The following is a 72,089-nucleotide window of genomic DNA, read 5'->3' as shown; positions in this document are numbered from 1 at the left end:
TTCTATTTGTGTGCAATGACCTGATTAAATATGTTCATAATCAAGTTTTTGACCAATTGTATAACTAAGCCAAACCACAACATTTTTGAAGATATCACAATAACAAAATAACAAATATAACAAAATAACAAAATCGTGAGTGTTAATTTAACTTTAAGCACATAAAACAGGTGCTGGCAATTTATACTTAAAACAACACTCCAACACTCCTGATTGCAAAATGACAGATTTAGAATATTTGTTTCCCCTTCTAGCTCCGCTAGCATTGGGGCTCTAAGGACAGTCAGTCAGTTGGACTGTCCATTCACCACCGTCCCAAACAATCTCGTAACCTACTGGCTAGATTGCCATGGAACGTTCTATGCAACATCATGAACCCATACTGATGGCCTTACTGATTTTGGTGACCCAACTGACCTTTCCCCTAGCACCACCATTAGGCCAATTTTTCCAATTGCACACAGTATATCTCAATCTATTAGGCAGATCCAGGATGAACCCTGGTGACCCCTATGGCTCCCCCTCTTGCCAGTCTTGTTTCTTAACCACTGCAACCCTGGTGTCCAAATTTTGGGCAATTTTGTAGTCACATGAACTTGCAGATCGGCCGCTATAAAAATAATTCTGAATGTTTTTGTGGTTAAATGTCACTATTATTCAGTTACTTTTTAAAAGTTCACACAGCTGCTGAGGTGCAAGAGAGCAGGTCTGGTTCTGATAGGATCTGTCCCACAGACAGCATACCCAGTGATGTTGTGAGGTCCAAGTCGTGGGAGAGATTCCCCTAGCAGTTAAAACCACTATTGCTGATTAGTTCCTATCAGCTCTCAGAGACCGGGAGCTGTGCAGTCATTGCCCCGGGTATCTCATTGGGTATCTGAGCTATGTAAACTCACTGCTGTGGGTCATTGCGCAAGAACTCCTTCCCCTCATTGTGCTTGAGAAGAAAGATGGTACAGGTGAAGAATGACACATTTCTCCCACAGCTCTGTGAAGCTGTTGTACAAGGGTGAATCATAGACCACGTCGTCACCCATGCCAAGACAAAGAAAGACGTGCCATATGGTGATCTGGTAATCTTTCTTGCAGAAAGGCCTGTTCTTTTCAACTTCTCAAAGATGCAGGAATGCGTTAGTGATATCTTCATATAATCAAAGAGGTGGGCTGTTATTTCTAATGAATATCTGTCAGTGATGCCATTAGACTAGAGGCACCATTGGCTACAAGATGTGGCAAGAGTGTCAGATCAGCGAAGTCATTATCTTGTTACTCATTGTCAAAAGTACATTACTTTAATCAACAGAGAACCAGGTGGGAGATTCCTTCTTTCCATGACATATATTCTATTGTTTCAGCCCCACTTATCAAAGACAGGCCTGTGAGACGGCACAAATTATTTGCACCATATGAGGTCAATTTGAATGCAGAGTGGTGTGTTTGTGTTTGCAGAGTTGCTAAGGGAGGCTTCTTTTATTGGGTAATTCTGATCCCAATCCAAATCACCAACGTGTGCCACACACACCCCATGCCATGGCACTGAAAGGTTACATCACTTAATCTTGTTCATTCTGAAGCATGCAGTCACATAATTTCATCACTTATGTCCATGGACACCATATCCGTCCGTGCCCGTATAGTGTGTGTTGCATTGGCTTGACATATGGTAATACGGGTTTGTGGTGCCCAATAAGGTCTACAAAGCAGTTTTTAGATTACCGAAGGGTTAAATTCTGGTGCTTTCAGCGAATAAACTTTAAATTCTAATGAAAAGTTAATAACGATATGCAAAGACAAATATTCAGATTGAAAGAAGGAGGGAGTAGCACATAAATAAATCACATATAAAAAGCCAATAAAAACTTAGCAAAACGGGCCATGAATGCTTTCTTGTGCCACCAAATATTACATTATGCAAGTAATCCTTTCAGTCAGCGATGCCCTGGAATTTGCGGAGGCAACCATGGCCAAGTTGTGTCAAGCCGTCAGCTCCTTTCGCCAGCTCGTCGCTGTGCCGTCCCGGCTGGTTGTGATTGATGACCACGGACCATAGATGACCTAGCTCAGTAACAGCCATTCCCAGCACTGACCAACACTAAACACTGGAGGGTTTTCACTCTGCTTGCACCCATGCTAAAAAAGTGCATGCATTAGACCAGTACTTTTAACTGTATTTATAATTTCAGTGAAAAAGGAAAATCAGTCAATAAACCTTGATGTTGTGGGATTAGATTTACTGCATGGATTAATAGAACTTTCAGACTTCCTCCGTTTATTGCTGAGTCCAAATGCCGAAATACAAAAGAAAATAAACTTGCACACTGGATTGAAGTTGCATGTTCATACAGACAAAGCATTTTGCATCCAATGCCGGGGCAATAGACTCATACCATCATACTGTAGGTATCATTCTATATGACCTCCCCTGACTTAGGAGATGCCAGACATGCTAGGTTTTTAGCTGAGAATATCTTGCTCTTATTTACTTTTTCTTTCTTTTTTTAAATCACATTACATTACAATCACAATAACATATTGCACAAGTGCTGCAATAAAATATGTTTCTTGAAGCTAATGCAAATGCATGGGAGAGAGAGAAACACAGGGAGAGAAACAGATATGGCGTGGGTGGATTGTGTGTGCCTGGGGTCATGACTCTATCTGTGTGTGTGGTGGTGTTGGTGGTGGTGGTGGTGTAGGGGGGTGAACTGAGAATTATTTGCATTGTTAGAAATCCCCATCCCTCTTGTGCCTTGGCAGACAATGCACAGGCTGGGGTATCCACGTGGGTGACTGTAAAACATTCTGAAACATTCTGTGCTGGGTTCAGGACTAGGTTTCACTTGACTCATCGCCCGTCATTGTGTAAAGCTTGCTCTCTGCTGTGAAGCAGCCCATTCTTCTGTCCGTGGTGTGCTGGGCAGTAAATTCTTATAGGGCCCTCCTTGCTGAAAGCTCCATCACCTCCCTAGATGCCTCTCGCTAACATCTGTTGCAGTTTGCCCACAGAACACACTGCATGGCCGGTTTTTCTGTTCACCTTTAGTGAATGTGCTGGCCAAACCAACTGGAATTATCACAGAATAAAATAATCAAAAACAAACACCTGCATGAATTTTGACATTGACCAACAAAACGTCTCTTTGTGCAGTGCTGAAACTAAAGACGAGCCCTGGGACAAGATGAACCCATGCCATTTGGTTCCTCTCTCCTCCATTGCACAGACAAGCAACTCTTTAAAAAAGAAAATGTTATTTTTTCAGGGATGGGTTTTGCTGAGCATGCGTGTTCTTTTTCAGCACTGCTCTGCTTCACATTCATACAATTCCACACATTCACACCTGGGAGCTACTGAGTACAGCCATAGTTTTATACTGTGTTATGCAGAGGAGCTCCACTTGAGAAGATGTAGGATTGCGGCGAAATGTTGTCCCTAATACCTTGCTCAAGGGCACACTTGATGGAAGTTGTTGAGGGAAAAGAGGCTGTTATTCATTTAGGCTACTTTCTCTGCCCAGATTTTCACGCCTGGAGTTAGAACCCTCATATGGACTAAACTACTGCACTGTCTGTTGGAAGATATACTACTCCTAGCCTCTGCTCAGTATGGTTCTAAGTGACTCCCTCTATTGCAGGTGTTTATGTGGCTAATTCTTAATAATGGATGTTGGAGAGGAATGAAAAGCTCTCCTCAGGGAGAGAGAGTCCCAGGTTGCCCTCACATCTGAAGAGGGGGTTAATGGGAGAGCAAACATAGTGATTACTGTGGCAGTCTGCAGACATAGCACACACTGCACCTGAGTGTTTGTGTGTGCGGTGCATGTGTGTGAGAGTTTATAGTTTGTGGGAAATAGCATGCATGTGTTTGTGTATGATTACATATTTACGAGCGCATGTATGTTTTGTATATGGCCCATTAAATGTTGCATATGATTAGACAACTGCATGTGGATTTGAATTGTCTTGTGATCATTTATTGGTCATATCAAATGCTTACAAATTCCTTTAAATTTATTCTCCATTAAAGCCTGAGTTAAACTTACAGTTGTTGTGCTGTGCACCAAATATAGCCGATCTACAAGCTCTCAACACGTCGCAATGTGATGCATGAGGACTTTAGGGCTTTACAACGCCTAGTCCTCATGGTGCCCTACCGGATTTCCTTCTGGCAAAAGTGGCACAAGAATGATGAACCGTTCACCCAACATTATAACTATCATTATTATCTGACCTTTCATATAGTGTATCATTTAACATTACCCAGAATATGGACCCTACAGGTTCTCATATGAGTCATTCTCAATCATTTTCATTTCAAGGACCCACAATTTTATATGCATTAGGCCATGGACTCCTGTTTGATCTCTGGGACCCCAGTCCAAAGACAATTATTGTTAGGTATGATTTAGTCCACAATTCCATAAATATCTAAAACTGTAGGTAGAGAGATGACTGTGAATCTCACATTAAAATAGTCGTTCTGGCATGTTCTCTAATTGTACGTACTTGGTGAAGCTTAACTATTAATCACTTTGAACCTGTGGAACCTCCTTAAGGACCCCTGGGGGTCCCCAGACCCTAATCCCAGACGCCATGTTGAAAACCACTGTCTAATACTATACTATACTACACTACTATAATACTCTACGGATGACTTCACATATACACACAATTTGTATCAGACATGCTTAACAAAAAGCCCTGGTACACCAGTGTTGACTCAGACGATCTAAATTACCTGCTTTTCAAACAGATGGCCAATGACTTGTAGATACTTGATTCAGACATAGCCATCTGGATCAAACACCTCTTTCCAGATAAATTAATCTGTCATCATTAATTTCATTTCTGGAAATGTTACCCATACTGATGCAGAAGCACTTACACCCATTTGTAGGATGGAATACGATGTTACCTTTATCTTGAGCGTGCGTACGTGCGTGCGTGCGTGTGTGTGTGTGTGTGTGTGCGTGCGGGAGGTAGGGAGATGGAGGGAGGGAGAAAGAGAAAAGGAGGGAGTGGGAGAATGAGGTTGTCTGTGACGTTAGACGTTATACGCACACACACACACACACACACACACACACACACACACACACACACACACACACACACACACACACACACACACACACACACACACACACCTCTCCTTTCTCCCTCACTCTTTCTCTCCAATCCAGCTAGTGGATGTGATTCCCAGCATGGCAGCAGTGTACTGTGGTGTGCCATGTCTCCTCAGGGACGCGCGCTCCAGCACAGAGGGGCTTTCTCTCCAGCACACGGGCCCTCTTCACCCTATGTTGACTCAGTAAATTACCTGGGATGTCAGGGCCCAACCACAGCTTATCCTCAGAGGGATAGGGGGTAGGGGTGGTGGTGGGGGGGGCATGGTGACTCCGAGGAAGAGAGGTAGTCTGAGAGAGAAGGAGAGATATCATATGGTTTCTCATTTGCATCCATTGTTATCAGGCATAGTGATTTTGAACGCCATTCAAGGCGTTCATCTTTTTACCAAGCCCGCAGGTTGTAATTTGTCCTGTTTGTCTGTCCGTGAACAAAATGACTTGAGAACGGATTGGTGGGATTTTCATGAAACTGGTGGGAATGATCAGTAGGCTGCACCGAAGGGATGATTAACAACTGAAGCCCTATATACTTTGTTGATAGGCAAATTTCACCACTCCTCATACAACAATCTCACAATGTGTCACATGGTGATGCGTTGTGAGATTGTGGATAACATTTTTTTTTTTGCTATCTTTGAAAATGTTGGCCTATAATAACATGCCCAAAATAGGGGCACCAGGTTGAAAATGATTAACTTTTAGATCGAAAATCTCAAAGGTCAAGTTCACAATCAAGGTCAAGGTCAAAATTACATAATCTGTCATATCCATGGAAGAGAGAAACTTAGAGCAAGAGATTTTGGTGTGGTCAGGGTTTGCACCTCCAGGTGTGTCTTTTTTCATTCGTTCTGTCATACATTAATTTAAAATTAAACCTAGCATTTGCAACTATGATTTTAAGCATTATTTCTCTCACCTCGTAGACAAAAATAAGTGAATTGGGCAGTCAGTAAAGGTCCAATTGGGTGTATTGGCAGTATGGTATGCATGCCTGATGTTTGGTGTCTGTGCTCCGGCCTGCCTGCCTTGTCAGGCAACCAGACTTCACACCTGTGGTTTCTCTGCTTAATCCATTTTGCTTTGACATCTCGAATGCTGTCTCTGTCAACAGCACACCTTTCGTCGCCATGATCAACCTCCCCACCCCTCTGCCTCCTCAACACCTTTTTTTGTTTCTGCCATTTATCTGCAGGAATCAGGACATCATTTGTTAAAATGTCATGTGTTGCCGTTTATGTTCACCAAGGCTGCACGACATTGCGTTAGGATAAGAAACTCCTCTCCTTGACAGCAGGATTTCCTTTTCTCACAACCATGTTTGCTTGTGAATGTTCATGAATTGTACTCGGTTATAGACAAAGCCTTTTGGCCATGTGAACTCAATGTTTTGCCCTATTCCGCTACACTTCAGTGACTCCACTCCCACCCCCCCTCTTTTTTTTTCTTTTTTGAAATTCGCATTTTCTCCTCCATCTGTCTGCATATCACGCTAAGCCTTTGATAGGGATGGTGGCGGTGGGTAACGGAGAAATGGGGGTGGAGGGTGACGAGGGTGGTTGTGGGTCAGGGTGTCAGTGGCTACCCAGGCTCTGCTCTGAAAGGCTCTGCCTGGATCCCCAGCCAAGAGAAGGAGGGAAAGAAATGCTCTCAAAGAAGTGCTTTGTGTGCAATCATCAAGCCGTGATATTGCCACAATTGCCTTGTCTAATTTGTCATAACATGCTTTGCCATTATGCTGACATGCCTGTCCACCTTTAAAGGGAGGTTTCATCACCTCGCCACACCTCTGCATGTCTTTGGGTCTCAACAGTGCTGGTTGTAGTTCACAGAATTGGAGTTAAGGATTACGTGGAATAGCATTACAGTAATTTGATTACAGCAGTATACAGTAAGTAGGCAAGTAAGTAGGCAAAGAATACCCAGCAGTCATATTCGATGGTTTGTAAACACCAAATGATTGCTTGTTGAAGTTCTGCACAGTTACAGCTGTGCAACAATTTTGCTGGTACACAGCAAAATTAAAGTGTTAATGGTCCCTTAAGGGTACATTTTGTACACTTTCACATTCAGTTAAATTAACACTCATTTACTGTGGTGGATACAGTTGCACGATATTCAGTTTACTTCAGTTACTCCCTGTAAGTGGGAATAATTATTGTTACCTGCATATTTCGTAAAGAGAGACGCAAAATAAAATGTAGTCAGGTGATTGCATTTATCATCAAAAAGTAACTGTTCCCAACTGTGCAACAGTGATGTGCCGTTCCTCTGCGTTCTCAGGTCTCGAAGCCGCTGGATCTGAAGTAGGTTCTTGAATGGAGGGTCTTTGCCAGATCAGCAGACTCTGATACAGACATTCAAAACTAATGCCATTTAAGCAGCCCCTCTGACAGTGGACATTCACACAACCTGACTTCTAACGTTTTCCAGCCTGCGGAGGGGAGGAAGGGGAGGAGGAGGGCTGGCAGCAACAAGAGCCTCTTTCAGGGGCTTTTCAGCACGGATTACAGCGGCTGACTGCTCACCAAGTTTGAACAATGTGACCATAAGGCCTTCATGATGTGTAGCCTTGCTGGATTCGGCAGGTCTAATAATTCATTAAATCACCTTATTTTGCCACATGAAGACTGGTGTCCCTATTCTGGGGGCGAACATTCTGCGACTTGTTGTGAGCTTGTATTGGTTATTTTTGGCAAAGAGATTTGCTGTTTGTTTAGGCGAAAAAGGAGCGGGCCTTGTATAGAGCCCTGGGGAACCCCAGTCAACCAAGTAAATAGGATTTAAGTGGTAAAAAAAAAAGAAAGAAAAAACATAAATCTTATCATCAACCTTTTTGTTAATATTCCCATCATCTCGACAAGATTCATTTTTTTTATGTCAAATAAAACTTTGTAAGTCAGTTACTTTTTGCAGATTCATTCTGCCAGTCAGTATCAAATGGTCAGACAAAAAATATACTGAGATGGAACCTGTTATCTTTGACTCTTAAATTACAAGTAGGGCGGTGGTGTTTCAACAGAGGGCGCCACACTGCAATCACACTGTCAGAGAATGTAGAATTAATGATGGATGGAAACTGTATGTATTTATAATCTGTCCATCTGTCTGTCTGTTGTCACAGAGCACGCAGCCTGTTTGTTAGTCACGGTTTGTTCTCGAACCCCCCTCAATCTCAAGAAACGCTGCAATTACACATTCAGTGGGCTATTAATGACTGCCTGTGCTATTCTAGTGGTGTGCAGTCAGTAACCAGAGGAGAGGTGTGTGATGGAGCATTGTGTGACTTGTTTCTGCGTTCAGACAGAGTGGGGGTGGTAGAGAGTCTCTTCCAGGGAAAGTACAAAGTCGTGCCCGGTGGTCTGCGCACATGCCTGGATGATCTGCCCAAAACAGCCTGGATGGTGGGGTGGCAGAGACACACCTGCTTTGTCAACACCATCTTCCTCACTACTGCGGCCAACTGAAAATCCGTCCTGTATAATTGCAAAGACTGTGCGGCACCACGGGTTTGAAGTGGCCTCTGTTTAAAAATGTTGAATCACATCCATTGTTGTAAAGATCTACCCATTTCCCAATTGTTTGCTGCCTCACGAATTTTGGAGCCTCAATGTTGATATTTCAGTTTGACATACCTTGTTGTCTGGCAATTATGAGGAAGTGAACATTGTTTCTATAGTCTATTTTCTCACCGTGTTGATTCTGATTCTGGGGATCAATTTAACTCTTGAGTGTGTTAAATCATTTTACACTAAATTACTAAATTAATCAGTGTTCAATGAACACTCCGTGTGTTTTAACTGTTGTGTTTAAACATTATTGTTTTTAACCAAATAGAATAGTAATAGCCAATCTACAAGCTGACAACATGTCATGGTGTGATGCGTTGTGAGCTTGTAGATCGGCTATTTTCACTATTTGGGAAAATTGTGTTTTCGCCTATAATGACATGCCAAAAATAGGGACGCCAGGTTGAAAGTGGTTAACACAGATGCTACAAAAGTCCACAGTTTCCACCTGGATCCCCGTTTGACCTTGGCCCTGTCACCTTTAACCTCTCTAAAGAATCAAATCCCTGCAGCACCTGAAGAGCGTGTTGTCCCCCCAGTCGTCACCTGATGTTTTGATAGACTACCTGGTTCTGAAAACAGGGGAGACATGACAGGGCAGGTCACCAAGGGAGAGCAAAAACAAAGAGTCGGATTTCACAGACCCTCTATCAATCAAACATCTTAGGAGCACAATCACACTCACACGACCCAGAGGAATCCCCCCTGCTTCAAAGGGAAATGTGTGAGGGATTTTTCTTTGCTTCTGAAGGTGGAATTGTTGTGGAGCGGCATCAGCAGCCATGTTTATTGTCCTTTGTTGCTACTTGACATAACCTGAGGATGTTACTAAGACTGTGTATACCAATACGGACTTAATGCAGCATAGAAATAATAGTGGAGAAAATTAATCCTTTTGTCTCCCATTTCTGCAAAGTAATACTTAGCATTGCACCGCAAGCATGGGCAGGCTCTTGTACATTCCCAAACATAAATTATGGCAAGACAAATGAATACACCTACTGGTCTGTGGTGCTAAATGCTGCCATGTCTGCACACCATTTAACCACTCAAACCTTATATACTTCATTGACTGGTGTCCCCCAGGGGTCTATAGTAGTAGTAGTAGCCAAAGTATTTTCGCCAAATGTTCACCAGGGTTCATGTGAACAAACAATTGTTCTCATAATGTCACTGACGACCAAATCAGCAGAAAAGTTTGTGAGTGAGGCTGGGTGTATCCACATTTTACGAGACCACATAGATTCATTGAACTTGAAATACATCTCCCTGGCAAGTCGTGCTAACTCAATGGTCTGCACATCACTGTCTGTCTCCGAGGTGCAGATCGACCCCCCCCCCCCCCCTCCACACACACACACACACACACACACACACACACACACACACACACACACACACACACTCCGGGATGGCTGAATCACCGAGCGATCAGTATGAATACGCTTTCCTCTTCAGTGTGAAACACACATTAAGATTATCTTGACTGTTTACACTAATCTTTCGTTTTTCAAGAGATGCATCATTTGTTTTCTCCTCAGGCAGTGTAGACTAGGCCATCCATTGCCACGGATGGCCTAACCTACTCTCAACAGGTTGACAGACTGTTTGCTTTGAAATGCCTGAGAGAGGATCTCGGCCAAATTGTTTATTGATGCACTCGTCGGTCCATGTCTGCGTATGGAGGCACGTTGTCTTCCTCCACTGCGTTCACTGTCTCCGGACCCCCCCCCCCCCCCCCCCGGCTCAGACGTGCACCTGTCTGTAGCAGGCAGCTGTGGGTGGGCGGGTCTTGGCTGTCAGCAGAACATTCCAGAGGAGAAGTCACCCCGTTAATCCCCTGAGTTTAGGCCTGGGCTGCACCAACAACCTGCCAGACAACCCCCCCTCATAGCTCCAATACCCCCCATGGCCTCTCTCTGTCTTTCTCCCATCAGAATGATCCTTCCTCGGTACTCCCACTCTCTGCTGTGGTCAAGCTCAAATGGGATACTGCTATGTCATAGGTAGGAACTATGAGATTAAAGGACAGCCCCCCACCCCGCCATGCACGCACGCACGCACGCACGCACGCACGCACGCACGCACGCACGCACGCACGCACGCACGCACGTGTGCACACACGCACACGCACACGCACACGCACACGCACACGCACACACACACACTCTCTCTTTCAGAGTGTTTAATCCCCATAAATATTGGATCTAGACTAAAAGAAAAATATTGTTATGCGTAAATCTGAAAGAATGGTTCAGTGAACCAAATGAGGTTTGGAAAGTCTAGATAAAGTCTACATAAAATGTATCAGACTAGCATTCTTAGATAATCAACAATGAGCCGGTTATCAAATATAATGGATGATGCAAAGACTAATTACATGACTTGGCCATATACAGTAAGAAGTGTTTATTCATAGAAACTTTGTTGGTATGAGTAGCCTACCAGCTCAGTCAGTCAGATGATGTATTTTTACCACAATAAGAGACTTGTTGAAAGCGATTTGCTATAATGTTATCTAAAATAACCATTACAAAACACTTTTATGAGCCCATAGCCGTGCAGTTATCTGAAAATAATGCACACCCGCTGGCCAACCAGAATTGAGTGTTCTGTCGTCATAATATGTTCATAATATACTTTATTCATATGTTGAGTTCAATAAACACATATGTCTTCTCAGGTGGAGGACAAAAGGAATTTTGAAACCGTGCGACTTAACCATATCAGGAGCATCTGAATGATGTTACCATTTTATGTCAGTATGTGTGTGTGTGGGTGCCTAAGGTGTGTCTGTGTGTTTGTGTGTAGGCGTAAAGGCTCTGCATGTAGAACATTGTCTCTTGGCTATTGGAAATGTCTGCTCTCTAATTGCCCGTATCATCCTCCAGTCCCTGTATCATCGTTTTTGTCTCCCTCTGTCTATTAAATGTGAATCAGACAACAGCCTCTTTATCAACCCGGGAAATTCTGATGTGAGGCCAGATCCTGAACTTGGCATATATCCCCCATTCTGGAACACATACATGAAAAAAAGAAGCACATTTCAGCTTACAGGGACAGAATGGACATCTCCTTCTACACAGTAAAATCCTGAGTGTTCATTCATTACGTTCTACACACACACACATACGCACGCACGCACGCACACACACACCGCACACACACACGCACGCACGCACGCACGCACGCACGCACGCACGCACGCACGCACGCACGCACGCACGCACGCACGCACGCACGCACGCACGCACGCACGCACGCACACACACACACACACACACACACACACACACACACACACACACACACACACACACACACACACACACACACACACACACACACACACACACACACACACACACACAATAAATGAACACCCAGGATTGTGTAGTGAAGTTTTGTCTAAGCATTTTCTCTTGCTCTGTTTATTGTTTGGGTAGAGATGGTTGTTTGTGTTTGTGTGGCGTCCAACTGAACCAATGATAATATAACTGTCCTGTGTGTACGTGTGGTAATGTAAACGGAGACATAACACTGCAAAATCCGACTGTTCGTTTAACTCTGAAAGTGAACACAATGGACCCTTGCGGGTTTTTACACACCATTGATCACCACGCGTGTAGCGAAATGGTCTGGTCGTGTTTGCATGAAGTCACTTTTAACAAATACAAGATCTCTGAGGGAGACGCGTTCTATGAAAGGACCCCTTGTGAGAGTGGCCCCCGATTTTAATACCAACACTTAACACGCCATGTTTTCCTTATTCCCCTCTCCTCAAAAAGTCACACCTCCTCTAGCAATTAATGTTGTCGAGTGTAACGACTGACCATGTCCTAAGGTGCTGGCCAGGGTGTTTGGACCACGCTAGGGAGGGGGTGTCCCGGGGTGCTGGCCGTCTATACGCTGTTTACCCACAGACCGGTGCCCCTCGAAGGGCCTGGGGGGAAGTTGTGGCTGGGCCAGAAGCCATTAAAGCGCTGATGGCTTCTGACAGTAATTTCTTCATGAGCCCGCAGCCCATGAGGCCTGCCAGTGGTGAGATCGGGTGCCTCCTCTTGCCCATTAAAGCACACAAGCCGTGCCCACAGAACCCGCTGAATGGTATCTCTGTGCTACGGGGTTTGTGTGTTTGCGCATGGCGAGAGGAGCGGGAGACAGGAGGGGAGAAGGAGGAGCAGAGGAGTGGAGAGGACCTTGCCATCGCTAGACGATTTTGGCTTTCTCTATCACAGTGGTTCTCAAAGTGGGGTCCACGGAACCCTCAGGGTTCCTTGGGGGGGGGGTTCCAAATGGACCCTTAGAGGTCTGTAACTCTGAGAGTGTGCAAATGGAACCAAATGGACCCTTTAACAAATTGACCCATTTGGTTCCATTTGTATGGAAGAATTATGGGTGTCCTTGACATTAAAACGTTTGAGAACTACTGCTCTATCACTTCAGTCCAATGCAGAAGGGGTGCGTACTGACGCATACACTGCCTTGACAGCCAGCCAAATAGTAAAAAGGTGTTTATGTGCATCTCAGCCCTGTGGAACGGGGCTTATCCATTGTTTTGGGCTGAACGTAGGGCTATCAGCAGTGACTTGGGGGTTGGTGGGTTTATGGGATTTTGTTTCATTTTTATTGTAACCTTTATTTAACCAGGATAAGTCCCATTGACATTAAATATCTTTTTTACTACAAGGGAGTCCTGGCCAGTACAAAGAATGAAAACAAGTTGTTTTAAACAGACACAAAATAAGAAACAGACAACATTACGACATCCCAAAGAACAAAGCACAGTACGGCACCCCTATGATTCTGTCTCCAATTCTGTCTCCAATATATTCTAGTCAGATGGTGCGTAATACTTACCCTATTCCCACTCTTTGTATGAACATAATGGGACAACACACTGTATAAACGACCTGTCACCACAAAGAGTATTGTCCATCACTCTTCTGTGAAATATAGTGCCCATGCAGGTGCATGCAATTTCACAAGTTGCAATGTCTCACGTTGTGAGCTTGTAGATGAGCTATTTTTGCAATTAAAACTAAATAATTTAGATACTTTGAAGCACCGGCTTGAAAGTTGTTAAAAACACAACTTGTTTCTAAAATAGATAGATAAAGGGATAAAGAGAGAGGCAGTCCAGGCTTACCTCTACACTACTACTACAACAGCACAGACCTGCACACAGCCACATTAGCAGATTACACGGCTGTTTGAGAAAAGCAAATGTTGTTCTGGGCATGGTGCTAACAGTATACCTCTAGAGGGATTGAGGTCGGGGGAACGTGGGTGGAAAAGGGGGAATGTGGCAAGATGGGGTTGAAATTGTGGGTTTATTATCAGGAGATGTAACTGAAAAGGTATGCTTTTTCAGCAAATAACGTGCAAGCCCAAATCTTTTCTAGTGCATATAGAAGTAACTTGATTGTAGATGTAATAATGAATCAGGTGCTTATTGTGCATGTATTATGATCATGATGTAGAACTTGAAGTGAACTTGACAAGTTCAGACGATCAAAAGGTTGCCAAATTAAAGCAGATACTTATAGACTTAGTCTAGACTTAGGTTTTACATAGAGGTTTGGGCAGCTATGCAGACCTCACATCTAGAGTTCGGGCGAATCTGGCTGCTATACGGCCCTCACACCTATGTCGCACCACCAATCCGACCATTATGCCCATATATGGAGATCTCTGTATCTGTCCGTCCTTGTCCCTTTTATGCCCATACATGGAGTTCGCTGATGTCATCAGTATATGCCCATTAATGGACATGCCCCCTTTTGTGCCTATATATGGAGCTGACTGATTAGTTTGCACCTGATGCCATGACGACACATTGAGGTTAGACAACACACTATTTGGGCGCGTAGCTGCATTGGGAACTCCTTATTTGGTTGTGGCTGAGCCATAGTGACATGAGAGTGACGACGTGGTCCGCCAGCTTGTCCTCCCCATTTAAATTTTACATGGTGGTATCAGGGGCCCCCAGGGGCCACATGCGCAAATCTGTGTTGTTAGGCAACGGTTTCTGTGGTATCTGACATAAAAGGGACACATTGACAACAGTGCACGGCCTGTGTTGTTAGGCAGCGGTTTCTGTTTGTGTCTGACATCAGCGCATGTTGTCCAGGATCGACCATCAGGAGCCCATATATGGAGTGAGTGCATGTTACCTTTCGTTTGTGACGACCACATGTGCAAATCTGCGTTGTTATATACTGTACATAATACCCATATATGTGCATATATGGAGACCGTCTGACTGATCGACCTTCCCATGCGTATACCCAAGATAGTGATGTGCAAATGTGAAAGCTCCGTCTGTCAGTCAGTGTGTGTTATCCTATTTTTGAGTGGTGCCAACCACTCCTATATCTGACTTTGTCTGTGTGTCCGTCCGTATGTATGTATGTCCAATAAACAAACATTGATGACAACATCAATACGGGGCTCATCAAAGGCACCACTCTCTTCACAATTTTTATTTCTCTCTCAATGGGTTGAGCAATTGATCAGAACTTGCACATGGCCATTGACAATTAGCACAGGAAGACCGTGAGGAAGCCTGCTTTTAATTTTCCCCTAATTTAAGCTGTTTATTAGTTTTTGTGTAAACATCAGAGATTCAGAGTTCGGGCTATGGGATCTGTTCTCATGGTTGCGCTCTGTTGGCATGGTTACAGCCCTGCAGGCTATGGCAGAACAGGCAGACGCTACAAACTTATAAAGGACTTTCATTTAGGGCCTGTGTCCACACACATCATTTTAAGAGCAGGAGGGCGCTTTGGATATCATCTCCATGGCACTACTAGCATGCAGATTGACACGTGCAATGTTCGAATCCATATTGTATTATTAGCACACAGCTCAAACAGCGTCAACATGAACTTATCATGGTTATGGGTGCCAACGATTCCGCGCCGTGTCGTAAATGACCGGGTTGTCTGCATATAGTTTGTCTGCACACATTGCCGGTATGGACTAGTTGTGCTAATTCCCGATTTCCCCAGTCTATGAGTGATCCATCCATCCCTGCTAACCACAGTAGGTCATTGGGAGGGTGCAGACAAAAACTCTTCTAATTGTGACATCGCCACCCACGGACACGGCCAATTGTGCTCATTGGAGCAGAGAATAGAAATAGACTCCACGGTGGTGAGCTGAAACTTTACTCTACGCCACCCAAACGCTCCAGGAGTAGTGGTTCCCACCGAGTCCCAACAGGCAGACCCCCGCATGTGGCACTCCTCAAACAGCAAGTATAAGGCACGTAAAGTCAACCAAAGAAATTTGGTTAGAGATGCCGCGAAGTAGATGGCAATGCCATAACTGTATGTGTTAAAGGAAACTATAGACCTCTTCCATCCTCAAAGGGGAGTGCTAACGTTCTCTCGTTTCACTGCATCTTCAGATTTCAACTTTTTTTATCCGTAAATTAATTCCCAACTTTTTTTTACAAGAGTGGGTGTGCAAAAGAAACATTGAAAGTAAAAGTGGTCTGTGTAGGTTTTATAAATATTTAACCAATGAAAAGTGTTGACAAGAGCTTGTGACTAAATAATAACTACATTGGATCCATTGGAACACAGGTTCCTTTTTCCATTTCCTGAGAAGTAACGGTTTTGGACATTTCCATCTGACAGCGACAATATTAACGATGATTCATGCCTTGTTGTGATTAACTTTCATATCTCCTCACGGATGGAGAAGGCACTATAAGAGAGCCACTGGTTCACCGTTCCGAATCCACCATCTTAGAGCAGACAGTCTGTAATCTCCTCTCCCTGTTCCTCCCTGGGTGTTAAAATCAGACCGCGGCTCTGGATTTATAGAATGGAGGCCAAGTGTTAATCATAAATTAAGCCTGAGTGAACAACAGGTCATTCTCAGGTCATTCCATCGGCCCCTATAGGGAACTTTCTGTGTGAAAAGTCACAGCTTACAACTTAGCGGACTCAACTGAATCATGTTGAAACAATGTACAGTGCTGTAATGAGTCAAGACAGCCAAAAGTTGAGCCCACTCCATTAAAAGGGATTCATTCAAATTCCATTGATACTTACACACATACATGTAAGCACATACACATAACCATGCAATAACGCTTAAACCAGTGCCCTTCGATACACATACAGTAGAACTAATACTACACACACACACACACACACACACACACACACACACACACACACACACACACACACACACACACACACACACACACACACACACACACACACACACACACACACACACACACACACACACACACACACACAGGAGGGGTCCATTTATCTGTCTTCAGTCTACCTGGGGAATGAAACATGTGAAGAGTACAGAAATGAGCACCAACCGTTTTTACAATTTCAAAATGTTGCCCCAAGGGATTTGGCAAGCTGTCTGAAAATGCAGGTGATACACAACCTTTGCTATGTATGACTAATGCTTGGCTGCTAAAGACTGTGTCAACAAGGTGTTTTATTAAAAGACACAGCAAGAAAACACAAAATGGCTAAAACATTACAAGGTTTATATAGCAAGATGGTAAACATCACAGGGAGCTAATTGGATTAACGAGAAACCGAGGCTTTCACTGACCTTCCAGCACTTTAAGACTCACAGACAGAACACAAAGATGTATAAAAGAGTTCTTTATTTCTAATAAACATGAATACATGTGAACAAGTACGATTTTTTTGTGATCCATGTTTAAAACATTCTTGAAAACTGCTGTACAAAGCAACAGGAAGGGTCGCTATACTGTAGGTCAGTACATGAGAGATGATATGTTCTACGTTATTATTTCAGCCATGTAGCAAACTAGCCATACATCTGCATTAACATCAACAACAATAAAAAGGAACAATGCAATGGGGGCAAGGGAACAAAATGCAACATCACACATGAAAACTTGTACAACTCTGAAAAGTATACTTTTTTTAGACACACAAAGGACACATACATTGTATGTGTTAAATAATTTTTGTTTGTCAGGACACAAAGAGCTAACTACATCATTCACAGATTCAGCAGTCTGTTTAAATACCTCATCTCTACAAAGTGAATTTACATTTATTTTTAAAGTACAAAGTGCAAATACTATGGTTTCCATATTGCCGATTGGTGAGGGCAGAATCTCCAAGGGGAGGGGAAATCTCTGTTGCTGGCTTTAGCCTTGCTTCTTTGATGGATTCTGTGAAGAGTGTGTGAAATGTATTGGCTGTTGTCTTTCAACCATGTCACTGTTTCACTGCAAAGCTAGATTTCCCAAGTCAACATTGAAATACAAATAGGATTGTGCTTTTGCAATCAGGGTCCCTAAACTGTAGAAAGAATTAACAGGATAAACCTTGGTTTATCCTCTCAAAGTCTACTTTGTCGATCATCTGTTGTTTCTGTGCTCTGCGATTGAGGGACCTGAAATAGCGATTCCATTCCATCGTATGGTGAAACATCAAAATCACACTTTTAGCACTTAAACAAACATGAACAAAGGGGGTTCTGCTAGCCTGGTAAACCCGCCCTCCGGAAATCTCATTTCCATTTGATTTCAGGAGTGAGTCTGGCCTGAACGCCCATTCTGCAATATTGGCTATGTACGCCAAACAGACGAGCCTATCAGCGTCGTCGCACATCGTTCTGTGATTGACAGCGACAGTTGGCCAATCAGGTGGCGAGTTTGAGTGAGCCCGAATGGCACCGAGTGCAGCCTGAATACAGCCGACAAAACACGAACGGCAGCCATCTTTTCTGACCGCTATTTTCTCCGCTGTTTTTTTTACTTCAAAAAGCACTCAAACTTCTATTTTGAGGCACGGAATTTACTTATAAGATATCGTTTGGATAGAATTTAGTTGTTAAACTTCATATATGTGGTCAATTAATCATGACAGAGCCTATTTAAAAATAAAAATTCAGAGAACCGGCGGGGGCGGGCAGTGACACACATATATCCGAATAAGGCAACCTATTTTGGGCATGGCCGTTGCGTCAAATAGTCTGGAGGTGGTAAAAATGAACTGCTGATTGGCTGAAGGGGAAAAACGATCATTGGCTGAAGAGGTTGTCAGTCAACGGTATTACTCCCGCCCAACTCCAGCCCACAGCCAATATTGCAGCATGGGCGATCAGGCCAGACTCACTCCTGAAATCAAATGGAAATGAGATTTCCGGAGGGAGGGTTTACCAGGCTAGGGTTCTGCCAATACAGTATCTAAAATGTATTCCTGGTACTTAATTTTGGGAAAGTGAAATTGCTACATTCATGTTAAAGTGTCACGGTTGACAGATGGTCTCTAGTCTGGTGGCTGCGCTCCCACCAGTGGGCAACTTATAGACGTGAATTGAATCACTGCTTGCAGTTGCTTGTTCACAGACTCACAGAGCACAAAAGCAACAGACAAAGATTGTTATATTGGTGTTTCAGTTCATGATAAATTCATACTGTAATATGTTATTTACATTCAAGGCATAGTTTGTAACTTTGCAATGTAATAAATATATATATTTCTATAAATTATTGTCCTCTATACCAGCAGTTATCAGGCACTGGAGTAGTGTGGTGGTGTTTACCTGCAGAAACTCAGAAATTTCCCTCTTGCTGTATTTTGGTGTATTCACAGTATTTTGGTAGACAGGGACGTTTTTGGGCAACCAAAGCAAAGAGTGAAAATACCAAAATACAGTGGGCAATGTGTTTCTCCAGGTCAACATCACCACTACTCCAGTGGCTGATGACTGCTGGTATAGAGCGAAATAATGGGTAAAACATGTATTTATTGTTTAGTTATGTAAACACAGGGCGACGTTACATACTATACCTTAAATACTAATATACTCCTACATAAGTATTCACTATTCACTATGGCTTAATTGCTTACCAGTTTACTGGAGGAGACACCTTCACCTGTCTTGGCTCCTGTGTAACATAAAAAGGATATAAACATTGTCAGCCACATAGGCAGGCATTCTAGAACTAATGCTTCAAGGGCCAAACCTCAGCCTCTGAGAAGAAGAATGCAATTGGGTGAAAATCATAATTCACTTGCTCTAATTGACCATAATGACATAACTGACTGCACACTGCTATTTCATCAGATCAACGTTTTAAACGTACAATAAACTTTTGTGTAAGTCTTAAACCTTTAAGCCCCATGTTATAAAACATTTCCTTTTGCTAATTTGCAAAGATTTGTTAAAATAACTGATCTACAAGCGTCCATTGTACACCTGTAGATCTGCTATTTTCGCGAATTTCCGAAAATGTTCGACTAATAATGACATACCCAAAATAGGGATGCCAGTTTAAAAGTGGTTTAAAAATGTTGATTTGATGGCAGAGCATTGGGTGAACTGGTAGCATTTGTTGAATCGCTTACCCTCCTCCTTGGTGACGCCCAAGCATCCCATCAGCTCCTGCAGGGACAGCGCCTTGTCGTTGCTGATGTCACAATACTCAACAAACTTCTTCACACACTTCTTGGGTTTGGACTTCTTGCGAAGGAAGCGCTTGAACGGCTTGATCTCCTTCTTTCCGATGTCGCCGCTGGAGTTCTTATCCAGCTGGCTGAAGTACCAGTGGACCACTCTCTCCTCCAGGGTGTGGCTGGGGTCTGGCTCTGCCATCCTAGACAAACATGGATTAACCCCGACAGTCTGTTAAGCCAGGCTGTCGCTTAACATGGTGCTAGCTTCCTGTAGTTAACACTTTGTTGTTAGAACTATCTTTCTCACATATGTACGTCCTTTTGCCTACCTACATCCATAATTTATGCCTGTAACTTATCAAATCCACAGAGAAGAGAGCATCATACCTGCCGGCGGATGCTGGATCTGTGACAGCATGCACCATGTCTGTTGACAGCGCGTCAAGAACGCTCGTCAGGAACTCTGTTTTCTTTGCCCCAGGACAGCCTATAAAAGTGCACATAAATGAACACACAAAAGTGTAAATATGCATGTGCATGCTGCTGTAGCATCATGGGTTTGACATATAAACAAATGTACTACATGTGTGCAAACCTAAACACAGGAACCCCCCCCCCCCCCCCCCCCCCCCTTTACCCCCAATCCCCAAGTCTTTGTCATGGCAACAATATGGAATCCTTCCATCATAGGTGGGCTAATAAATGTCTGGGGAGGGAAGTCAAAATAACAGACAGTGCCGTTTTAACGTGTACAGCACATAAAGAGAAAATAAAACCAAACGAGACTGTCACAGTTGCCTTTTACTCCCTTTCATAAAGTGTCAGACCTCCCCCAATCTGAAGATGGAAGAGGCTACCAGTACCTGCCAATCATCCCAGAGGCCCCCAGACTGAGGGTTAAGGTTTCCATCGCTCCAGGCACTGACTGGAGTTACTGTATGGACAAGGAACTCTGGCCTTAGCCAACATCTACATCGAAAAGGCCTTCTGGACCAAACTGTAGTTCTGCCAAAGATTATTTTAGCCCATTGCAGCTTCATTAGTGTACAAGGAGAAAGATCGAACAAGAAAGGTGACAGATCACATGCAGTAAAGGTCAGAAGTCAGTTTTGAAAACACACCACACATTGGTGACATCCAAGCCTCTGACAGATCCATATTAACTCCTCCTCACTTTGTGGCAGATTGAGGGTAGTAGACATTTCTCAGACTGACATAACCAGCACATACAACTGGATAGGAGGCACCTCCTTTTAGCTACAGTAGTAGCATCCCATGCAGCATGTCATGGGGTTGGGGGGGGGGGGGGGGTCCTTCTGTGATATGAACATGGACAACAGAAGAGGAATGACCCTAATGATAGTAATTGTGTGTCAGGCCATATAGTTTTAAGAGTGAGTGGGCCACGGTTGTTTCTGGAAGAGCTGAAGGCAACAGAGAGATTCCTGGATTCCTATCCCAAACTCTTCTCTGCTTTCTCACAGTCTGCCGTCCCTCTACAACTCTCCAGGGGTTTGCTGCTCTTTTTTATGGCCCAGGGCCTGCGGGGCCAGATTCTCCTGTGCTGGAGATAATAGTATGCTTTGCCCCTCTCTAACAGGTGGCGACTGGTGTTGGGGTAAACACCCAGCACCCAGCCTCTCGTCCCACCTTTCCCAAGTAGCACAGAGCTTTCAGCCTGCACCAATCCAAGGGTCGAGACGCGCACATGTCCAAACGGTTGCCCTTGATTTATACTTGGTTGCGCCATGTCGCACAACCAAGTAAAATAGCAGATCTACAAGCTCTCAAATCTGCTATATGCGTGACACCGGCACGCCACTAAGTATAAATCACCCTTTACATGCTGTTCTTTACATGCAAACCTCCTCTGAGCTGAGGAGGCTTGCATTTAAGTTTTAGTAGGTCTTTTCTGGCCCAGACCCAATAAAATATCTGACCCACCTGTTAATCGCTACAGTGGTGCCTTGCAGGGCCCCCTTTTTCTGTGTATTAGTCTAGACGCTAGCACAAATGCACCTTCAGAAAGGCAAGTGTTTTTATCTGGCTACCGACCGAAAAGGGATTTGTGGGATGCAGTTGGACTTGTTTGAGGCTCTGTGTTTTTCATGGAGAGTAAACGCTCTTTCTGTAATCCTGCAGGAATCTGAATGTTCCTCCAGTTCATACAAATTCTAAGCCATCAGGTAAGGCTGCTAGTCCCTTTCCTCTTGGCAGCGGAGGTTTTCGTGGGGGCGGGACAGATCGGCTTCTGTCTGTCTGGACACCGTTTAGCTGAGGGGCAGGGCACGAATGTTCCCGCTGTCATTCAAAGGAAATTGAGTCTGGCCACTTTCCGTTCAGTTCCAGGCTAAAGCAGTAAATGGCTGCTGTCTGATTCCTTAATGATTATAATTATGTAATGCTTGACTTTGACAGATGTGCTTCGAAATAAAAACGAGGACAGTCAAGCTGTTGCGCTGCACAGGAGACTTCAAGAAAACCTCAAATGATTCGATTGTTTGCCAGCTGAAGGACTGGCCACTCCCATGTATGTCTACTGTACGTAGTTGGTCAGTAGTGTGTGTGTGTGTGTGCGTGTGCGTGTGCGTGTGCGTGTGCGTGTGTGTGTGTGTGTGTGTGTGTGTGAGAGAGAGACTGTGTGACTGTGTTAGTGTTAATATGAAGGCAGTGTTATTCTGTACAGCCACATGGGGCAGAGGCCTGTCAGCACTCACTGCCGCAGCTCCCAGGCCTGCCCCTATGCTATCCCATGACCCCCTCTCGGGAGAAAGCTGGCAAAATACACCCCTTTCCTTCCCTTGCTCCTTTCAGTGCAAGTTGGTCCCTCCTCGCATCTCGCCCCATAAACCTCTCAACACCAGCGCTTCAACAGCGAATGCACTGCTATGATGTGAAGGCAACATTTATAATTATCCCGGGTTTATACACTAACTGGGTTTACGGCCACTGACGCAATAGCTCATAAAGAAAACAAGATGCTGCTTTCTCTGAACCTCTGTGCGGGTACATTTTGGGCTGATATGGTACAGGTTCAGTTCGTCTCCGTGCATGAGAGTGTATTTGTGTGTATTTGCATGCCCATGTGTGAGAATGTGTGAGAATGTATTTCTATTCCACCCCATGTGTGTTGGATGTGTGACTGGGCATGCAGCCTCTCTCTTTGGATAGTTGGCTATTCTTCACCCCATTACCACCTCCTGAGACAGCTGTCTGTAACAAAATGTAATAATTCCCTGCTTGCTGTGGTCTACATCTCATCAGCTGTCCAAAAATATGTATAGAGAACAATGTGTCTGGTCTAAGATGAGCCTGTTTTTGACTGCATTTTTTCTTTGGTTTGATAACTGTGCGGCCCGTTCCCGGTGCCTCTGTAGCAGTAGTGTATCCACAGAGCAGTGGACCTGTGCCGCAACTCTAGCACCTGTGAGGAGAGGGCCCAGACCTGGCCGGGCTCACCATTATATAAACAGCGGTGGACGGGACAAGAACAGTGGGCTCTCTGTTCACCGCCTGCCTGGATTATTAACATGTTTACCAAACCAACAACAACAAAAAACCACAGCTAAGGATGGCAAACTCGCCAAGCGCCTTCACTGCTGCGGTAAACTCCGATCCGGTCGCATAAAAATCACCTGCGACTAATAACCCAACCCCTTCTCACCCGCCCCATTGTTGGCGACATCAGCTCAATTAAGTTGATCGACGTGCCTTTCCTGGAAGAGTGTGAATAAGACGGAGCGCTGGACTTAACGTCAGCCATCCTAATTGTGAGAGCCATGCCAATCGGATTTGCTTGAAAGCAGCCTGCTAAACCTGATCGAGAGATTAGGCGATTTTGCCTCATTGTTTCTCTAAATCTGCCTCAGACCAACGTGACCTGTGACCTCCCTCATCCATCTCAAGCGGTGCCATGCTCTCACCCAGACAGATCAACGTGACAAGGGTCTAGCAAGGATTTGAAGGCGTTTTAGCCCCACATCGGTCAGTCCATCCATCCAGTCCGGCCGTCCAACACTTTTGGTCCAAAACAGGATATCTTGAAAACCTCTGGCTGGATCGCCATTGATTTTTCTGTGCACCTTCATTCTGCCTGGAGGATGAACCCCACTGGTTTTGGTGACCCCTTTGATGTGGCGCCTTTCCTCTAGTGCCATCCTTAGTCCAAAATGTCTAATTCAACACTATATATCTCAAAATCTAATGGCTGGATGATTGCCATGCATTCATGCTCCCTCAAGGATGACCCCTAACCCATTGGAGATGACATTTCCTCTAGCACCACTCTCAGGCCAAAATATCAACTTTGCGAACAATTGCCATGACACTTGTCCATTCAACACGTTGGTTTCAAACAAGATATCTAAAAAAGATGTTACCCTGGGGTATAAGGAGCGGTGGGACTCGGTGAGCGCCATCGTCGTCGTTGTACGGTGATGTACAGTATAAATCAGGCTTAATGTGATTAAACCTGTGCGGGTACACACTATCTAAAAAGACCATACCAGCAGCACCACAGGACGAAGCGGCTGCAGTCTCCCAGCAGTCTAACATTAGATAAGCTGTGTTAACTACCAACTACGTAGCTTAACATTTGTTTGCCTAATTAATTAGTTACAACTGCGGTTTATTGTATTCCTAATTTTGATTGCTAGACCGCTAATCTCAATGACGTCTTTCTAATTCTAATTGACAGTCATGAGGACAAGCTGAAAATGTTTTATGAGTAACGTTAACTAGAGCCGTAAATTAACATGAATAAAAATCAAACTGCAATTAGGAATAAAATAGCAGACACTATGTCCAGTGCGTCAGTGCATTGCCGCTCCAAAATAGATATTGATCACTTTTACTACTGTCCGACGAGCAAAGAGATTTGTGTTCACGATATTCGTACATGACGAGAGGTATTTGAACATATTATATCAGCAAATGTAGATTACTTACTGAAATAAATGCATCTCTTTTTCTCTCTCCCTCTCTCTACCTCTCTCTGTTACTGATCATCTCTGTGCAAAGACGCATAGAAGCGGCTACGTTTTGTTTTCTTATTTCTTATTAATTGGAACTAGGCCGATGCCAGTTGGGAATGATGCCCGTTGGGAAGCATACCCCTTCGTTTATGTAATACTTGTTGTACCTGTTGCACCCATTGTTAGAGTACCCAGGATTGTACCAGTTGTCAGAGTACTTACAGTAGTCCATTGCCCATTATCATAGTATTTGGAGTCTAGTCTATGTGACTCAGTGCTATGATAGCATATTGATGACATCAGTGATCTCCATATGGGCATAAACTTGGAGGTCTATGACGTCAGTACAGTGACATCATATTGATGAGATCAGGGATCCTCCATACAGCATATGGGGATTTGTGGATTCATAGAAATGTCTGGAAATCCACTGATCTGACACACGTGCCAAGTTTGAAGTCGATCGGTCAGATGGTTCTCGAGACACACGGACATGCACACAGAGATTCTGATAGATAATGAAAATTCAAGTACTTGAAAAATGCTGTTTCTGACCACCAGAATGATTGATGATGATGTTTTTGGTGCCTCCCAGCTCGGCAAATTGGATGCTGCCAATTGGGTACTTGCCTGATGCAATATATTGATAATCTGGCCCGGATCATTAATACATTTTATCAAACTTCAATGCTGAGTCTCTCATCAATATCATATTCCATGTTGAATGTGTGTTGTGTTGCATTCGGATGGATTTTAATTGCAATCAGTGTGCACATTTTGAGGTCCCACAGATGGGCACGAGTAGATTTGGTAGTACAACGTGTACACTGGCTGGGAAAATGACAACTGCATCGGATTGAACTGTAGGGCTCTTAGTCTTGTTAATCTCTTGTTTGCTCTTACTTTCAATAATGACGTCTTTCATAAACAGTATTCCTCTTTTGTCATATCAAGACTATGAATCATATCTGGATTGGAACCAAGCTGCTTTTGGCCGTCCCCTCTTTACCCTCTTCCAAAGTTATCTTACTGTTGTCAGTCTGTCTCTCAATACCTGTCGCTGACATCCTATAATCCATCATTATCTCACGCCGCTCCCCCATCCTGTTTCTCCTCCATCCCTATCACTCTGTCTCTCTCCATCATCCGTCAGTTTGAGATTAGAACCCCCGGCATGATCCGTCTCTCTCTCCCTCTGCTTTCTGGATAGCAAGGGTCAGTATCTGGGAGTCTTCAAGTCTTTATCATGCATTTCCGGGACCAATGGTGCTAATGATATCAACACGCACGCACGCACGCACGCACGCACGCACGCACGCACGCACGCACGCACGCACGCACGCACGCACGCACGCACGCACGCACGCACACACCCTCGCACACTGTAGAGGTTTCACCATGTGTTCTTCATAGAAATTAAGAACTGAATGGTAGCCAAATGTTGGGGAGACCTACCTTGGAGATGTCTGCTTCGGTAATGGTCTTTTGGTTTCGTAGGGTGGGCCCTGGCGTTGCCGTCACACTTTGGCTGTTCATATCTGTGTCGGAGCACAGAGGAGCAACAGAACAAACCAAAGCAAAACAGGTGATTATTTTGGCACTGTTTGTAATGAATAGATCAGAGAAGAATCCCTGTGTGAAATCTGAGAAGGACCCTGTGTTTTCAATTACCCCCGTGGAGTTAAATCTCTGGGATTAAAAGTATGTTCAGAGGCAAACTGCTCCAAAGATCGAGCCAGGAATAGGAAGGCTGGTATTAACACACACAACGGACAGAGTACACAGTAAAATCCAGTGTGTTCATTTAACCCGTAAGGGTCCCAGTTAAATGAATCCTCCGGAATTTACTGTGTAAGAGCGAGGGAAAGGGAGGGTGCATAATCATACAAGGCAGAAAAGAATGAGGGGTTGGGATACAGACAGACAGATAGACAGACAGACAGACAGACAGACAGACAGACAGACAGACAGGGAGCGTGGGACACAGGGAAGCTTTCATGGCCCCCCTCTGAGAGCCAGCGGAGCCCTGATTGCTGCTGGGCAACCGGGCCAAGAACTGGGCCGGCACAAGGGAAGAGAAGGGGGAAAATCCACGCTTACATACTGTATGTGTGCTAATGCGCTGTCTGGCAGTCTGCCTGGGGCCGTGTTAATCTGATACCCAGCTCTCAATAAAACTGTACCCACACACACAAGTGCCCCCCACTCCGCCCGCCTGAATGACCCTTGCCCTGCCACTCACGCTCCCACCGAGTCGCACTGTGGCATCCGCCATGTACGCTGTTGGATGTCAGATTTCTTTTTTAATTGGATTATTTGAAAATAAAACAAATTGATGTATAATCCTGTGGTGAGTTTATGTGACTTTCTGGTGGATTTGCGTACAGACCTGGGACACACAGGCAGTGCTACTTGTCCATCAGTAGGTGTCCTGCCCAACATCAGGGTCGACATTTTTCAATGGAAGAGTAGGGAGACCACCTCCAACCACTGCAGATGTACTAGTTATATATTGTAGTAACATACTCTACCATACATATTGCTTAAAATAAAGCTAAATTCATTCAAATAAATTCCGGATTGCCGCTTTAACACAATCAAAATCATTTCTAAAAGGTCTGTAACTCTGAGTGTACAAATGGAACCAAATGGACCTGTTCCATTTGTACACTCTCAAAGTTGAATAAACACTGACGGTGTAGATCGGGGAGATATAAAATAAAAAGTGAATAAAATGAGGGTCCGTGGCCTAATGCATATGAAATTGGGGGTCCTTGAAATTCATAAAGATTGAGAATCCCTCCAGTAGATGTAATGTCTCTTACCTGGTGGAGGTGCCGGGGATGGGCCGGCCTGTGTCCACCAGCACACACCAGCAGTAACCAGTGGAGGGGTGGCACTGCACTGGCTTGTAGAGCCCTCCGTGGGCACAGTCGGGGACGAACACCGCCTCGTTCTTGTGCTGCCTCGCCTCCTCCTGGGCAGACTGCTGCTCCTGGTCGCATGAGGACGCTGCAGAGGGACAGGGGGATGTGAGTGGATGCGTACAATTGCATACATACAGTACACTTACACACACACACACACACACACACACACACGCGCGCGCGTAGACACACATGCTACCCACATGTGCAGACACATACATACGCCACATATGCGTGCCTAAATAGACGCATGCATGTGTGCGTGGGTGGGCAAGCACACACACACACATGCACACATATTCACACATGCATGCATGCTCCCACACCGTGGGTCAGCCCTGCAAAGATAGAATTCACTTTAGGTGGTCTGGTTTGCATGTCTCTGCAGATACACACATAACCATCCTCCCACCCACCTACCCCCCCATGTGCACGCACGCACGCACACACACACACACACACACACACACACACACACACACACACACAAACTTAGCGAACACAAGATTTTGTTGAGTGAACACTTGGATTCGCCCCTGAGCAGATCTGGCTGACATATTTTGGATTTCTAAAACCCCTAGATCCCTAGTTATTCATTTCTCTGCATCGTCACACAGACTTCCCACCGCCGTCCCATATGCCTGCTCCTCAAACCCCACAGCAACATCTCTTGGAGCAGTGGTTCTTAAAGTGGGGTCTGGGGACCCCTAGAAGTTTTTGAGGGGGTTCCAGGGGGCTCCCAGCCAAATGTACTAATATAGCATTAAAATCTGTTCAACCACTTTAATCCTACGAAACATTTTAATAACAAAAATCTTGTGTGGGGGGGTCCCTGGGACAAAATATATTCTGACAAATACGTACATATTCATTTGGGGGTCCTTGACATGAAAACGTTTGAGAACCACTGTCTTGGAGGACGAGGCGGTAAGGGTTGGGGTTCACACAAGAGGAGAATCCTGAGTGTTAATTTAACTGGGAGAGTGTACACATGGATCCGAAATGGTCCATTTGTACACTCTCCAAAGTTAAATGTACACACAGGATTTTACTGTAAAGGAGGTCTGGAGGGGGAGTGCCTGGAGACAGTGTGTGTAGACTGCTTTATCAGCCCCCCGTGGCACTGTTTACGGACATTAACGGCCTAATGACTAAGCATGGCTCCCTATGCCCCAAGTTAAGTAAATATTTGGACTCCCAACTGCCCTCTGTTGATGTGACTGACAGAGAGAGAAAGAGAGAAGACAAAGGAGGTGGTCAGCCTCACTCTCACACACACACGCTCTGTCTCTCTCTCTTTTTCTCTCTCTCTCTCTCTCGCACACACACACACACACACACACACACACACACACACACACACACACACACACACACACACACACACACACACACACACACACACACACACACACACACACACACACACAACCACAGGCTAAGTGCAAAGTGCCAGGGATCTATATGTTTACACATTCAAAGTTCCCAGGGAACAATGATGCTTGATGATCCCTTCTTCCCTCTTACACTCGTGTACAGAGAATACCATTGTCTGAGAGTGGAGTAAAGATGGCTCCCGGAGAGGCCCTCACCAGGATCCAATCAGAGCCCTTTGAGCCGCGGCGCGCCTCCACGCTGCCGCACGGCTCTCCAGCGGAGCTTTGAGCTTTAAGACTCCACCGCCTGCCAAGATCGAAGCTGATCTGGGCGGGCCGCTGGGGGCTTTCATCACCCCTGTCTCCCCCGTTTTTTTTCACGGCACCCGCCCCCCGGGCTCGGAAGCAACAGCGGGATTATGGGTATCCCTTTTCTTTGTTTATTTTCATTAGAGATCCCTGCCCACACGAAAGAGCCCAAATGAAATGCGTCCCCGCTTTCTCCACTGGCTCTCTTTGCTCCAGTTCCTCTGTAAGCGCCCCCTTTGTTGGGGAGGGGGGTTGTTAATCGAAAAAACTCGCCCCAATACCCTACAGAGAGCGCTGGTAATCAAAACCATCAACACTGTGCTTTGCAGGCTTTTTTTTTACTGGGTATAAATTATGTTGATGGGCTTTACACACATTTACAAGCACACATGCACAGCGCACACACACATGCACACACACACACCGCTATCTCATCTCAACACTGGCTCCAAAATAGCATTGTTTTATGGTATATGCAATATATTTCCCCGAAGAGGTGACGAGAGGAAAGAGGCAATTGATCCAATCCATGCAATTAGAGTGCATTTACAGTGTGTGCGTGTGCGTGTGCGTGTGTGTGTGTGTGTGTGTGTGTGTGTGTGTGTGTGTGTGTGTGTGTGTGTGTGTGTGTGTGTGTGCGTGTGCGTGTGCGTGTGCGTGTGCGTGTGCGTGTGCGTGCGCGTGCGTTTAAGATGAGCAGGCAGACAAATGGAAGATGCTGAGTGTGTGCCATGTGCTGATAATTACAGCACTGCTACAAAGTGAAGAACCGCAGATAGATTCAGATCCTCAAAGCCTTGCGTTATGCCAACACCAAGATGTATTGGTTTCACAACCCACCATCTGTCCTTAAGAAACAGGAATGGCCTGACTAAACTATGATTGCTCACAGAAGAAGGAAAAAAAAGACAAAGGAGTGTGCTTTTAGTTAAGGTTAGCGAATTCCCGGCTGCCATTGTTTAACCACATGAACCCTAGTTTCTCTATTCTGGGGGCGAATATCCAACAAAAATAGCAGATCTGTGAGCTTGTAGATCGGCTATATTCGGCAAAGAGATTTGGTGTAGAGGGAAAAAGGAGGGGGCCAAGTATAGAACCCTGGGGGACCCCAGTCATAGAAGTATCGGATTTAAGTGGTTTGAATAAAAATGAGAAAATAAAAAACTCACATTGTACTCTGGTTCTGTTGTTCTGTCGGCTACGGACTTGCTCTGTCCATAGGGTGGGGTATTGGGAAATCATATCTGAAAGAAATCACAGAGACAGTTTTATTGGTTTCAGTGGGAAAACACACTCATACATCTAACCCTAAATACTTGGCATAGGTTTTCCAATACACACAGATTGCAACATATACATGTCGTGTGTAAATGTGACTACTGATTTGAAGGTATAAAAACTACCTTGTGGAAAAGCATATGATGCTGAAATCAACAATTATAAGCAATTTATACAACAGGTAGTTTGAGCCGAGCAATCCCATTGGTCGAAGATGCTTTGCAGCTGCGTATAATGCTATCCTATAGCAATACTGCCAGTGGCGTAGCCAATGATTTTTCTCGATGTCTCGCAATTTTCTTTCTCTTATTTACACTCCTTTGAATAAAACTTCTCAGTCAGTGCCTATGGCTTGGTAAACACTATATAAAACCCCTAATGCCCGTAAGAGGACGTTCTTCACTGTGATTATGGGCACTTTGGTGGCACCTCATACCTATTGCATCACTTTAATAACCATAATTGTGGTAAAGAACATCTTCTCAGCTGTCATTGCGATAATAACCTGGAATGGCCTCTCGGACAAGCACTCACCTTCTTCATCTACGGCGGGCTGTGGTTCCACCACAAGGCCGGCGGACTCATCTGCATTTAGAATGGAGAATATTTGCAAGGAGACTACAATTACAAGAGTAAGGTAGACTTATGAAAACTTATCTATGTGGGATTTTGCACATTGCCCGGCCAGGAGGGATTGGGGGGTGGGATAGACTGGGTCAGAAAGAGAGGGAGGTGGGTTGAAGACTAAAGGAGGAAGAAACAGTGAGAGGGAAAGAGGTACTATAGGGGGAAGATCACAGTGTCTGGAGTGGCTGCACAGTAGGTTAATGTAAGTATAGTGGTCATAGATCCCCATACGTTCACTTGAGAGAAAGAAAACATGGTTTACATATGCTGATGGAAGAAAACATGAATGAGTTAGTTCACCACTTTCAACCTCCTGGTGTCCCTATTATAGACATGTCATAGGTGAACATTTTCAAAGATTTTCAAAGATATAGCGGAATAGAAGAAAATAGCAAAAAGTTACAGATCTTCAAGCTCATGACACACTGTGAGCTTGTAGATAAGCTATTTTCTCTATTTGTCATGCAAATAAGTATATAGAGCTGAAGTAGTTAAGCTGAATGAACAGAGGACAGGGCCAGGTGTCATTCTTCCCTGTCCCCTGGTCAATAAAGTGACAGTGTCATGAGGACGGGACACGAGAGGAGGCGTGCGACGGCTGAGGAATGCAACATCCAGGGCAGCACACATGTTTGAGATGTACCAATTAACAGTGGCAGGGTTGGGGCACAGTCAGTGTTTATTTGGTCTCTGTTTGTTTGTTTGATTTGTGGTGAGAGGGAGAGAGGGTTGGAGGGCCTGGGCTGGTTACTGTACAAACCAACGGCCGCAGGTGTGGTTAACCTCAGTGAGGGTCAAACAGTCTGCTCACAGATCCCTTAATGCACTTATTCAAGGCGTCACTGGAGACCCTGCTGAGTGGTTCCACAAACAGGGATTAAAACGTAGCCCTGAACTAAAATATCTTGTCTTTCCAACGCAAACCGCCATCAAGAAGCCAGGGCTAATTTAATTTAACTTAATACGTGTTTGTGATGCCAGCCATTTATCTGCTCAAACCACCTCCGTAGGAAAATACATATACACCCACCCAATGCGACTGACTCACAGTGAAGACGGTCGTGTCATTTCTTTTTTTAACTCATGGAAATGCCATCTAAAAAAAGGATATTCATGATTTGGATTTATGATATACCACTAATGGTCAATCTTTGCCCCTGTGGCATTTTTACATGGCTGTAACACCTCTTTAAACATCTGCCAGGAAGCCGTCATGCTATTTGTGGTCACACAGTATTTAGCTGCAATGTCATTCTTCAGTCACAAATGTTTCCAAAATGCCAGTGAATCCATCAAGACTGACACTTGAAAAAGCCTGTGCATGGAGACGAGCTCTGTGTTCGATGACGCGCCGTTATCCTGCTGATAGGTACACTTGACAGAAGGACACACCTAGGAGAGCTAGAATGTCTACTGAACCAAAGCATCAGTGCAATCACTTTGTATTTGCAGGACTGCTGGGACACCACACATGTACAGTTGATTTTGCTTTTCACCACACTGTTTATCCAAGCAGCTCAGATTGAACCACAAGCCCTGCCATGCCCACCCCCCCACCTCTCTCTCTCTCTCTCTCTCTTTCTTACTTCCACCACCCTTCCCTCTCTCCATCTGTTTGAGTGTTTGGACACAAAATGTTGCATTCCCAGTTGATCTATGTGTAACGAGCTGGCAAGGTTCAGGCAGACTTCTAAACCCGAGTTTGTTTACAGTGAGGGAGGAGCCGACATGAATGTCACACAGAGAGGAATAACCCAAATGTTGCAAACATACCACACACACACACAGCACACACACACACACACACACACACACACACACACACACACACACACACACACACACACACACACACACACACACACACACACACACACACACACACATGCTCAGATCCACAGAACGACACAAGGCCTGGAATCAATCGGAACCTCCCAAATTACTCTGCTCTGCAAAAGATGAGGGCATGGTAAACAGTTATTGGACCAGCACCCCGGTAGAGCTTAGTGATTGTATAGCTAGAAGAGGACAGTCACTCATCCATGGCTGAGATACAGTGGGGTGGGGGGAGAAAGAGAGTGACAGACACAGTGTGGAATAGAGAAGGAACGTTAGTGCTTCCTGGTATCTGAAAACAATTTCCGCTGAAAGAGAGATGTGGTGAAAAAAAGACAGATTTGTGTCAGAGAATGAGAGTGTGTGATAAACGAAGTATCCTTTGACTGTGATGCTCAATTTATTCTCCGTCACATGACGTAGACGTGCGTTGAAAATAGCACATCTACAAGCCCACGACAACGCGCCGTGCACGCAACGCGTTGGGAGCCTGTAGATCGTCCGGGGCTTGTAGATAGGCTATTTTTGTTTTGTAGATCTTGTGAGCACGAAGTCTAAATCAGGCTTACGGGCTTCAGCTTCTCTGGCAAGAGACAGCGAACAAGAAGCAGTGTGTGTGTGTGTGTGTGTGTGTGTGTGTGTGTGTGTGTGTGTGTGTGTGTGTGTGTGTGTGTGTGTGTGTGTGTGTGTGTGTGTGTGTGTGTGTGTGTGTGTGTGTGTGTGTGTGCGCGCGCGTGCGCGCGCGCGCGTGTGTGTGTGTGTGTGTGTGTGTGTGTGTGTGTGTGTGTGTAAATGCTCGCTGCAGCCTCTCTCCTCTGAATCATATCCAGTAACAGACTGCTTTTCATATCAGCCCCAGGGCTGCTCTTTCTCTCAATTGACAAAATATTGGAGCGGCAAGCCTTAACAGGTGAGCCACACTGCTCTTCATACACATTCACCACCAACACAGGTGCAAGCAAACACAGACAGGCATACAAATGCGTGTGCGCACACATGTGCATTGGGCACGATTTCATGTACGCACATGTGCATGCACACACACTCCCACAAACCCGCCACGCACGCACACACACACACACACAGGCGCGCACTCGCACACACACACACACACACACACACACACACACACACACACACACACACACACACACACACACACACACACACACACACACACACACACACACACACACACACACACACACAGATGTATTGCAGACAGATACGCAAAAGAGATTTTTGTTTCTTCAAAGTGCTCACCTGCTTTTCCTGGTTCCCTTGTGCTAGCTCTCTCTGTTTTTGATCCTACAAAGTGGTGTTTAGGTGTTACAGTTAGTGGACATTTTACCCCAGCACATGTACATCATAATTAATTAGACAAGATTACTCAAATTTGCACTGCACTGCTCTTAGGAAGAGCTCTTGCACACTTTTGTGAGATAACATAGCTAACAAGCAAAGTTAGCAAGAGGACCCCAGAAACAAATATGTCACTGTTGCATTGTATTTTCTGTTACATACGCGAACAGTTATTTCTACTACTACTGCCACTATTTTTGTTGCAAACTAGATAGCAACAGCTTCCAAGTCAGTCTCACAGTTACACAGAGTTGGACATGTGGCATTGGTTATTTGATTGTTTGGCAGACACCGGTCTCTCTACGCTCGCATTCCTCACCATTTAACCACTTGAACCCCAGCATCCATATTCTGGGGAGACATTAGCCAAACATAGCCAATCTACAAGCCCACAACGCGTCACACTGTGACGCGTTGTGGGCTTGTAGATCGGCTATGTTTGGTAAAGAGATTTAGTGTGGAAGAAAAAAAAAGTGGCCCAAGTACAGAGCCAACTCGGGTCCGTTTCAATAAGTCTAGAGGGTTTAAGTGGTTAAAACGTTGTTGCTCAACTCAGCGAGAGGGATTTTCTACTGGGCTTATTTACATCACAGCCCCAATGCCTTGAGCAACACAGTCTCCCAGGTCCACTTGCTGACCAATTTCCCACAGGGCAACGGATTATGTACCCCACAAAAATGAACATCCAAAGGAATGTGTGACCGGTCACTGCCGTGAATTTGCTCTATCATCATTGCTCAACAAAATTTCAATAAAGCATGTTGTTCACGCACACACACCCAGTAAAATCCTCTGTGTTAAATTAACTCTGACAATGTACAAAGGTAACCAAGTGGACTTGTAACTTAAGGTGTGTCAGTGTACATTTGTACACTCTCTGAGTTACAAATGGATAAATTATGAATGAGGATTTTGCTGTGCATATTATATACCATCTTTACTATGATATAAATGACAATAATAGCATGATGAATTGGGTGTATATTTGTTTTGTAATACATAAACATTTTCAGTTTTAAAGAATAACAATAATTAAACTATCAACGACTATGATGAATCATACATGACACAGAGATGATAAGCTAGATCTACTATTGACATCAATACTTCCCAATACCAATTAACGAGGTTGTGCCTACCTTGGCACCGAGGTTTCTTATTGGCCACTGCTGAGCCACTGATAGGCCGGCCATTGGGGTTAACACACCAGCAGTATCCAGTGTAGCTGTGGCACTGCACCTGGTAGACAAAGCACAGAACACAAGTGTATCTATCTCGCTATAAATTCACAGAATCTCTATGTGTCTGTCTGTTTGCTTGTCCTGGGCATTACTCGGGCGCTCGAGATGTGCAGTGCAGAGTGGCGTTTGGTTGGACAATGGCTTCCGAGAACTTCAAAAACACTGATGTCTGACCACTGATGGTGTTTTTCTGGGGGGTTCCCTGATTGGCCAACCCGGCTTCATGGATTGGTGGAGCTTTGGTTTACATTTGTGTCGCTGCACCAATATACAGTAAGTGGTGACATACACAATTGAACTCCATTTGCGTGAATGCGAATGGAGTGTACGTCATTTCCACAACGTCAGCAGTTTCTGACGACATCAGGGATCCCTGTATCTCCATATTTAGATTGGTCATGTTAATGGGTACCACCGCACTGGGTACTCTGAGCACGGGTACAACAGGTATTATTACATAAAGCAAGGGGTGGGGTATAATTCCCAACATGCATCGTTCCTGAGTAGGCCAGTGTCCGTTTATAACTGCGGTAACCGGTACCACACTACGTATACTAACAACAGGTACAGCGAGTACTCTGACAACGGGTACAACGAACGGGTACTGCATAGCTGGGGGGCATGCATTCACAACTTGCATCGTTCCCGACATACGTGGTTCCCAAGTAGGCTGTCTAGTTTGACAATAATATAACACATTATCTGAAATATATATAATATAAATATATTTCATTATAATATTTATCTTGGGCGGCCAGCTTAGTGGGTAGAGAGCTTCTACCCCCGGCTCATCCGGTGTCAAAGTGTCCCTGAGCAAGACATTTAACCCCTAACAGCTCCACCTGTGCGCTCATAAGCGCCATCTGAGCAGCCTTCAGCTGGGTGAAGCTGTAAAAATAATTTCCCTGAGGACAGAAAATACTCCCCATTATTAATGTCATGTAACCTTGATGTATGTATTACGGTTGTGTGTAAGTGTTATTCCAAACAGAAAGAGTGATGGTGTGTTTGTGTTACCTCACTGTATGTTCCATCAGGGTTGCATACAGGCACAAAGACCTGAGGGAAGAGCTTCTTGGCCTGCTGCTCTGTGTACTTCTTCTCTGCCACACATCTGGATGTGTCTGAGGAGGAGCACAAATCACTCAAATCTCAGCAACTCATAATCTAATGCATAACCCAAATTATTTTTTTACATTGCTCAACAAGAAGAAAGAAGGATGACACGTTAGTGCAGTCGCCTCACAGCAGGAAGGTCCTGGGTTCAAACCGGACCGGGGCCTTTTTATGTGTAGAGGATGCATGATATCCTCACTGGGGGTTTCTCCCACACCAAAAGACATGCAAGGCACTGGCCTTAGAGCTGGAGCTAGTCCCTGGGCGCTGCTCAGTGGCTGCCCACTGCGTGTTATAGTTAGAACGGGTCAAATGCAATGGACAACATTTCCCCACAGGGAACAATAAAGTCTAACTTAATAACTAACTAACTTCAGGTCAGACAGAGATGCCGAATTTGAAAGAGCAGAGAAATGAAAGGGAAAAAAGGCAGCCAGGAAAGGGACAGAGACAGAAGGGAAACAATTCAAGACTGATCGGAAGTGGCGGATGCTTCTGTGGCTGGGAATAGAACCAACACCCCAGTCTTATTAGGAGCAAATCAGTCAAGGCCGCACTGTGCAGCCCACTGGCCAAGTGGTAAATCCATTACTGTGCTAGGCAGCTCGCACTCTCCTGGAGAACATTCCACTCATCCAAGGAAAGGGCTGATGCACGGGGAAAACGGCCTGGGCTGAGACCTGACCCCCCCCCCCCCACCCCCACCCCCTCCAACATCTCTCTCTCTCTCTCTCTCTCTCTCTCTCTCTCTCTCCCTCTCCCTCTCTCTCTCTCTCTCTCTCCCTCCCTCCCTCTCTGTGCCCCACTCCTCTCCTTCCCCTCTCTCTTCCTAATCTTCGGTCTTCTCTATCGTCTTCGCGTATTCTGTCCTCTCTAAGGTTATAAAAGTGGGTCAGGCACTTTTCACCTCTGCATAGCTGAGGCCCTTTCTTTCCTCACATTGCGTCTCCCGGGCAGAGCCATGGATCATCTTCACTGTCCAGATCTGCTCGCTTCGTCTCACTGTGCCACACCGCAGCCAGCTGTGCAAACTCTCAGGAGATGGTGGACAGCGATGGGACACTTGACGGTAACTTCGAGAGGCACGTTTAGCTGCGATGCTATGCCTGTCTGGCTGGCACGGCCAAATCAAATTAAAACAATGACTCATGGTAGGTTAAAAATAAATGACAAAATTCGCCAGTCTGGTGAGGAGGCTCTGTGTCGCTGGCGTTAGCCCGCGGTAGAATGTCCATTAGAGTCAGGCGGGGAATGCATTGCTGGTTTCTCTCAGTCTAATGTGTATGCATGCGTGTGTGTGTGTGTGTGTGTGTGTGTGTGTGTGTGTGTGTGTGTGTGTGTGTGTGTGTGTGTGTGTGTGTGTGTGTGTGTGTGTGTGTGTGTGTGTGTGTGTGTGTGTGTCATTGTCACTGGTGTGGAGAGAGAGGGCAAGACGCTCAATGTTCACAGAGGAGGGAAACAGGGAGCTCTAATGTTAGCCGCAGTGGAAAACCCATGCGTCGTCCTTCTCCAGAGGGGGGCTGCAACCAGAAAAAAGCAGTCTGGAAAAAATGACAGGACACTTGAATCATCTGAGTCCAATGATAGAAAACAAATGCGGTGCCAGCCTCGCCATCCTTAAACACAAACCCATCTCTGTGCTTTAAGGCAAAACCCCGGCCCTCACGGTTATTTCGGCTGTCGACTCGAGAAACCCCTCTATCACCCCCCCCACCCCCGCCCCCACAGCCTTCCTGAATTGAGGAGTCGGGGACGGGGGGGACGGGGGCGTCTGGGGCAGACTCCCAGACCCAACGTTATTGACGCATTCAATACGACTTTCATGGACTCTTGTCCCTTTCAGCTTCCTAGCTGGAATCCTCCATTCTCTCTCTCCCTGCGCTGTCCACCACATCCAGATGTCCAGCTTCGAGACGTTGCCATAGAGACCCAGTATGGGCATAAAATTGCAGAATGTTTTTCCATCATATGAGAGTTCTCTTTCAGTGGGCCCTGAACGCTCTCTCTCTCTCTCTCTCATTCCCCCTATTAGTGATCTAATATTGTAATGGTTAAGAATGGGGCATTGTCTCCAGTCTGTAGAGCGTTGAAGTAGTGGTATAGAGTTAGTGAGTGGGGCGGAGGTGGGAAGGGGTAGGGGGTGCAGTGTTGGGGTGTATGGGCTCTTCCTTCCAGCACTAGCAACAATGGGGGAGTTTGTGAGCCGCCTGACCTTACTGCCTCTCTGTCACATTAAGGCTTTTCATGTCCAACCCTCCACTCGTCACATGCACACAGGCTTCCACGCCACTATGAATGTATGATATATGGTGAACATCAGCACATTAATTCTTGTCAAGATGTTTCATTCAAGTGCCCCTGACATTGCACTGCTGCATAATTAATTTGAATTCACCCGAGGCCATAAGCCACCATTTCTAATCAATAAGGATGTTGTGGACTCCCTGAGTGCTGCACTGTGTTGGAATGGAAAGAAAAGGAATGTTGAGCAGAGGAAAAATACAAGTAAAGTATGGCTGATGGTAAACAAATATCTGATACAATTAAAGACAAAAAAGAGCAAAGAGCACTGTCAATAAAATGTATTAATTGTAAAAAGGATTATAGTGCAGGATTATGAGCCTAAGCAAATGGCAAAAATGTTTCTTTCTTCGCTCTATGAAATGTGTCAACCCCAGTCACCCTCCCAGGGCTCAAAGAATCAATTATGCTGAAATGAATTTAACCCAGAGGTTTCTGCTGTGAACCCTCCGCGCATTTGAGAGTATCAGGCGGCGCTGAAGCGTGACTCATGACCTGACCTTTGCATGGCCCTCGGATGACCTCCAGCTGGGGGTCGCGGCACTTGGCACGGAGGAACTCGCAGCGTGATGTGAAGGTCCTACCGTCTGAGGCACACAGGGGTTTCCGAGGACCCCCGGTACATTCCATGTTACACTCTTTATCCTGATCCACCCGCAGAAACTGCAACAGTAACAAAATAAAAACAGTGAGAAAGACAAACCATAGGGGATAAGCGGGGGAAGAAAACAGGTTTAATTAAACATTTCCCTGAATCAATGAACTCTGCACTCAAACGGTTTAATCTCCCCCACAGCAGGTGTGATTCTGGAGGGATTTATGAAGTCTAAATACAGGGTGTGATTGGAGCTCATGTAGGGGCAAATGCCTTTTTAAAACATAGGCTAATATTCCAAAAAGTCAGCCACAGGACATGCTGTCCATTGCTACAGCTCATATTGAGTAATTGTCAGTTCCTTTCTGGACCCCTTTATCAGAGGTGCTAAAGCCGGCATAACATCCTCCCATAAATATGTTATAGAGGGCCTGATAAACAACCCAGAGACACTGGGGTGGAGCAGTGCCGTTATAACAGCCTAAAGCCTCATTTATGCTTCATCGTGCAACCGTGTCCCTCGTCACTTTTTCAGTTGAAAATCATTTATTTTCAGGTTAGGTGGGGTTAGGTATATAAATAAGGTTTTAAGAGCTACTGTCAGTCCGTCAGGGAGCGAGCCATGCCGTGCCGTGCTGTGTCTTGTCCCGGTTAAGGGAGGGGGCAGAGGAGGAGTAGGATAAGACTTGAGTGATGCTTCCTCCCTCCTTTTGTCCGTGCCAACACCTGTGTAGGCATTCACCTGGAATCGCTCTGGAGTATGTTTTACTCAACCACGAAAAAAAGAAACAAGGATGCAGACTCCCGGCTGAACGCATCGGATCACCTGTGTCAATGCCGCCATTGTATCTGCCACCGCGGTATGAATCCCGCCCCTCGCCACGGGGGCGGGGGCGGACAGCAAGCTGTGACTGCTACAATGAATGAAAAGGCTGAATGAAATAGCTGCTTGAATAAACGAGATGTCAGGGGGTTTGTCCTGCTACAGTATGAGTGTGGGGTTTTCATAATGTTTGCATGATTCATACATTTGTCTGAAATAATGAGTAATGAATGATGAGAAGGAGACGACCGATTGAGGCCGCCCGTTTTGTGTAGTCTTTCTATCGGTAAGTCACACAGGTGCTGTTTTCTCTCATGCACGTGCGGTGAATACTTTGTCTATAGACTTAACTGTCCTCTCACACTCCTTTGTGCTTTAGAAATGACAATATTTGCATGCATGGATTTTCTTTCTTCAGTTTCCCATGTCTTGTTTTGTACCTCTTTGTTCATGTGCTTTCAGTGATGCATGCTGCGTCTAAGAAAACAGCCGTGAATGCCTTTTCTTTCAACTGTTCACAGACAGACAGACACACATGCTTGCATGTATGTATGTATGTATGTGCGTATACGCTCTCTCGCACGTGCACACACACACACACACACACACACACACACACACACACACACACACACACACACACACACACACACACACACACACACACACACACACACACAAATCTAAAAGGCCAGAGAATCAAAGCCCCCTTTCAAAGGTAGGCCATATAAATCCATTGTAAGTTATTAAATGACAGGGCAAGGCTACCTACAGAGAGAAAAGAGAGACATATCATCCATGCAGAGGGCGGGATTATCACCAATAAAAAAAATTAGCCGTGTCTGACATCTTACAAATGGAGTGAGGGATGGGATGGGGATGGGTAGTGCCTCCCCCCATCCCCTTCAACAGACCCATAACCCCCCACCACCCAAAACCCAAGCCCCCAGCCCTGCATTCATTGAGAGGAGCAGGGCTGCAGGGCTCTATGGCTGCCTGGGTCTTGCTGCACCTGGAAGAGGGGTTGGCTGGGACAACGGCATCGCCCTGGGTGTGTGTGTGTGTGTGTGTGTGTGTGTGTGTGTGTGTGTGTGTGTGTGTGTGTGTGTGTGTGTGTGTGTGTGTGTGTGTGTGTGTGTGTGTGTGTGTGTGTGTGTGTGTGTGTGTGTGCCTGCATGCTGGCGTGCGCGTGTGTGTGCGTGTGTATGGTCGGGCCTCTGTCAGCCCTACTCATAAATCTTCCCTGGAGGAATCAGAGAGGAGAGGCCCGTTGGAACACATCGGAAGAGAGAGAAGCCACTGTTTGGTTTGAATGAATTAAAAAAAAAGAAGAAAAAGAAAAGAAAAGAAAAAAAAAATTATGAGACCTTTCTTCTCTTGGCTGCTGCTTTTGAAACTGATGTGTTGTCAACTTTCTTTCTTTCCACCAATCTTTCAATGGGTGCACTGAACAGAGAGGTGATGGGGAAATAGAATCCTTACAGTCCTGAGTTGGAGACCTGGAGTCATGAGTGAGTCCCAATGGGATATTCGGGCTGTTCAAAGAGCATCCATTTAATATCAAATATAAACACCTGTTATTTCATTGCCCAGTTCTCTGCTCCTTGGTGGTTGGGGCTGGGGGTTTAACATCCCCCTCCTTGTCAACGTCTCTCAGCTTCAGGGATTGTGCGCATCGCTGGTTCTGACTGACAGTGTCCCACAGACACAGACTCTCCCTCTGTCCTCCCACCCGAGTCTGGACATCCCTCCGCGGTGGTGAGTCTGGTGACCTCTCGTCACCCTTCACCCAGTCTTTCACAGCTCACCCCGTCCCATTTGAGGCCAGCAGACATGATGGACTGCTCAGAAAATTGTTTCCGCAGAATACCAGAGCCCTGCCAGGCCACGATCAGCTCTGATAATGCGTAAGTGTGTCCAATGACGCTTGGCGGTCGGCCTCTATCCCCCGCCACTGCCGCAACCCTCACTGACCACCCTAGTGCTCACACCACACCGCTATTATCACTCTCTGTCCCGGCCAGCCAACAGACTGACAACCCAAACACAGCCATTCAGCAGCGCAGCATCCCGCTAGACGTCCACAGTACAACACGCAGCAGAGTGCCAAACGCCCGCCACTCTTTGCCACACAGCTCCAAGAATGAAGCATCCAAATCACTGTTAGCCATGAAATCAGCCACCCATGAAATCAGCCACCCATTCTGCCTGAGAGACGGGCAAATGGCAGCAGATACAGAGCTATTTATTCCATGCTTGCACTTTACCACAGGCGTAGCAGGTTGATGTATACCCCAGTGAAAGGAATACTAGCCTGGCGGAAGGAATACACTAAAGGGGCTATGCTCGATACCGTCATCGAACAGCGCAATCCCTATATTACAGGCTTTAATAGCCTTCATTGGACTGTATTGCCCGTCGGAAATAACACATCATCAACTGAAACGCGTGATTGGTTGAAGATCCATTATTTCTGGCAAGCGACGCTGTTACAGGCCTACGACAACGTGCAAATTAGCCATAATGGTGTGTTGAGGACCTCTTCCTCCCTTTTTGCGCCTAATGGCAGCTAGCTGTCCCGCTGTACATCTCTGTGTGTTTGGCCTGAAGTGATGGATGTGCAAGGCTGGCAAGGCTGCGGCACAGCCCCGTCACTCCCCTGATGTCTCATTCTAAACTCTCATCTCACTGACACCGCAATTGTGCACCCACAGCAACCAGGGCATGGAGTGATGGATGGTCCACTGCCTTGGATACATCCAGCGCAAGTTTCTGCCGCTGATTTACTGTCTGTTCAGATAGAGGGAGAAGAAGAACCCACGCAAGACAGGACACATATTGTGGCTTAAATCCATTTATGGCAGAAATCCTTTTTCTGCTCTCTTTCAATGCCTCTTTCTCTCATTTTGCGTTCTCTCTCTTTGTTCCTCCCTTCTCTTATCCCTTGCTTGATCTTTCTCGGAAGATGCTTTATGCATCTGCTGAAATAATACAATAAGAGGTTGGCAAAAGAATAAGAGAAGGGGGAGACAGAAGGAGTGTAAGGGAGAGTTTTTTTTTTCCCTTTTCCAAGACCAACCGGCATACAAATCAAATCCTATTACCTCCCCCTGGCTCTGCAGCATTGTGGGACTGAATGGAGTGCTGCGGAGGCGAGCCTCCAGCAGAGAGCACATTGAGGGCCGATAAGGGCCTTCTGGACTGAGAGGCCCCCTCTTCCAGCACCCCGTGAGGCCCCTCACACCACAGCCTTGAAGGGTCAATGGGGGCCCCAGCTGAGAGCCGTGGCAAACGTGTTAAATGGCCTTGGCGGGAGTTTCCTCCGTGGACGCTGGGATGCAAAGGGGATCATTAGTTTCCAGCGTGGTGGAAAGGGAAGAAAGTGACAGCCTTTAACCAGGCTATTAACTCAATCAAAGGAAAACGCGTTTAATTGCTGTTAAAGATGTTTAAAAGAAAGACACAGTGGTGTGAAAGGCCACTGATAGTCATGGGAGGATGAACAAGTATTCTCTGTGCAGGTGCACAATTTTAATGAAAGAAGCGCCGGCAATAGAGGCCATATATTATGCTAAAGTGTATTTTAAACAGGTTGGAACAAGAGGCACTCATTGTCCCCATCTTTTTTGCTAACAATTCCAGACTCTCATAAGCCATGGAAAAATTCGGCCTAATGAACAACCTAGGCAGGTTTCCAATATTTTCAGTGGCCTGTTCAACCTCAACTATGCACAAAATATCTGACATATTGAAACAGTTTCTCCAAAACAACCATAACCCATGCTCTCCTGTGTCATTGAAACAAAAAGCCAACAGTCAGTCCAAAAGCCTCTATGAAGGATAAATGCAGTGCTCTGCATGTTATCTCATTTTAGAAATCCTAATGACCTCCAATAGCACAATATGACATATGACATAGATGAAAGTGTATTTCCTTTAATCTATTTAATAGATTGGATTTACATAGGAGAGAAGTGTGCATTGAAATAAATCTCTTATTGTTACAGTCAAATCCACAGTATAGTGGGTTGTGCATCACACCCACACACATTTGAATCCACTGTATCTCAGCACCCTTTACACTGTGTGCTGTGTGGATATCACAAACCATGTCATATCCTAAGACAGCTTCAGTTCAGAAACACAGGCCCATTTATCTCTGCTCGTATCAGTGTGTGTGTGTGTGTGTGTGTGTGTGTGTGTGTGTGTGTGTGTGTGTGTGTGTGTGTGTGTGTGTGTGTGTGTGTGTGTGTGTGCGTGTGCGTGTGTGTGCGTGCGTGTGTCTGTGTGTCTGCGTGTCTGTGGGTGTGCATCGGAGTGGGAATGCAGAGGTGCGCCTGCACAATGCAACACTTCCTCCCACATTCCACAATTCTTAGTGCCGACAGGGATAGAGGTTCTGTGACCCCCTCAACCCCAGGTTAACAACTCATGGCCATTTGTTTCCAATTGGATATTAAGGCATCTTCACACTGCCCATAAATAACGGAGCTGGGGGCGGCGGCTGTCACATCAACCTCTAAATCACGAGGGTAAGCCTCTGACAGTGTGCATTCCTCAGCCACTTCGGCCTCCGCTCTGCAGAACTCTATCATTCCTCCCTTAGCACCATACGTGCACTTGACTGTAGCCATAAAATACTCTTCATCCGCCTCAAAGATGCACGCTGCTTTCTCTTACACATGGGTCCTCTGGGTAGAAATTGATTGACTGACTGCTGCTGCCAGTGCTGGACCTTTGTGCTCTCCTCCTGTAAACAACAGCATTTACTTTGAGACAATAGACCCGCTGATATAGCAGTCTAGTCCCTAAAGAGTGCATTGTCATCAAAGCTATTGGATGGAACCCACGACTGCATACTTTGCCTCTGGGCTTCTGTCTGGCACAACCAAACATGCACAGGACAGAGAGACGGGCAGGCCGGTAAGCAGGCAGCAGGCTGGCTGTGGAAGCAGTCCAGAATATGCTGCTAACAGGCCCATCAACGGCACAAAGACAGGCCAGCAGAGATAACCAGCAGCCCTGCCATCTGGAACTGTCATACGACTCAGACAGACACACCGAGGCTCTGTCAGCAAAGGGAGAGCAGAAACTTGGTTTGCCAAGACAAACTTTGCCACAGAATTGTGTCGTTCCATCCAGAATTTTCTCAGCTATAGACATACAGCAGATAACTTTTTGGGGGGTGAGGGAGACATAAACATTACAAAAATATAAATATCTATTACATATCTAAAAAGAATATATATATATATACATATATACTTGGATCTTATATGTTATTATCACTTAAAAACTATTATTTTATAGCTGAAAGAATAAACACTCAAACATTAAGGAGGGATTGACAAAAAATAACAGAGTACAGGAACTGAATTACATAAAAAACAAATGAATGTGAATTGGTCATGCTTTCTCTTGTGTGTATTTTTTCATTATAGTCAACCACTCCGTTTCATATACCAGCGCCATTACGCACGAAAAGTATAATGCAAATCTTGGCTTTGAAACCTGTTAGGTGCAGATTTTGACTTTAAAAAAAAAGGGCATTCTGACTAAATTCGTGCCCATCCTCCTACCGTCAGAGCGGAGAACTTCTGAGCGCGCCCTGCGCACAGGAGGCAGAGAAGGACCAAGTAGACGCGCATCCTGATGCTGGCTGGCAGTAAAACGTCCCAAATTACGCACGGTCCAAAACTTCACACTATGGTGACTTGGCTTCACCCAAAAAAACAGTGTGTGTATTTAAAATATGTCGAAAAGTAAAAAATAATAAAAATCCAGAGTATTCCGTTAATGCCAGTGGTGGAAAAGCCTTGTTGGGGACTATTCGTCTCCTTCCTTGGTCGACCAAGACGTTTGTGTAGAAACTCTTATTTCTGGCAATACGATAAACCCCCTGCGTCCTGACCTTTTCCCTCCCTAAATGTCTCTCCCTTTCTGCTTCTCTCCAATTCCACTTCTTTTACTCCACACCCCCTCCCTCTCCTCGTATTCTGTGGACTAGATCCCTTATCGGATGCAGGCAGGCAGCTCCTTGCCGGTAGGTAGGTGTACGTTTTGAAGGAGTACGTCTGCTGCTGGTAGCTAAAGGCAAACACGACAGGTATTCTTTTCTTCCCTCTCCAGACCACAACAAGTCATCCTTTTTTATATAATATAATGCCTGGGTATGAAATTCGCTTGGCAATGGAAGGTGATCATCAGACATATACCGACTCGAGAGGGTATGATGAAGGGATGATAGTTAAACGCAGTCTGGGCTTTGAGCCTTGAAGTCCATCTCATATAAAGCTTCAACTCTCCCTTTCTCAGCGCATGCACACGCGCGCGCACACGGACGCGGAGCGAGAGTATAGTGCGAGAGCAAGCAAGAAAGAAAGAGAAGATTGCACAATTTGCACACAATGTGTATATATTGTATAATAAATAAACAACACAAAAAAAATATTTGGAGGTGGATAAATTAGAAATGAAAGAGAATATGAACATTATATCTCACGAAAACCTTTGTGGAAAAAGAAAAAAGTCAGGTAGGTACAAAAAATAAAACCTAATCTATATCGACCATCATCTGAGTTGTGACAAAAATAAATACATCATGTAATTTATTAGGCACAGCAGAGGTCAGTACTGATGTCACACGAAGAACCACATTTCTCCACAATTTCTCCAATTATAAACGACAAGCTGATCGGAGAAATAGACATCATTATGGACAAACTAAATGCAGAGCTTTGACATGTTGGAGCGCATGACAGGTCCCAGGCCGCCTATTTGTTTGTGCCACTATACTCCCATCTACTGGCATGTGTAAGTAATCACAACGGTAACCAAAAGACTCGCCCCAAAACCCCAGCGGTTCTTGTATTCTTGTATTTGTTTACTGAGGATAAGGTTAGAAATAAAATAGGTTTAGGTTTAGGCATAGTTTACTGATGTTACATTCAAGAATAAGGTTAGGTTTAGGCATAGTTTTACTGAGGTTACGTAGGAATACCAGGTGGCGACCATTCCGAGGTCGCCGGATTTGCCCCGGGCGACTGTTTTGGGGCGAGCGTTTTGGTATTCATCTCAACCCACTGCTTTTATTAGCAACGTTCTCAAGTGATTTACAGTCTCCTTATGATATTATTTAGGATAATAGTAGATAGGGATATGTATATTTTACCACGAAAGTATGTGTCGTATCTGGTCATATTTAATATACCAGTATGCAAGTAAAAATAGATGGCTAAACTGCATGCAGCTGTGAAGTACAGTCATTTAAATGTCTTTGTCTTCCCATCCTGCTCACACCTTGAGCAGGGGAAGATAGAGAGACAGTACCATTTGCCGATGTTCAAAGGACTTCAGCTGCTTGATCAAACAGGTGGGGGGATCATTGACCCCCACCTCACATGAACTATCTGTATCCTAATGTGAAGCTATTGTGATATAAAGATGAACTAAAATGTTACTCATTGCTACGAGTACAGTTGTCTTGTCACACGACGTGAGGCTGTGTGTGGGACAGGGGCTTCTGCCCCTGGCTCTATGCTGTTGTACTTGATGATGAATAAACCGAATCTCTGATGGAAAACCTGGGAACCTGATGTCTCTTCTCCTCTACTTCTTTGTAACATCTACCAGCCGGGTAACCCGCATTTTGGGCCTCTTCTGACACGTCATATGTAAATAAATGGTAGGATAGGGTGGGTTCTTCTCATAGACTGTGGTTCTTCTTCTTAAACACTCGGTACCCGCCGCGATCCCACAATGCTGCTGGCGAAAAGTAGTGTTGCCATGTCTGGTTTTTATAAGCGAGTTTGGGCTTGTTTTTCTGTTAAGTTGCTTGTAAATATATTGGTTGTTGCGGCTTGCGTTTTTTTTTGGTGCTTGTTTCTGAAGTGTAGTTGCTTATTTGGGCTTGCTTCCAAATGTTTTAATTATTGTTTTAGCAATAATAGCTCATGTAGACCTGGCTGCCTATCCCTCTCATCAAATCTGGCAACACTGGTCGAAAACCTTATGCCTTCTCCTTCCTGTTTGCCTTCCATCTTTCCGGCTCCCGCAGACAGAAGCTGCGTGGTTGTTCTTTGCTAACAGCAGCACATTTTACCACCTGTATCTGTTACATTTGGTCCTCTCTCAACATGTCGTACCACGACACCGAGGAAGTTGACGCCAGCGTATGTGTTTCTTCTATACGTTTTAACGAATTCATGTGGGAAGTATTCAAAGTAATGCTAGTCAAGAAAAAGATGTCGTTAGCTACCAGTTGGCTAACTGCTAGCGTGTTAGCTAGCTAGCTCACCCGGCATAGCAGGGGGAGCCAACTTGATGAGGATGATGATGGCAGCATCTGGCAGCATTATCATGCCCTTTGCCTAGCTGTAGTTTACAACCCTCGTAGACGTATTTACGATTCTGACGTCTTCAATCTACGAGAGTTGTAGGGTGCACGTCCCATGCAGGGGAGCACTTTCTGCACTTTACCCCGCGACACTCCAAACATGTACAAATTGAAAATAAAAGGTGCTTACCGCAAAGCCCCAAATGTTAACTACCTTCGCGGGGTAGTAGTGATCCCCGTCGAGGTATATCTTTCAATAAAGAAGTCTTTTAATCCAGCTTGTGTCGGAATCTTCACTGTTCTTTTGTTTTAAATGAGTTTGAACTTAGCGATTTGGCGGTCGGGAGGTGTATTGCGTACTGCTTCTTCTTTTGTTTAAAATGAGTTTGAACTGCGCATTAGCGATTTGGCGGTCGGGAGGTGTATTGATACATTGTGTTTTCAATGCGCAATACACCTCCCGACCGCCAAATCGCTAATGCGCAGTTCAAACTCATTTAAAACAAAAGAAGAACAGTGAAGATTCCGACACAAGCTGGATTAAAATACTTCTTTATTGAAAGATAAACCTCGACGGGGATCACTACTACCCCGCGAAGGTAGTTAACATTTGGGGCTTTGCGGTAAGCACCTTTTATTTTCAATTTGTACATGTTTGGAGTGTCGCGGGGTAAAGTGCAGAAAGTGCTCCCCTGCATGGGACGTGCACCCTACAACTCTCGTAGATTGAAGACGTCAGAATCGTAAATACGTCTACGAGGGTTGTAAACTACAGCTACCCTTTGCCCTGGGTTGACTGTCAAAAATATGTTTAATCAAAACATTTGGATTCACTACATTGCTAGCTAACCAGAAGATACAATTGCTAGAGCAGTGCAGCTAACATCAGCAGACAACGATAATGTCAGCTGTTTAGGCCAGCATCTACATGTAAAATATGAATTAAATACTGTGTGGTTTCTTTAATGTCTTCACAGTACGATCCCTATTCCTACACCTCGGGCGGCGGCACCACCACCACCACCAATGATTACGAAGGGCACACCGGTTTGTCAAATCCATCTTTAAAACTGACAGCTGCTTGATTATCACGTTTCAATGTTATTGCACTGGTACACCGTGCACTATAGCCATAGTGGCTCATTGGTTTGTTTGTGGTTGGTGTGTATGGTTGCAGGTGACCCCAAAGCAGACCTGGCCTACGAGAGCCGGCAGTATGAGAGCCAGCAGACCTCCTATCACGTGATCCCAGAGGTGATCAAGAACTTCCTGCAGTATTTCCACAAAACCACCTCGGACCTGATTGACCAGAAGGTGTATGAGCTGCAGTCCAACCGCGTGTCCAGCGAGAGCATCGAGCAGAAGATCTATGAGATCCAGGATGTGTATGAGAACAGGTACATGTTTCATTTATTCATTTTCTGTATTATTGATGCCTGTAGGTGTGGGTCAGTCCATGCTCAAGTCTCAGCTCTTAGACAGGACAGAACCAGGGTCTTCTCTGAACTGAGGACAGTTTCTCTACTCTCACCAACCCAGCATACACACTGTATAAACAACTGATAGTTATGATTAAACAACATAATTGGTCACCTACAAATGTGAAATGTGATTAAATCAGTATGACAGCACACCTTGCTGTACTCAAATTAAAATGGACTAATCACTTTCTATATTACTCAGTTGTTGATCAGATATATCTCTGATCAGCCTTGATATTATTAGAATGCTTGAAAAATATTAGAAGGCAGCCTACATCAGCTGTGCTGGTGAGTTGACAGTGACACCGTGCTACTGGTTTAAAAATGCATGTGAAGTTTGCAGATGTAGCTACATCTGTGTCTACGCAAAAAAGTCCAGCAAATATCTTGGGTGCAACATGACTGAGCTTGCAAGCCAGTTTTATGTTTCTATGTATGGTGTTTGTTTGGCGAATCCTGCAATCTGTAGAATGCATTCACTCAAATCGGCTGGCTGAGTTAACGGGGTCTAGAAATGGTCTCAATAAGATCCCATGTATTTCCATGGAAACAGAAATAACACTAGCAAAACATTTTTGACTGTTTTCTATGTGAGCTAATCGCCCCACAATATGAATATACTGTACAGTATGTTGATTATATGTTTTCATTTGGTGGTAACCTTGTATGATTGAATTATTGCTCTCGAGGGTGTGCTTTACCATCATTATTGGCACTTCAGTGTAGGGCTGGGACATTAATTGCATTCATTGCTGTGATACGTGATGCATAACCTGAGCTCATCACCACAATACAATTTGAAGGTGGAGGCGGGGGGGGGGGGGGGGGAGGGTGTTAACTACCGAAACGCCACGTGTCTTTTTCACCACAGTAACACTGACCATCACAGACTTAATTCAGTGATGCTTACGGAACTTGATGCCAGTGATCACTTCACTGTTTAGTCCCCCCAGGATTGATAGTTAATATTATTATATTATAACACGCACGCACACACACACACACACACACACACACACACACACACACACACACACACACACACACACACACACACACAGAAATTGCTCTATTATGCCCATCACTGTAAATCACAACTGCTGCTGTCATGACTTATGCTGAATTTACTGTGAAAAGCCAGCCCGTTTCCATTCCATTTTAAATCGGCGCCATCTGCTTTAGAACCTGCCTTCTCCAAAACTATATCCACACACACAATACTGCACATGCATGCACGTTGCACACAATCCCCATCTATCTTAAAAAATGGGTAAAAACAACAACAATTCTCGTCATTCTGCTTGTTTTCTGCACCGTGCCTTGTATTCTGCTGAGAAATCAGTGGTAATTCCGCGATCACGGAATCGCAGAATCCTTGGGGGTTTAACTGTTGTGCCAGTAATGACAGTAAAGCAGATCCTGTCATGTAATATAATATTGCTTAATTGAATAACATCTATTGTTGCTTTCATAGAGGATGTAGTGCTGTGTTGTTTGGGGTGAGGGTGTCTTCATACCTGCCTCTCTTTTCTCCTCTGTCTGCAGCTGGAACAAGCTTACTGAACGTTTCTTCAAGAATTCTCCTTGGCCAGAGGCTGAGGCTATTGCTTCCCTTGTTGGCAATGGTAAGTCTGTCAGTGTTACATGCCGAAGTTGATTACATAATGACTTGTTACATGTATCTCACATGTGAAGGTCATTTCCACTTCAGCTCATTACTTTCACTGCTTTAATTATAAAATTATAGAAAATGGTTTTATCTGACCATGTTTGGACAAAGTACATGAATATGCATTGAACAGTTGGTGGAGTGGGTTGAGTGAAGAGTACTTTGAGAACACAATGTGATATGATTGTCAATCTGCGGTATGACTGGATGGCAGAGACATCACATCACAGTGTATTGTGACATGTTACATCCCTCTAGATGCTGTGTTCCTGATCCTATACAAGGAGCTTTACTATAGACACATCTACGCCAAAGTCAGCGTGAGTGACTGCTTGATGAAAGCACTTCTAAAATAATATTTCATATGACCCAAGGATCTGCATTGTGGATACCTGTATTTGATTTGTTTGAAAATTGTTTGATAATGCAGGGTGGACCGACTTTGGACCAGAGGTTTGAGTCATACTACAATTACTGCAATCTCTTCAACTACATTCTCAGTAAGTAATAATAATCTTGCAGTGCCAAACTTATGAATGAGCTTGTTTGTATTTGAACCAATTAAACCCTAAGGTTGTAGGTCTGTTGTATTCGCCAAATGTTCACCTCGGAATAGGGACGCTTTGGTTGAAGTGGTTAAGAAAGAAGAGTCACAGGGCTCTCGGGTAGCACAGGGTTAAAGCTTCTGCCCACCACCGTGGACACCGGGTTTCGGATCCTCCATGGAGCCTCTGGCTTGGCCAGGAGTTCCAATGCCCCGTGTTTGTGGGAGGGATGCAGGACAGGGAGGGCAATCTTTGTCGCTGCACTCTTGAATCTCTTGCACTAGTGATTCCCACAAGTTGGTAATGGCTGCCTGTCAGCAGGGGTGTTTAACTATGAGGAATGGGGTGTTTCCCCGCATGCACGGGTCCTCCCGGTGAAGCTTGTCACTGGCAGGTGAAAATAAGTATGTGTATCGGAAGAAGCATGTGGTTTCAATATCACCCTTAGGACAAGTCCAAAAACCGACCAGTAGAAGTCAGCAGTGACAAGATTACACAAGTGTGTGTGTGGGGGGAAACTGGGAATTACCATGACTACATTAAGCAGAAAAGGAGAAAAGGAGTCACATATGTGTTCGTCAACAGATGCCGATGGCCCTGCCCCCTTGGAACTACCCAACCAGTGGCTGTGGGACATTATTGATGAGTTCATCTATCAGGTAATAAATCAATCAATAATTTGACACAAAATATTGCAAAACAAATATTTTATTGATTAAAAGGATTTAATTCATGTCAATAAAATGAGGTCTGTCTAGCGCAACACGGCTGGCTCACAAAACTAGTAGGAAGGATATTCTGATCAAATCAAGATTCAAGTTACTGTATTCAGTTTTTCTGTGTTTCGAGTACTTTTAAGCTGTAAAATGACAGTGTGTTTGTTTACCTTGGCCGCCATGTTGGATATGTTGCTAATACCAGGCACCACATATTGATATCAGGGTGCTCACTCTCTATTGAGTAATGGTCTGTTCTTCATAGCAGTGGTCTGCTATCAAGAAATAACAGACCACTTATGCCATGATTAATCCATCAGAATTGAGAATTCAACCAAGCCATATAATGTTAAAGTGTCAGATCTCGGTCTAACAGTCTTTTGCAAATAATAGTGGGTTTAGCGTATTGGTACAATTCAGACACAACCCTAACCAACTGGCATCTCAGTGTGTAAAAACAAAATGAATAGTATTCAAATTACTGTAGCAGACATTGCACTGAATGCACACATTTAACATTCTGCTGTTTTCCTGTCCAGTTCCAGTCCTTCAGCCAGTACCGCTGTAAGACGGCCAAGAAGTCAGAGGAAGAGATTGAGTTCTTGAGGAACAACCCAAAGATCTGGAATGTTCACAGTGTGCTCAATGTGCTGCACTCCCTGGTGGACAAGAGCAACATCAACCGTCAGCTGGAAGTCTACACCAGTGGAGGTAAGGACTCTCATGATACTTCTTGTTGCCAGCCAAAACCGTGGACTGAGTTTGATTCAATTAAAAAAGACATTTGTTTACAGAAAACAAAACACAGAATATCCCTTAGGACATACAGAATATGGACAGGGGTAGACCAATGTTTCCTAGCCACATGGGAGACCACTTAATCCAATGAATCTTGTGGCCAGATTTCTGGAAACATGTTTTATACATTATATTTGGACTGAGCAGGCACGTTTCGCTACCAAAACCCAGTTATGTAAATATTTGTTAAAAACGTAACGTTCATGTGAACACAGGAGTCAATTCAAGTGTATCCCCCCAGTGACAATCTGTCCACCCAAACAAACCCACACAAACATCTATCTCAAGACAGATAGATGTTTGTCTTGTCAAGCTCACGGCAGTCTGGGGAAAATCTAAAGAAAATGGAGACCTTGTAAATTCTAGCAGATATTTGATTGGCTGTGATTTAGACAGCTGTTAAGGTAGAAACCATGGATAGTAGAAATTAATTTCTGTCTTTGGCTTAACTAATACAATTGACTTCTAGTCAAAGCTTTTACTGCAGACTTGGCTAAAACAGAGATGTAATGATGTGTGGCGACTGGTGCTGCATTTGTAGTCACAAAAATTGTGTAAAATATAAATAAAACAAAATTCAAGGTCAGAAAAGGTTTTATAAACTCACTATAGAATTCTTAAAAAGCTTGTAATCCATCAGCATTCTGCCCTCTTGAGGAGAATCAACCCCATACTATATTCCAATCCCAATCTAATTGTGTGGTTCCATGGTTGTTTTTGTGGTGAAATTTTAAATACCGGTTGGATTTGGATCGCCTAGCCTAGGTCATAGATTCAACTTTTTGACATCTTGAATAAATTATGGTTAGTTTTATTCAGTTACAGTGCTATATGAGATGGCTAACATACCCTGTTTTGGTTCGGTCAGGAGATCCAGAGAGTGTTGCAGGAGAGTATGGCCGCCACTCCCTGTATAAGATGTTGGGCTACTTCAGCTTGGTTGGGCTGTTGAGGCTGCACTCTCTGCTTGGTGATTACTACCAGGCCATCAAAGTCCTGGAGAACATTGAGTTGAACAAGAAGGTACAGTTTAGAACGCACTATTACTGATTCTTGCTTGAATGTTGACAACGAAAATAGCAGACACTCACACATACACCGTACCTGCGTTCTTCTTCTCCTGCTCACGTATTGTTGTTCCTCTTATTCAGAGTATGTACTCTCGTGTGCCTGAGTGCCAGATCACCACTTACTACTATGTGGGCTTTGCCTACCTGATGATGAGGAGGTACCAGGACGCCATCCGCGTCTTTGCCAACATCCTGCTCTACATCCAGAGGACCAGGAACATGTTCCAGAGGTCTACATACAAATATGAGATGGTCAGTCTGTGGATCTGCATGGCATTCTATTACGGGTGTAATGGTACATAAAGATTTTGGTTCTGTGCGTATTTCGGTTGTGAAGACACGGTTCAGTTTTTTTTTTCCTGTACAGTAAAAAAAAAAAAAAACAATTACGCTGTACACAACTTTCCCATTGCACATTCCTTTCTAAGTTGGTTACAAAAAGCACTGGAAGATTTTAAGGGTAAGAAAAACAACCATGGTGGTGTTGTGATTGTGAACGGGTACGGTGTACCATGCTTCATATGTCTGTGTGGAAAATCATTATTTCAGGTCCGCATTCCCCCAAAAATATGATTAGGCACTCATTCGGTACGGGCCGTTTGGTTCTGTATGGCGGTTCGGTTTGGTATTGTTACACCCCTATTGTCTGGGGAAGATTTCATGGAATTTGTGAACACCAGGCACTAAAAGCAATGTTTAGCTTTGAAACAAATTAAAGGCAAAACAGCAATGTTTGAAATCACATTTTTTTATTGATCAAGTACTAAACCTAACTTCATCACTATACAATGCATGAATGCTGCAGACTACTACATTGTTTCTATTAATCATTATAGTTTATACAATATAGTAGACTTAATAAATTTAGCTTTGGTTAGCTATAAGATAACTTGCTATCGTTCTCCATGTTGTGTAGATCAACAAGCAAAATGAGCAGATGCACGGTCTGCTGGCCATCGCTCTCACCATGTATCCCATGCGCATTGACGAGAGCATCCACACACAACTGAGAGAAAAGTACGGAGACAAGATGCTGAGAATGCAGAAGGGGTAAGGAAAAGACCATGCACTGAAAGGACATTTCTTGATTTCTTGTTTCTTTTGGATAGTCTCACATCTAAGTGTTCCTGGATTAATACAATAGTTAGTTTGTCCAGCACTCAACAGTTGGTTTACATTATATAAAATCTTGGACATCCCATGCTCAGTCATCCTGAGTTGGCGGTACCCAGGATCGAAGCAGACACATTATCTACACCCTCCCACATAACATCAACTGTAGGGAAAGTTTAAACAATATTTAAGAAATAAAAAATTACATTCTGCTTAACTATATAAATTACAATATCTTTGGTATCGAGTGCAATCGCTTACTTCAATTCATCTTTTTATTATGGCGTGGCACCAAGGGGCAGAGAAGGGTGTCTGTGTGTCTGTCTCTGACTTTCTGCTGCTAATCTCGCAAACCACTGTGCTGGTCAGCGCCAAATTTCTTTTGCATACTCCCAGTAGGCCAAGGAAGTAAATCCCGGCCTGTACCAGGCACCTAGGCTCAATGTAGCCTGGCAGCGCCCCCCCCCAAAAAAGGAAGTAAATCCCTGAACATTTTTCACATAATGTTTATACTTAAATCTTTCGTTTTATACTGGAAGTCAATGGAGAGGCGTCAAAGAACCTCCATATAAGCCACACTGTTATTAGACCCCATCATGTAACATAATGATTCAATTCAAATTCAAACTTTATTCCAGACACTCAGGGGGTCCATATTGCATACAGATAAGACATACAAATATAAGAAAGTAAAACAAGATAAGATGATTAGGACCTTTTATTGACCCTGCAAGGGAGTCGCTGAGGACAGTACAACAGTTAAAAGGAATACAGATTACAGGGCAAAAAAATAAAGTTCTGAGATACAGCATGATGGAAAGACATCACAGTCAAAGCAAAGTCAATTATGGGTTAGTGTGACCTGGAGTTTTTCTGTCCATCTGCAGAGACCTGCAGGTGTTTGAAGAGCTGTTTAGCTTTGCCTGTCCCAAGTTCCTGTCACCTGTGGTGCCCAACTATGACAATGTCCACCCCAACTACCACAAAGAGCCTTTCAGCCAGCAGCTGAAGGTGTTTGCTGAGGAGGTCCAGCAGCAGGCTCAGCTCTCCACCATCCGCAGGTACAACACTCATTCACTGTATGGATGAGGGCTTTACTGTGTTGACTGAAGAGTTACAATATTAAACAATTCCAAGGTGTCTGTCTCCGTTCAGATTATTTGTAATGAGCATTTACCATAATTTTGTACCTGAGAATCTCATTTTAAGGTAATTCTAGGGTTTATAATAATCACATAATTGGGTAATTACCAGATTGTGAGTGAATGTAATCGTTACTTGCATCCCTAGTTCAATGTACGTTAAAGTGTTAGTCGCCACCCTTTTGCCATGCTAAGCAGGCATAACATATTTCCATATTTCCTATGACTTGAACTAAACAAATAATGTCCCATGTGTCACTCTGTTACCCCAGGAAGGTTAAAACAGATAGTACATTCATAGTAATTTCCAAACACAAATAATTCTATATCTCTAACATCATTTTATGTCCAGTTTCCTGAAGCTGTACACCACCATGCCAGTGGCTAAGCTGGCAGGGTTCTTGGACATGACGGAGCAGGAGTTCCGCATCCAGCTCCTGGTCTTCAAACATAAGATGAAGAACCTGGTGTGGACCAGCGGCATCTCTGCATTAGATGGGGAGTTCCAGTCTGCCTCCGAGGTCGACTTTTACATTGACAAGGTGAGCAGGAGTCTAATTGACACTTGTTTTCTCAGAACTCAAAACCGATAAGACATGGGCCCCATATAAATGGTAGCTTCAGTACTGTTAACTACCTGTGGTATTTGCTGTTAGCGGATATTCCAAGGTAATTGAATCAATATTTACTGTTCCGCACTAGCTGAGCATCGCATCAGATCGCGTTGAGGTCTCCTGGTGTGCTACCTTTGCTAATCCATCCATCCAATACACATACGTAGCATTGCACTGTTAACAGGTTGTCTCCTCAATATTGGTCATGTGTGCAAGTTGTATAAAACACTTAACTGTAATTTAATTTGCACAATTGGCATAACTAGACGGGTGCCACCGGCATACTCCTACTTTAACTTGTGTCTGTGGTTTGTCTTTCCACCTTGTTTCCCTAGGATATGATCCACATCGCTGACACCAAGGTCGCCCGTCGCTACGGAGACTTTTTCATCAGACAGATCCATAAATTTGAAGAGGTGATGATTGACCATGGCTGTGTATTAAAGCATCAAAATGATTGAAAAGGAAATCTAACTGTTTATCCATCCAAGTTTTAATGATTGTATCACAACCACTATCGGTATTGTAAACCAAACAACCATACACAGCCCTACATTTGACTTACATTTTTCAGCCAGTCTTCTCCATAGACCTCTGTTTAAATAAAGTTTGCAACTTTGTCCCTGCAGTTGAACAGGACATTGAAGAAGATGCCAGCAGCAAGTGGTACCACCAGCAGCAGCAGCTCTGCAGCAACGACGACAGCAGCCACCACTCGAGCAGTCTGACCAGCGCCCTGAAAGAGCTGTACTTCCACAGACTCCTATTATTGATGCAACATTTTCTATGTAATCTGGTTACAATAAAGTGGCGGACTGAAGTGCTGGAAGCATGTTGTCTTTTTTTTCTCCCCTTAGTTGCAGTTTGTTCTTAATTTCCTGTTATTGTAGTGTATACACAGCTACAGATAAAATAATCATGTATTGTACATAATACTTGACTTGGTTTTCTGTAAATGTCATCACTAATTTCATGTACTGTATGTTTATGGCAGAAATTTAACAGATCCGTAACTTCGACTATGCCACCTTGAGAGTTTCACCCAAGGAATCAAGGAACATAACCACATTGAATTGCAACACAGGTTAGTTTGTAAATGAAGGGAGCAGAGACATGCTTCTTAAGATAATCAAGTACATGTATTTTAAACCAACTAATAAAATGTACTCCTCAAATGGAAGTTACAATTTAATTAAGCAGTTTATTAATCACAATTTAATGTTAAAAAGGTGAAAAGGCACAACTATTATGTCACATAAAATACACTTGCACACCAGCAAAGGCTGGTAAGAGAAGCCACAGTCAGACTGTAGGGGGGAGGAGAGATAGAAGGGTTAGTAGGGTGAGGGTTCAAACAATTAACTACAAGCCTGTAGTAACTGAGGACTCCTTAGGGGTCCCGGACCCCCTGTTGAATACCCCTGATGTAAATAATTTCAGTAAAAGCATTGAGAACCACATGTGTTTGCAGGCAGCTTGTGGTGTTTGTCCATCAGGGATGACAGATGAAGTACAAGGTCTTCATCACATGCTGCCAGGGGATGGACCACACCTCGAAGTGACACTGCAAAGTCTGGGAAACAGAACAGGGTAAGGCAAGCTGAAATGTGTGGGAAACACAACAGGGCAGAACAGGGTATGTTGAAATGTGTGGGGAAACACAACAGGTCAGAACAGGGTATGCTGAAATGTCTGGGGCCTGGCTCACATAGTTAAAACAATCGTTTTGTCGCTGCCTTCCTTATGCCTTACGTGAAGCATAAGGCCGTTTCAATTCCTTCCCTATGGAAGTCACGTGGTTTGATAAGGCTGACTTGCCTTAGGGGAGGGGGGGTAAAGCCAGAGAGCCGTGAGGCACACGTAAAACAGCAAACCACGTGACTGCCATAGAATGAATTGAAACGGCCTTATGCCTCACGTAAGGCATAAACGATTGTTTTAACTGTGTGAGCCAGGCCTGGGAAACGACAGGACAGAACAGGGTATGCTGAAATACAAATTTCAGCATACCCTGTTCTGTCCTGTTGTGTTTCCCAGACATTTCAGAAATGTCTGGGAAACAGAACAGGGTATGCTTTCTTTTGTATCCCCACGAGGATAATAATCAATAATAATAAACAATACACATGTCACTCAGTAGGCCTACTCTATGAACATAAGAAACAGCGTTGCCGCCATATATGGTGGCTGCCAATGATAGTAGAGACGGCACAATACTTTGCCAGCCTTTTGGCCTCCTTTTTGGGCATCCCAAGTCATATAATACTGTATTTAGGCTGCACCTCTAGCCTAGTTCTAAGATAGGCTAGGGTCAAAGGTGCAGGCTATCTCTAATATCGTTGCTGTCGGGTAGAAACCTTGTATGTCCATTGTATTATTTAAAACATTTTAAAATAGTCAAAAAATAAGCCGATCTACAAGCTCTGAGCTTGAACATCGGCTATTTTCACAACTTCTCTGCAACACTCCTAAGTACTTGAAGTAGGGCATTCATTCAAGTTGGAATCCGGAGATATGATGTTTCTGCCCGACTGCAAAGATAAGAACACTTCTCAGGGATCTTCATCATGCCACAACAACATCGGGTGTGTTAACTGCTGTAAAGATGTCTGCGTTATTATCACAGTGATGAAACATGGATGAAATGACACAGGAATGTAACTGTTTGTACATTCTCACCGAAGATGCATCATTTGATATGTCCTATTGTCCTATGATGTCTAGCCTGCTATTCTGTCATGACGTCCTACAGTATATACCGTACATCCCTTTGTATGCGTAACAGGCACTCAAGATGTGTCACACACACACACACACACACACACACACACACACACACACACCACATGATGACAGGATGAGTTGGTTACCTGATGGAAGCGTCCTTCTGGTTGAAAGTCACAGACTGACAGATCTTGGTTCTTCTGTTTTTTACTGCAGACGGTTCTGGAGATCTCCAAGTCCACCAGGTAGCGGATTCCTTTAATGATCTGGAACACAGAGCACATGCATTGCTGGCCGAGCTGTTTTCTAATGAACTTAATACATTTGACTTTGGAAGCAGTAAAAACGATGTGTGGAAATCTAAAGTAGAGGCATGATGGGACCACTGTCTGTAACCTCCCACCTGTCTCTGAGCCCCACCAATGGCAGAGGCTTTGAAGAGGAAGATGTCGTTGGATTGGTTGTTGAAGGAGTAGGTGCCAGTCAGGATGGCGTTGCGCAGACCCGTGTCATTCTTGCTGATGTTGTAGGGCATCCCAGGCACAGGTCCACCCTTCTGCTGGACCTCCCCCAATGCAGACAAACACCCTGGTGAAATGACAACGCAAGTTTAGCTCCTACACTTAAGATTAAACCAGAAACTGGATAGTGTCAAAGGTCGTGTCAAACCTAGACACAAACCTAAATGTCTCAAACAAAAGAGCAGGGGGAGATGAAATACAACCACCTCAATTGTTATGTTAGGCCTATATTGTATTAACATACTCTACCATACAGACTGGACAAAATAACATTTTATTCACTAAAAACTATTACATAATAGAACTTTAACCTTTCAACCTGGCGTGCCTGTTTTGGGCATGTCATTATAGGCAAACATTTTTCAGAAGTAGCTAAAATAGTAGATCCACAATCTCTCAACACGTCGCATCGTGATGTGTTGAGAGCTTGTGGATCAGTTATTTTCACTACTTCTGCACACTGTCATACGATTAAGTATAACAATAGGGCATTCAAAAAACAAAGAGATGAATAGGATATACATGGTTTCTGACTGACAGCAACGGTATAGCCTAATATATTCAAATTCATGACAAGAAATGCCATACAAGTTATTCCAATGTAAGATGGTGAAGGTGAAATATGAGATTCAAAGATTTCATCTTCCTTGCAAATCCTCCTCGACACTATCGCCCCACATTAAAGGTTAAGTTCTAACAATAGAACTGCTGTTTCACTACCAATGATACAAGCGGATTAACGTGATCCTCCTGTTTCCGTGGTAACAATAATCAAACAGATAGTCTCAAAGTTCTACGTGCCTGTAGTGACACTAATATAAAATAGATTTATTTCCATGGTAACTCTCTTACCCAGGAAGACTAGCAGAGAGGTGAATGGCAGCACATGTCCCGTCATCATGGTCTGCCTGCCTGTGTCTGTCTTTCTTTATTTCTTATGTCCTTTATTTCCTTCTTTCTCTGTCAGTTTGTCTCTCTCTTCTCTGTGTGTGTGTGTGTGTGTGTGTGTGTGTGTGTGTGTGTGTGTGTGTGTGTGTGTGTGTGTGTGTGTGTGTGTGTGTGTGTGTGTGTGTGTGTGTGTGTGTGTGTGTGTGTGTCTCAACACCACACTCTGGCTTCCTGTATCAACTCAACATTTTGACCACAGCTCACAGCATCCTCTCTCCATGCCCCCCCCCTGAAGAAAGAGCTGCTGATTAGGTATATCAGTTTGGCTGTTCCTCACCTACAGTAGCCTCACATTGAGTAACTAACAAACTGACTTCAGTTCAGTTTGAAAATGGTCAACCTCTTGAGCGGTGACCCGAATAAGATGCAGATCTCACAGATGTGAATTTACTGTGTGTGGTTAGTTTAAATGAACAATATTTGGTCTTGATACTGTTTTGTTGTAGTGCGTTTGTAATCAGCAACTCAACTATTCATAGCTGCAGCAGTTCAACAGCATTTTGCACCAGAAGCATTTCTTCCTCATTATTTATATTTTTTTGACCATGCACCATGTATAGTTGAGTTCTGGCTCGGATCAATGGAACTAACGTAGTATAGCTTAAGTTCCTATTCATAGATGTTACAAAGAAAACACATTATTCAAGGTTTGAAAGGAAAAAATATATACTTTTTTTGTATTAATGCTTTCTATCATCAGAATCTTAGTTTTTGCCAATTATTTGGGAGCCCAGTTAGTAATACCTGTGTGGATTTTAAGAGCATATTGAGAGAGAGATATATAGAGAGACAGACAGACAGACAGAGAGAGAGAGAGAGAGAGGGTGGGTGGGGGAGGTGGTCTTTGTTTCCACTTCCTGTTGTCTGTTTGAGCTCACAACCACACACACTCTATAATGACCTCTGATCTTTTGTACCACCACCACCACCACCACCACACCTCTTCAGATTTATATACATAGAGTTTATGTAAAACCACCTAGGCAATACAAGGCAGTTTTATATTTGTATTGCACATTTGCAACAAGGCAATTCAATGTGCTTTACACAAAACATCAAGCAAAGGAAACACAATTATACAATGGCATTAGGATGCATAAAACAAAAAAAAATAACAGATAGGCCTACAGATACAGTGCAGATGAGAGAGATAAAAATTAAGAAAGACATTCAACTCAATCAAAGGCAGCAGCAAACAGAAAGGTCTTGGTTGTGTTTTAAAAGAAATAAGAGTAGCAGCAGACCTGCAGTTTTTTGGGAGTTTGTTCCAGATATAATGTGGTGCATAACATTTAAATGCTGCTTCTGTTTGTTTTTGGTTTTACAGCACGTGTCGTGATGTGACGTATGGCGATGAAGAGGATCGGCTATTTTAGCTACTTAAAAGTAGGATTGAATTTATTTATTTTTAAGTTTCCCCCAAAATCATGGATCATTCAATGATAGTGTGAATGTATTGAGGTTGTGTCATACTGTCGACCAGTAGATGGCGCTCTGTGCTCACGGCTGCAGATCATCGTGTATTTCATTGTGCATTCAGCTCAGTACTGTTAATGGATGAATCATCAATACTGTCACCATTCCAACATTTAAGTTCACCATTAATTATCATGACAAATAACTTAAATATACAAAGAAATTACTGACACATTTAATAATGTTATGCTTTCCAAAAACTTACCACGATTATGACCATTACACAAAGTAGCCTAATTGCAAAATTATCTCCAATAATTGCGAATAGAGGAGTATGTTTGTAATAATTGTGACAGGCCTCTACACACATTCAATCATGTAAATATAAAAGTAAAAGTCCGGAATTCAAAATTTACTTTTAAAAGTACAAAAGTATTTGCATTCAAATTTACTTAGTAGGTTACTTGTGGAAAAGGCCAGCTGAACTCAGTTAAGAACAGATTGGCAAGGGGCAGCCTATCCTAGCCCAAGTCAATGGATTGCGTTAGATCCACTAACTCGTTAGTGGATCTCATTATAATTAACAGTCAGCTGGATCTCCTTATAATTAACAGTCAGCTATATAAGAGCAGGTCAAACCAATACGACTCTTTGAGATAAAGAGAGACGTGGCGTGAGCATAACTACGCCAAGTTCACCATTCAGGAGAGGCGGAATGTCCTGGACCAGGCCATCTCTCAGGAGGGGCACAGCCCCTGTACCGCCGGCACCACCGCCAGCTAGACAGGCCGGCTGACGAGGCCCCAGTCAGGCCTACCCATAGAGCTATAATAGAGGGCGGATTGCCCCGCCCCAGCTATTCATTTCAATGAAAATGCTCAGTGGCGTTTTGAAGCACCCGGAAGTCTGCCGGAAGTAGAATTGGGTTGATTTTTAGTCGTTTTGAGCGGCCATATAGTTATGAGGATGCGCACTAGTGTCCTTTTTGCATCCTACGTCACAAACTACCTCCATGAACGAGCCTGTGGGACCTCCATATTTTAACTTTTTGTGTTTTTTCGTAAATTAACGGCCTACTTGATCATAGGATCACAAAAGTATCAAAAGTAGCAGATCTGCAAGCTTGAAGCGTGGCGCAAAGTGACGCACTTTGAGCTTGTAGATCTGCTACTTTTATTTTTGAATCCTGATTGAATTTGAATCCTTAAAAGTAACAGTTTTGGACATATGAGGTTTCCACCCGACAGATGATATACTGCCAGCATTAGGCAGCTGGCTGATTCCACATGACCTTCAGGTGATTATTATGATGTATAAATGACTTGTATCCTATGACAGAAACGATCTGTGTGGCTGAGGCATGATGTATAGAAAGGTCAATGCCGGGGCATATAGGGGAAATGGGACGCCCGTGGACGCCAATGTTGTTTTTTCTGTAACATCTAACAACCACGCCCGTTCTAACTATTAGCGTTAATGTAGTAGGTGCAGATTTAAGACACATTTTGCAACTTATGTAGCTACGTGCTTGATCATGATCAACAGGAAGGCACTACTCACCGACAGTGGCCATTTTATAGGTGATTGGCCAGCTCAGTTCTGATCTATTGATTCATTAAAACTACACTGTCTCTCTCTCAGCCGTCCTATATTGTGTGTGTGCGTGCGACGGTGCGTGCATTGCTTCATATCGTCTCTCGTGGGTGAAAACTGTTATTTTTCAGGATTCAAATTCTAAAATAGCTAAATCTACAAGCTCAATGTGCCACTTCACGCTGCGTTTCGAGCTTGTGGATCTGCTATTTTTGACACTTGTGTGTGACGCTGTAGTGTTAATTTACGGGGAAAAAAACAAAGTAAAATATGGAGCTAAGAGGTCTCTGCCCGACAGCAACGATAATTATGTGACATTGAGCGTCACCATATGTCAGTGTGTTTGGGGTCAACACAGCAATATGTTTCAGTCTTAGTGGAATACAGATGACACACACACACACACACGCATGCACACGCGCGCGCAACCAATGAGAGACGTAGATGTGAAAGGCTTTAGACAGGAAGCTCTGATGATACGATACCTTGACAGCGTTCTATATTTAGAACACCTTTGACCCCTGCAAACGCTAACAACTCGATATATGGGCATATCAGTCGGATAGGCGGTGCGACGTAGGTGTGACGGCCCGAACCTCTAGTAATCTGAATCTGCAAACTAGCAAGTAACTAAAGCTGTCAAATAATTGTTGTAAAAAAGTACAATATTGGCTCTGAGATGTAGTGGAGCAGAAGTATAGAAGTATTATTCTTTCATGCATCATGCTCAAATGTACAACTCAGTGTTATGTAGCTACGCCCTCGTCTCTGACCAAACTTGGAATAGTCTGACCTCCGAAGGTGGTCTATACAGGACAGGTGGTGATTATGTGTTAGACAGTCTGCTCAGGCTGTCTGCCACACCCCACTTCTTCATAGTTGATTTGAAGCAGCTGACCCCAGTACGCAAGCAGTTACAATTTAGGCATTTAGTCCAGAGTTACTTACAGTAAGCAAGGTAAACACAAGGTAATACAGTTTAGAGACAGTTTAGTGCCTCTGTAATATAGGATCATAGGTAAACCAAGAACCTATCATCATTCTAAACATATCAATAAATAATTTGTACATTGATTGAAATTATACAAATTGGGATGCCAGGTCAACGAATGAACCTGGCATCTGTCTTCTACATAACATGCTATCTAAATTTCATTTTAACCTTTTCATAAGACGGTCGTCAAGGCTATAGGGCAAGTGCTACGGCAAGTGCTCTTGCCCTAGCCTTGACGCAAGACTCCACTGCTGGTAGATCTTCTCTTTTTACGCCATCTCCCGGGTTACGGATGTAGCAGCAGATCATACGTGACTCCCACTCCTGCTTCCATTCTTGGGGATGGAACGGAGCATCTTTTATGTCCAAAACTGTTACTTTTCAGGATTCAAATTAAAAAACGGAAAAGGTAGCGATCTACAAGCTTGTAGATCTGCTACTTTTGATGCTTTTGTGTGACGCTGTAGAATGATCAAGTAGGGCGTTAATTTAGGAAAAAACACAAAAAGTTAGAATATGGAGATAGGAGGTTTCTGCCTGAAACAACAATATGCCAGTCATGTATCTGCGTTCTCCTTGCTATAGGTTGATGGTAGCAGCCTCTCGTCGGAGGCCGGCCGGGTCAATTCCTTCAAGGTCTGACAGGTAGGACACAGGGGTTGGGGTGGGCTTCAGGCAGCCGGTTATGATTCGGAAAGAGTGGTTGATCATAGTGTTGAAAAATGGTTAATTAAGTACAGTACTTAAAATGGTAACATCTTTCGTGCAGAAAACTAAAACAATTGTTAAAAGCCAGAACACAATAAAATTATCTTAACACAGTCATGCTTTCAATAAACCAAAAAAAAAAACATTGCGAGGCTATAGCAATATTTTCATATATCTCAGGAATTAGTCATTTTCAGAAATGTAGTACAATGCCACATAGATCTACTGCCACTTGCACAGTTACTTAAGTACAGTACTTGAGTAAATGTCCTATTACTTTCCACCACTGATTGCAAGTTCCCCCAAAACCTCAAATACACAAAGTCGGTCGGAGGGGCTTATTGACGGTATCAGCCGGGAACGCAGGAGTCTATCCCCGTTACAATGCATTAGACTCCTGGGAGATGGATTGCTGAGTTAGAGCGCCACACCTACCATCAGCTCCCAGTACTTACTGCACAACTTGCCGCACCCAAGCTGTGCTACTCATACACTGAGTTGCCGGTGCCCGGGATCGAAAACATGACCTGGTCCCTGTGGTCCAAAGGTAAGAGCTCTACCGACTGAGCTACCTGGACACAAATACACTAGCTGACAAATAATGTAATAGTGAAGGAACAGCGAGTACCAGGATGCAGATATAGCACGCTGCGGTTGAGAGAGAAAGATTGAAAGTTGAATTATGTATGCATGTGTCCCTTCATCTATAGAGCTGTGTGTGTGTGTGTGTGTGTGTGTGTGTGTGTGTGTGTGTGTGTGTGTGTGTGTGTGTGTGTGTGTGTGTGTGTGTGTGTGTGTGTGTGTGTGTGTGTGTGTGTGTGTGTGTGTGTGTGTGTGTGTGTGTGTGTGTGTGCTACTATACTTGTGAGGGCCTAATGTCCCCACAAGTATTGTGAGGACAATTATCCTGGCAGATTTTTAAGGCTAAGCTTACAATTACTGTATAGGAACATATTCAGGCTAGGATTAGACATTTAGAGTTTGGGTTTAGGGTTAGGGTTGGCGTTGTGCCTGATTTATACTTTAAGTTAATAGCAGATCTACATGCTCACAACGCATTGCAATGTGACGCGTTGTGAGCTTGTACATCTTGATGTCCTAACAAATATAGTAATACAAAAATGTGTGTGTGCGTGTGTGTGTGCGTGTGTGGGATGTCTGCTCTTCATCCTATGTCTGCATCAGCCTGGGGCGCTGCATGTACTTGTAGGATCCCTCTCCACCAATCAGAGGACAGCGATATACAGGGCTTATGGATCTGCAGTAACCTTACATAAGATCATACACGCTGACAAGTTTAGAAAAGAGAGCAAGTACAGTACATATAAATATACATGTACTGTATGTACATGAAAAAGTTGGTGTACTCTCTGCAAAATGGGTAGCCTACAACCCAGACGGTATGGGCGGTAACGTTATGTATAACAACGTGCTGGTGAAAAGTTTGTCATACGTATAGACCTATATATATGTGTGTGTGTGTGTGCGCGTGCGTGTGCGTGTGCGTGTGCGTGTGCGTGTGCGTGTGTGTATATATTTTTGTTTTGTTTTTCTTTTGTTCTTTTACGTAACTTGTGAACTGATTGCCATACGGCCCCTGTTCTGATTGGTCAATATTTGTAATATCTTTTGCCATATATTTTGATCTGCTTGTCATAGCCAATTGAGAATCACCTCACTGGAATCGTTGTCCTTCTGTGGTAATCCAGAGGTGCATGGTGCACCCGACCTACGACCTAGTCACATGACCAGGAAGTAATACAATTCTAGCTCCTCCCAGTAGAGAGCTATTTTGACTCTGCTGCTCATGATGGTAAACTGTTCTCCCTTTCATGCAGGGTGAAGGAGAACTGAGCTCATGGTAGGCCAAAGCTCAGCCTTGTGTAACAAGCACTTGGACTTGCAGTGTTTGCAAGTCCAAGACAAGTGCTTGTCAGGGTGGGGGTCCCCCGTTCAAATATGATTATTTTGGGGGTCACGGCCTCAAAAGTTTGGGAACCCTTGGTGTAGAACAGAATAGCCTTGTGTAATGCTATCCTTTGTTTGTTGTATGGTTAATGCTTCTGATACTGGCCTTTGTTTGGTTTAGGCTTGGTTCATGTACATGGATGTTTTACCATGCTTACAGCACTTTTAATTAGTGTCAAACATCATATTCAATACTGTGTTTTGTTTTGTTTTATTTTAATTTATTCACATACATTTATTTGTTTCAGTTTACAAATGAAGTGACCGTCACCACCAACAAACTGCTGTGCTGCTGCTCCAGAGACCTGGAGATACTGGTAAAACAGTATACTTGTGTGTCCACTTCAACTTGTGTATTTGCATTTTTTGTTTTGTAATATCATTGTCCTCTTCTTGTAGCTGTGGTGATGGAACTCTCCCCTGCTCCTTGCATTGTAGTGCTGCTGCAGGAGTTTGTGTCACAGCAAAGCAAAGTAGGTTTATGTTCTTTTTAATGATGAATACAGTGTTTACTTTATGTTGTAATATTAGGGCTGGCAAATAATGTGTTTTGTCTGTTTCCTTAAAGGGATCGGTCCAGCCACTGTTTTCCACTGTTATTTTACCCCTTTGCTTTGTTGCTGTTTATTTGAGGTGCAGTGAGTTGACAGGCTGTAGATTTGAGGTTGCTGATGGTGATTTGTTTAATGAGTTTGTTCTCCTCTGCTTTATACAGTGTGACTCTGTTCAAGGTCTGATAACACAGACTCCTTTCTGTCTTGGGACTGCACTGTGGGACCTAATGGTTTTAGTGATGTGTATGTTAACCCCTGACACTCCATGGTTTTGTATTGAATATTTTATTTTGCATGTTCGGTGCCAGGCCAGTGTTTCCCCGTCCTTCCCAATTGGTACTACCGTGTGAGCGCTTTCCTAGCCATCATAGTAATCTTGCCTTACTGACCTTATTCCTGGTATTTTTACCTATTTTTGCCAAGTCCTATATTTGAACAAAAAAATCCTCTTGTACATTGTTCCTGTTTAAGGAAGAAATGGTTGGTTACATTGTGAACATTCTAGGGCATTGGTTCTCAAAGTGGGGTCCGGGGACCCCCAGGGGTACTTGAGGGGGTTCCAGAGGGTCCCCAGCTAAATGATGGATAGGAACCAAATGGACCCTTATGGGTCTGTAACTCTGAGAGTGTACAAATGGAACCAAATGGACCCTAACGGGTCCATTTGGTTCCATTTGTACACTCAGAGTTAAGATAACATTGATTTTACAACATGAATTGGGGTCCCAGAGATAGAAATGCCATTAAATGGGGGTCTGTAGCCCTAATGCATGTCAAACTGGGGGTCCTTAAAATGTATCTTTTCAAATGGGGGTCCGTGGGCTAATAAGTGTCCATTTGGGGGTCCTTTCCTTGACATGAAAAAGTTTGAGAACCACTGTTCTAGGGGTACCTCTCTCCACAAGGTGGTGTAGGCGGGCATATTGTTACTGCCAGTTACTACACTTCAGTGGAGTTACTTAGCTCTGCCCCTAACGTGGACAGAGGCGCGAGAGTCTGGTCATTGCTGCTTGCAGCTTTAATTCTATTACTTTTTTAATGGAAGAACAATGGCTTCTATATTTCAGCATGCTGACTTTCCAGGAAGAGAAAGGCTGTAGCTTCTATTAGCTTGAAATCCCTATCGACGATGTGATTGGTAGACAGGTTTCTGAACTGTCCATAGCCCACCAATGAGATGCAGAGTCAACGGAAATGGTACCATCTTATAATGAGCATTAATGAGGAGGTAGAAAATGGGTGAAATGCTCCTTTAATGTTTGCATGGTTTGTTAATCCCAGTTGGTCTAACTAACATAAATATTCCTGAATGATTAACGCGTATAATTAGTTTACGTGAGCTGTCAACATTTAAGTAGCCTACTGTTATCGCACACGTCGGATTCATACTTTGTCACACTCCAAAATGATCAGATCTACAAGCTCACAACGTATCGCAGATCGACGCATCACATCTGCGATACGTTGTGAGCTTGTAGATCAGCTATTTTCGGGCTTCATTACCGCCGTGCAACGGAGCATAAATTAGGCTTGAGAGGGAGTTAAGTGTGTGTGTGTGTGTGTGTGCCCCAGTGCGCTGCCAGCATTTGCATAGTAATTAAAACTCCTGATGATTTCCATTGAACTGAATTAAACGTCCTTTTTAAAAAGGCTGATTTATTCTGTCTCACATTTGAATGAGACACACGTACGTGCTCTGCTGTTCCCTGCATCTCTCTCTCCCTCTGTCTCTTCCAAATCATTTCAGTCAAATTCAAACGTCAGTTTAGTGTAGCCAGTATAATATCGTTGCTGTTGGGCAGAAACCTCTTGATTTTTGTGTTTTTTCGTAAATGAATGCCTTATACTTGATCATCCTGCAGCATCACACAAAAGCATCAAAAGTAGTAGATCCGCAAGCTGGAAACGTGGCGACGAGTTTTGAGCTTGCCTTTTAGATCTGCTGTTTTTGAATTTGAATCCTGAAAAGTATGTTTTGGACATTTGGTTTCACATGACAGGCGATAAAAAATTGTGTTGCAGATTCAACTTTTTCATGGATATCATAGATACTTAGACTTAGACAGCACTATCATCAGTGTTGTGTAAATTAACGTTTTGTTTTGTTTACACATTATCTTTTCAATTAATATGTTGGATTCAATACTTGGTAAAGTTGACATTTGGCTCTGTTCTTGGTCCTGCTTTTTCCCCCCTCTACACCAAATCTCTGCCGAAAATAGCTGCGCGACATGTTGTGAGCTTGTAGATCAGCTATTTTTGGCTATTCCCACAGAATAGGGTTAATGTAAAAAA

General features: G+C 44.1%; 3 protein-coding genes across 6 annotated transcripts; 1 reads left to right on the top strand and 2 right to left on the bottom strand.

Moving 5' to 3' along the window:
• Positions 1 to 17,331: 17,331 nt before the first annotated feature.
• smoc2 (SPARC related modular calcium binding 2) lies at positions 17,332 to 47,165 on the bottom strand. Of its 4 annotated transcripts, none has more exons than XM_084075704.1 (13): positions 46,465 to 47,165; positions 39,968 to 40,130; positions 37,068 to 37,174; positions 35,949 to 36,048; positions 34,711 to 34,755; positions 31,519 to 31,602; positions 30,876 to 30,950; positions 27,921 to 28,106; positions 26,550 to 26,654; positions 20,509 to 20,608; positions 20,074 to 20,321; positions 19,576 to 19,613; positions 17,332 to 17,888 (listed from the first exon to the last, which is right to left on the bottom strand). In XM_084075704.1, the coding sequence occupies exons 1-13, from the start codon at positions 46,531 to 46,533 to the stop codon at positions 17,865 to 17,867; spliced, it is 1,344 nt and encodes a 447-aa protein (XP_083931830.1). In that variant the 5' UTR covers positions 46,534 to 47,165; the 3' UTR covers positions 17,332 to 17,864. The 4 variants fall into 4 exon arrangements, with proteins under 4 accessions (XP_083931830.1, XP_083931832.1, XP_083931831.1 ...); XM_084075706.1 differs by having other exon boundaries at positions 31,519 to 31,569; positions 46,465 to 47,163; XM_084075705.1 differs by having other exon boundaries at positions 26,550 to 26,632; positions 27,920 to 28,106; positions 46,465 to 47,161.
• Positions 47,166 to 48,923: 1,758 nt separating this feature from the next.
• eif3s6ip (eukaryotic translation initiation factor 3, subunit 6 interacting protein) lies at positions 48,924 to 59,191 on the top strand. The gene is made up of 15 exons (XM_084075710.1): positions 48,924 to 49,056; positions 50,198 to 50,267; positions 50,398 to 50,617; positions 52,247 to 52,326; positions 52,629 to 52,690; positions 52,801 to 52,870; positions 53,501 to 53,574; positions 54,171 to 54,342; positions 55,298 to 55,452; positions 55,581 to 55,751; positions 56,416 to 56,549; positions 57,500 to 57,673; positions 58,107 to 58,296; positions 58,704 to 58,784; positions 58,998 to 59,191. The coding sequence occupies exons 1-15, from the start codon at positions 49,021 to 49,023 to the stop codon at positions 59,094 to 59,096; spliced, it is 1,788 nt and encodes a 595-aa protein (XP_083931836.1). The 5' UTR covers positions 48,924 to 49,020; the 3' UTR covers positions 59,097 to 59,191.
• Positions 59,192 to 59,485: 294 nt separating this feature from the next.
• On the bottom strand, positions 59,486 to 62,586 carry cst7 (cystatin f). The gene is made up of 4 exons (XM_084076387.1): positions 62,466 to 62,586; positions 61,496 to 61,680; positions 61,239 to 61,358; positions 59,486 to 59,941 (listed from the first exon to the last, which is right to left on the bottom strand). The coding sequence occupies exons 1-4, from the start codon at positions 62,512 to 62,514 to the stop codon at positions 59,861 to 59,863; spliced, it is 435 nt and encodes a 144-aa protein (XP_083932513.1). The 5' UTR covers positions 62,515 to 62,586; the 3' UTR covers positions 59,486 to 59,860.
• Between the last annotated feature and the right edge of the window lie 9,503 nt (positions 62,587 to 72,089).

The sequence above is a fragment of the Gymnoscopelus microlampas genome (genome assembly GCF_963454915.1).
Source record: "Gymnoscopelus microlampas genome assembly, chromosome: 13".
NCBI classification, from domain to species: Eukaryota; Metazoa; Chordata; class Actinopteri; order Myctophiformes; family Myctophidae; genus Gymnoscopelus; species Gymnoscopelus microlampas.
Note: the sequence above shows the minus strand (reverse complement) of the source record. Positions and strands in the feature narration are given on the sequence as shown.

Bases quoted from the DNA above. Each gene is read 5' to 3' on its own strand.
- smoc2 (XM_084075704.1), bottom strand. From the start codon at position 46,533: ATGCGCGTCTACTTGGTCCTTCTCTGCCTCCTGTGCGCAGGGCGCGCT. The intron at 28,107-30,875 runs GTGAGTTTTTTA...GTCCCTCTGCAG, and splicing joins CAACAGAACCAGAGTACAAT to CGTCCTCATGCGACCAGGAG. The intron at 17,889-19,575 runs GTAAGCAATTAA...CACTCTTCACAG, and splicing joins GTGTCTCCTCCAGTAAACTG to AATCCATCAAAGAAGCAAGG.
- eif3s6ip (XM_084075710.1), top strand. From the start codon at position 49,021: ATGTCGTACCACGACACCGAGGAAGTTGACGCCAGC. The intron at 50,618-52,246 runs GTACATGTTTCA...CTCTGTCTGCAG, and splicing joins CAGGATGTGTATGAGAACAG to CTGGAACAAGCTTACTGAAC. The intron at 52,327-52,628 runs GTAAGTCTGTCA...ACATCCCTCTAG, and splicing joins TGCTTCCCTTGTTGGCAATG to ATGCTGTGTTCCTGATCCTA.
- cst7 (XM_084076387.1), bottom strand. From the start codon at position 62,514: ATGATGACGGGACATGTGCTGCCATTCACCTCTCTGCTAGTCTTCCTG. The intron at 61,359-61,495 runs GTGGGAGGTTAC...TCTGTGTTCCAG, and splicing joins TTGGTGGGGCTCAGAGACAG to ATCATTAAAGGAATCCGCTA. The intron at 59,942-61,238 runs GTAACCAACTCA...TCTGTTTCCCAG, and splicing joins CAGAAGGACGCTTCCATCAG to ACTTTGCAGTGTCACTTCGA.